This window comes from Ipomoea triloba, chromosome 11 (genome assembly GCF_003576645.1).
Source record: "Ipomoea triloba cultivar NCNSP0323 chromosome 11, ASM357664v1".
Lineage (NCBI taxonomy): Eukaryota > Viridiplantae > Streptophyta > Magnoliopsida > Solanales > Convolvulaceae > Ipomoea > Ipomoea triloba.
The window spans coordinates 12,793,455-12,865,304 of NC_044926.1; the positions used below are offsets into that span (position 1 = coordinate 12,793,455).

The window sequence follows — 71,850 nt, forward strand, 5'->3', positions numbered from 1 at the left end:
TACTTAGGAAAATTTTCACCCCCCAGTCCTTCACTTTCCTGAATTTCGCGAAGCATGACCCAGAAAAGCATTGATAACTCATTCCATATCACCGACCCTTCCTCCTCATCACTTCCACTTCGCTTCTACTTAAGAAAGTTCCCCCCCCCCCTCCCCCAAGTCTCTCACTTTCCCGAGTTACGCAAAGCACGTCTAGAAAAGTACCTGCAACTGGGGGTTGATCCTTTTCCTCGCTGGCTTTCACTCGTGCCCTTCTGAGCTTCCTCCTTCTGGCCCTATCTTCTCCCGATCCCATCACTAGTCAAGTCTAATGCGTTTAATTCTTCCGATCCTTATCTTTTGTCGATCAGCAAGCTTATGACACTGTCACTTCAGTTTAATTACTCCCACTTGAGTACAACTGTCGATTGTCATTCCCAAGGCAAATTTTCCCTATAAATAGAACATATGCTTCATTTTTGTATACTCACCCACATTCCACAACTTTCCTGTTGAAACCATGGCACCCAAGCGCAAAGTCTCAGCTCCGGCCCATTGGCGATCTCCTCCACGACTGGCTGAGCGTGCTAGTCGCGCAGCCAAGGCCTGAATGACTGATCGGAAGGAACGTCTGAGGTTCGGTGATCTTCTACCCGGCGATGATCCCTCCTGACCTATCGACGTTCCGCCGGAAGTGGAAGAGGGTGACTGGGTTGTCATAGCCCTTGAGCCACCGCTTGCCGAGGCGAAGCCGGTACTTCACGACCATACCCCCCGAGCCCCCGATGAGCTGATTCCGGACCCCAATTATATGCAATTCCTCGATGAGATTCATGCTATGATAGACTGCGGTACCCCGGACGACGCTCCGCCAAGCATTGCTGCCTTCTGGTAAAAGTATCGTGACTATGCTTTTGCTCCTGCTCCGGCGACGCCGGACCGCCTCTAAGTTGTTCCTCCTCCTCCTAGAATAGTCCCGCCTTTTGCTGGTTTTTGCTGAAAGGGTGCTCCACTAGTCCTTTCTTTTTGTTTTGAATGTAGTTATCTAGCCTTCGGGCTTTGATGAATGGAAAAATATCATCTTTTGCTCGCGCTTCGCCTTTTATCTTTCTGCATGCACTTTGGCTAAGTAGGTCGATCCATTACCAAAATCGTTCCTTTGACCTTAAAGAGAACTTCCCAAAATCTTTTTTATTACAAATTAAGGGACGGACCCGTCCCTCAGACCCTAGTTGATGGGAACGAGGCCGACCTTCTCCAAGATCCTGTCATGATATTCTAACAGTCCGCCTTCTGACGCTTTCTGTGCGTTAAGGTCTAACTTTTCCCACAAAACATCCTTCCAGTCCCTCAAACCTTTAGTTTGACGACCCAGCCGAGCCTTGATCGACCTTCCCCTTTTTAAGGAATATCTAGTCCGACCTCTGAGGTGCATCGAGGTCCGACTTTCTTGTGAAGCGTCTTCCTAGTCCCTCAGACCCTTTTAGTCTAAAGACTTGGCCAAGCTTTGCTCGACCTTCCCTTTTTCGAGGAATACCGGGTCCGACCTGCCACCTTGCAAAGCTTGTCTCTATAGGTCGGCCCATGCCCACCTGTCCTGACTGCGTGAAACTCTCTACATCCGCCTTTTTCGTTCCTCAATCTTCCTCGTGATTCCCGCTTTCATCATTACTTTCTCTGAACCGTTGTACAGGCATTAAATGCCTTCACACCCTAACGTAAGCTAACTGCCTGTCAACCGTCACATCACTCACCCATCCGTCCAATCCGAGCCACGTGGCTTCATCTCCTTCCTCTTCCGCTCCTATAAATACCATTCTCCTTCGCCATTTTATCATTTCACCCTATTTCCTTCTCTTTCAATCAAGACACTTCCCGCCGTCTCTCACTTCTCCGCCGCTCATTGTCCATTGTAAACTCCTCCTTCCACATTGCACTGCTTTCCTCCACCGACGTCCTTTCTGTCTCTTCCAGCGTCAGTTCCACAAAACCCTCCGGTAAGCCCCATCTTTCTCTTCTTTTCTTCTTTTTCTTTCTTGTTTCTCCAATGGCCTCCTCTTCTTCTTACCCTCGCCCCAGACTAATTGACAACCCTTCTTCTCGATCGAAGGCGTCAAGCGACGCTCCGGTCGATCGTCTAGTGGATGCTCCGGCGGAAATACCCTTTTATCCAGCCATGGCCGCGGCTGGAGTGCACTTGTGGGCTAATCTGAATCGCGCCCCGCCGTAACGTAAACTTAAACTTTCCCGTCCAGCATACTTCTACCCTTAGTCCAGAAATGATGGACCATTTGAGGGTCCTACTAGGGCCCAAGGTCGTGGTTGTGGCGGCGGGTGATCGTGACATTCACGTTCCCCTATCGGGTTACATCGGCCTCCACTATCTATCAGTCGAGTACTGGTTCCGTATTCCCCTCCATCCCTTCCTAACCACATGATACGAATCTTCGTAAGGAGGATCCGTAACAAGGAATTATTGCCCAAGATGTTCTCAAATTCAATAGATAAGGAGTTACCTTTGGTGCACACAAGATCACCCTTGAGCCCCGATTCCACGAAGGACCAAGAAACAACCCTTAGCACGCCTCAAGTTCCTCAAGAACGCAATCTTCAAACAACTAGAGTGGGTTCTCTAGTAGTTCCCTTGATTCTATGAATTGATAGAACCACAATTCCTAAAATCTAAGGTTGGTAGAATGCGGGTTTGATTCGATAGGGTCACGAATCAAGAACACTATTCGATAGGACCACGAATAGAAGAAAGAATTCTTACACAAATGTAAAGAAGACTTAGGAAGTTTTGATTAATTCTGAAAAATGCTTGATCATCAAAGGAAATACACACCCTATTTATACACATGCTAGGGGACTCCAAATGTCATCAATAGTAAAAGTACATCAAGGAGATCAAAAGACATCAATAGTAAAAATACATCACTATCAAGGAGATTAAATGTCATAACTTGCCTAGGAAAGACCAATAGTCTTCCTAATATGCCAAAGCATGTCCATGTGCCTCAAAATATGATTTTGGTGAATTATTTCAACCTCTTTTGTACCCTCCCAAGCAAAGCCACGAATTTGGACATCTTAGATGGTATTTATGGGCTCTTCAAAATCAGCTCTTATGCATGAAAAATGTTCTAAGTATCCACCATCATCACTTGGACTCTTTATTGGGTATTCATGAATCTTCCACCAATGTTGCACAAACCCAATGTATAATTGTCTTAAGAGTTTAGTCTTGGACCTAGTAATAGGACCAATAGGGACTCTTAATGGATCATGTGTGGGCTGGTTTGCATCATCCTCCCCTTCTTGAAAGAGATTCGACCTCGAATCAGAATCTTCAAATAAGGCCAAATCAGAAACATTGAATGTAGAGGAGACGTTGTACTTTCCACGAAGATCAACTTTGTAGGCATTGTCTCCAATCTTCTCTAGTATTTCAAAGGGACCATCTCCTCTTGGTTGCAACTTGGACTTCCTTTGCTAAGGAAAACGCTCCTTCCTTAGGTGGATCCAAACCCAATCTCCAGGTTGGAACGTGATCTTCTTCCTTGTCTTGTTAACACGTTCAGCCACCTTTGTATTTCTTTGCTCAATTTGAACCTTAACTCGTTCATGCATCTCCTTGATTTTTTTGGCACGAGTTGCTCCATCCAAACTTTCCCTACAATCAATAGGTAAAGCAAGTAAATCTACAGGGGTGAGGGGATTAAAACCATAAGCTACTTCAAATGGAGACATGTTTGTAGTGGAATGCACTGCCCTATTATAAGCAAACTCAACATGAGGCAAACTTTCCTCCCAAGATTTCAAGTTTTTTGACAAGACACTACGAAGTAATTGTGACAAAGTTCTATTGACTACTTCAGTTTGTCCATCCGTTTGAGGATGACAAGTAGTTGAAAACAACAACTTTGTTCCAATTTTTGCCCATAGAATGCGCCAAAAGTGGCTAAGAAACTTAGCATCTCTATCGGAAACAATGCTCTTGGGTACACCATGCAACTTAACAACTTCAGAGAAGAAAAGATTAGCAATATGAGAAGCATCATTAGTTTTTGTACAAGGAATAAATCTAGCCATCTTGCTAAAACGATCAACAACAACAAGCACAGAATCCTTCTTCCTAGAACTCAATGGTAAGCCAAGTACAAAATCCATAGAAATATCAAGCCAAGGACCACTCGGAACTGGAAGCGGTGTGTAAAGACCTTGTGGTAAGGATTTAGATTTAGCATGGTGGCAAGTAACACAGGTGTTAACATAAGACTCAACATCCTTTTTCATCTTTGGCCAATAAAAATGCTCATGCAATGCATCATAAGTCTTAGCTATACCAAAATGCCCCATAAGTCCGCCCCCATGTGATTCAACAATAAGGCTATCACGCAATGAACAAAAGGGAATGCAAATCTTATTTTCCTTGAATAAATACCCATCAAATAAGTAAAACTTTGCAAAAGGAGTTTTCAAGCATGCTTCATAGAGTCCACGAAAATCAGAATCAGTAGCATATAAAGATTTAATGAAATCAAAACCAAGGAATCTAACATGCATAGTAGCAAGTAGAGTATGTCTACGAGATAAAGCATCAGCAACCTTGTTTTCCTTACCTTGCTTGTACTTAATCGTATAAGGAAACCCCTCAATGAACTCAAGCCACTTGGCGTGTCTCTTGTTCAACTTACCTTGCCCCTTGAGATGTTTAAGGGCCTCATGGTCAGTGTGAAGGACAAAGTCTTTAAACCACAAATAATGTTGCCACGTCTCCATGGCACGGATGATAGCATAAAGTTCCTTGTCATATGTGGGATAATTGAGGCTAGGACCACTCAATTTTTCACTGAAATAAGCTAAGGGGCGTCCCTCTTGCATGAGAACAGCACCTATGCCTATACTTGAGGCATCACACTCTAACTCAAAAGTCTTATCAAAACAAGGTAGTGCTAAAACTGGGGTAGTAGTGAGTTTCTCCTTTAAGGTTTGGAATGCATGCCCTTGTTTTGGACCCCAAGTGAATTTGACATCCTTTTTCACGAGCTCGTGGAGTGGTGCTGCAATGGAGCTAAAGTCACGCACAAACTTGCGGTAGAATCCTGCCAAACCAAGGAAACTTCTCAACTCACTAACACTAGTTGGATTTGGCCATTCAAGAATGGCTTGCACCTTTCGTGTGTCAACCTGTACGCCTTGAGAACTCACAACAAAACCAAGAAATTCAACATGTTCAGCACAAANTGGGGCTTCAATCACCTTTGTCTTTCCATTGTCTCTATTGTCCTCCTTAGGCTGTTCACGGGTTGGTCGAACATCCTCACGCCTCAATGGTGCACTTGGCCTTTGTGTTGTCCACCTTGAACTGCTAGCAGGAGATCTATAAGCCTTCATCTCCTTATTTGTCTTCTCAGCTTGCCGAGCAGCATACAAGGCATCATCCATGGTGTAGTAACGATGCATGTTTACTACACAATAGATGTCACGATTGAGCCCTTGCAAGAATCTAGCAATCACTCTATCTTCACTTTCACGCACCATAGCTCGAGTTTTCAAAGTCTGGATTTCCCTGTAATATTCATCAACAGTCTTATTACCTTGATGGATCCCATGTAGTTGCTTCTCAAGCTCAAAATAGTATGTGGCAGGTCGAAACGTATGCCTAAGCATTGTCCTTAGCCTGTCCCACGTAGCAACTGGTGCATCATGAGAGAACTCCCTTTCTTGCTCCTGTTGTTTCGACCAAATAACTGCAAAACCTTTAAAAGATGAGATAGCTAGTCTAACTTTTGTTAGTTCACTATATCTTTTACAATCAAAAACACTTTGTACAGCATCTTCCCATTCTATATAATCTCCGGGATCACCTTCACCATTGAATTTAGGTAATTCAAGCTTAAAATTGCCCAAATCCTCCTGTAGTTCCTCCTCTTGTGGCAAATCTAGCTCATCATGCTCAACAACTTCATTTAGGCTCCTTGGTCTAATATTAACTCTAGGTAATCGGCCTTGACGCACTTGGTTCACCCAACCTGCAGCTTCAGTATTTCTTGGTGCATTACTCACCTCAATAGGTTGATTCTATGGTCGTGCCATTAGACTGTCCACATCTTGACGCATTTGTTCCAACATCCTCATCATGGTGGTCATTTGTTGTTCTAAATTTGGTTGTTCACTCCCTATGGTGGTCATTTGTTGTTCTAAATTTGGTTGTTCACTCCCTTCAGCCATTGTTAGAAATTGACACTAAAGAGAACAGAAAACACAAGCCATTGTTAGAAATTGACACTAAAGAGAACAGAAAACACAAAAACAAGAAACAAACAATTAGGAAATCAAGTTAGTATAAACAAAGATCTCTCCCTTGCTTCGCTCTACTCACGGGTTTGGGGTTGTTTTAGGTTGTTTGCTTCGCTCTACTCACGGGTTTGGGGTTGTTTTAGGTTGTTAAGTTCGCTACACACAGCTCACAACTCACCACTCCTCTCGTGTATCCCTCTTAATGACAAATAGTCTCACCAGTCTTTTACAAAGGAATGTAGAGTCGTTGCTCAGGTTGTTGTAGATTCGCCCTCAAAGTACAAAAGACTTGCCTCCGGAGCCTCGTAGTCTTCGGGAATTGAAGAACAAGGGTAATCCAAATAATAAGGTAATGTTTGAGAACAACAACAAGAAATAGAGCAATAACAACAAAGAAGAATAAAGGAACAAGGAATTTCAATTCAAGAACACTGCTTTAGTCAGGAACAAAAACTACCAGATTCTGCCAAGAAGTTCACGGAATTTTCTGTGTTTATTGGAGCAACTTTTCTACCCAAACTTTTTTATGGATTTCAAGTATTATAAGTTGACGTCCTCAAGAAAAAAAATTCAAGTTAAAAAGAATATTTGAAGTATTTTTTTTGAATTTTCTTTCCTGACTGCGCTAGGCAGAAATTCTGGACAGTACTAAGCAGAAAATTGAGCAAACTTTAAGAATTTTCTGTGAAATATTGGTAAGGAATTTTTGGACCAAAATCTCCAGATATCAATTTCAACAAGAGTAGGACTTCCAGAAAAAAATTCAATGGAAAATAAGGTTTGGAAGTATTTTTCACGAATTTTTGAACTTGACTGCGCCGGGAAGAAACTTTCTGGATAGTCACTGCCAAAGAATTGAAATTTTTTTTTTTCACTTTTTTTGTGTGTTTTTTTTTATAACAATAAGAAAATGGACAAGGAATACAAGAAAACAATCAAAGACACAATAGAGATTTTTTTGAGGTTTTTGTTATGGATATGCAAAAAATAAGATAGCAAAGAATTGAGAACGAAACTTAAGCTCTGATACCAAATTGATACGAATCTTCGTAAGGAGGATCCGTAACAAGGAATTATTGCCCAAGATGTTCTCAAATTCAATAGATAAGGAGTTACCTTTGGTGCACACAAGATCACCCTTGAGCCCCGATTCCACGAAGGACCAAGAAACAACCCTTAGCACGCCTCAAGTTCCTCAAGAACGCAATCTTCAAACAACTAGAGTGGGTTCTCTAGTAGTTCCCTTGATTCTATGAATTGATAGAACCACAATTCCTAAAATCTAAGGTTGGTAGAATGCGGGTTTGATTCGATAGGGCCACGAATCAAGAACACTATTCGATAGGACCACGAATAGAAGAAAGAATTCTTACACAAATGTAAAGAAGACTTAGGAAGTTTTGATTAATTCTGAAAAATGCTTGATCATCAAAGGAAATACACACCCTATTTATACATATGCTAGGGGACTCCAAATGTCATCAATAGTAAAAGTACATCAAGGAGATCAAAAGACATCAATAGTAAAAATACATCACTATCAAGGAGATTAAATGTCATAACTTGTCTAGGAAAGACCAATAGTCTTCCTAATATGCCAAAGCATGTCTATGTGCCTCAAAATCTGATTTTGGTGAATTATTTCAACCTCTTTTGTACCCTCCCAAGCAAAGCCACGAATTTGGACATCTTAGATGGTATTTATGGGCTCTTCAAAATCAGCTCTTATGCATGAAAAATGTTCTAAGTATCCACCATCATCACTTGGACTCTTTATTGGGTATTCATGAATCTTCCACCAATGTTGCACAAACCCAATGTATAATTGTCTTAAGAGTTTAGTCTTGGACCTAGTAATAGGACCAATAGGGACTCTTAATGGATCATGTGTGGGCTGGTTTGCATCACCACATTTTTTCATTATTTCTGCATTTTTCCCGACAACTCGTCCCCAACTCCCACCAACTTCTCTCGTGTTTTCTAACCTCCACCGTAAACTACGCCTCACTCCTACCATGTCTCTTTTCAACCAACTCTTCCAAGTCAAGCAGGTCGGGAAAATCCCTTCAGGCTTGGTTCAGGCATCCCAAAGAAGGGGTTGTCGAGTGATAGCCGGTCTGATGGACTCTCATAAGAAGTGGAAGAAGAAATTCTTTTTTGTTAAGTCTGTCGACCCTCAAGATGCTTTCACCTTCCCCCTTCGCTGGCACCCTTCCTTCTATCGTTTGGACAGGAAGCCCGACCTAGTTGTCCCGGACTTAATACTCACCGTTGTGGCGATGAAGGAACAATTGATTCCAGTCGATAAATGGTCCGACCTTAAGGCTTTCGGTCGGGCCGGATTATTACTTGAAAGGCGGCCCGCGCAGGTTACTTTTCCGCTCTGCCTCTTTCTTGCACACTTGTTTCTTCTTTCAATGCTTTCCCTTTAACTCTTTGTCTTTTCTTTTAGTCGATAACGAGCTCTTTCAACCCCAGGCTGATTCTAAGGATGAGGCCGAGCCTGACGACGATGAGGAGCTGGAAAACGTTGTTGAGATCTCCTCCTTTTCTGACTCTGAAGCCTCCACCGGACACATGGACGAACGCAGCGTCGCACTCCGAGCTCGCCATAAGGGTAAAGCTTCCGCGACCCAGAAAGGAAAGGGTAAGGCTACTGACTCGGCCTCCGCTGACCCAGCCCTTGTTGCACACATTTCTTTGGTTGGTGTGACCATAGGGGTGAGCCCCACAGCCGTTGCACTCGCTCTGACCCACCAGCCGCGCTTGAGAACTCTTGGCTCTAAGTGGCCTTTTGAGTCATCTACTCCATCTGCCTCAAAGATGACGAGGCGTAATCCAGCTACTAACCTTGATGAGAGGGTTGCCGAGGCTAAAACCTCCATCTTCCGCCGCCTAGAGCAAATGATCCCTGCTGAGGATTTGCAGCCCATGGAGGGTGCCCATTCTCTTTATCTTCTTCAGTCGGCTACTTACCACTACTTCCAGGTATCCTTCTCACTTGCATATTTCTACTCTTTCAAGTCCGAGCTCTTACACTTGTAGTTCTTTCAGGCTCAACAATTTCATGCTGGGCTTCATGGCGCTATCAAGGCCTTGTCCAAAGACTCTAAGCTTTTGAAGAATGCCAAGGCGACTCACTCCAAGGAAGTGAAGACTCTGAAGGCCGAGATAGCTAAACTGAGCGCCTGCTTGGTTAAAGGATGGGAGAAGGCAAAGAAGCTAACGGAGGAGCTAAAGTTGGCTCGGGAGGATGCGTTGGCAGAGTTTAAGGAGTCGGAGGACTTTCATGAGGAAACCATGTCCCACGCCGATATGTAGGCTCGGACCGTGGTGGACAAGTGGTTGGAAGGTGAGGTCGAGAAGCAGTTCCTACTCGACCTCGGTGAGGGGGACTATGGCTTGGGGTACCAAGATGCCCAAAAGGAGATCTTCGACCAACTTAAAGCTTGGGACACCACTTTCTCTCCGACTCGTTAGGGCTTTCTAAGCCCAGCTACCCCCATTGATGACTTGGGGGCCGAGGATGCAGTCATAAATGCCTCGGCGGATACAACTGGCGATGAGATTCTGATGGATAATGCTTATCTGAACTCGTCAACCAACTTGAATTTCGTGGTTGGGATAGACCCTGACCCAGTTCCGACTCTTGTTGAGGACGGCCAAGGGGATACGGTCGCCACTGAAGAGGAAGACCCATCAGCCGCTCTTCAGCTAAACCGTCGACGCTCTAGGAGCTCTGAGCGCAATCCGCCTACTAGGTCAACGGAGGTGGATACGAACGGAGTCCCTTAGTCTGAGGCCTAAAATGATATAGATGTTTTTGCTTTCCGTTGTTTTTTGTTCGCCCTGTAATTGAGATGTGACTTTTTTTTTGGATGTTGAATAGACAACTCTTTTGCTTTCTTTGTTTTGTCCTCTTTACTTTGCATGTTCTGATTTCCTGCTAAGTACAACGATCACCTTGCCGAGCTAACTTTACTCGGAAATTTTTGACTTCAACTTCCTTTATGACCATTGGTTCGTACATCATTTTTCACGAAATTGACTAAGTCCTAGCTCGGACCTTCTCTTAAACCATAATTCGCACTTCACACCTCGCCCCTTCAGGCCTTTTAGAATCTCTTGCTTCAAATTTTATCTAAGTCTCCGAACTCGTACACAATCACTCGGCAAAGTGCCTTCGTCTTGATTTGGACTTTTTTGAGCCAAAACTTTTTTGAACTCCAAACTTTAAACATTTCCCTTTTCTCTTTATTTTTTCATGGCTCGTTCCCCTTCTCCTTTGTGTGTTTTTCCCTCACTCCAATTAGGTCGGTTTCCCGACCCTTCTCATAACTCGTGCCATTTAGAGGTTGACAGACCACCCGACTTTGCTTTAACTCGCGCCACTCGAAGGCTGGCGGACCACTCGACTTTTGTCTTAAAAAAACCTGTGCCATTTGGAAGCTGGCGGACCATCCAACTTTGTTTCAACTCGGGCCATTTGAAGGCTGGCGGACCATTGAGCTTTCGCCCTTTTACTCTTGAAGATAATTCAGAATAGATATTTTTATTTCTAAAAATAATCGAACTAATGGCTTTTCAGCCGTTACATGAGATAAGATTTTCATCTGCTAAGTATAATAGACCTTTCGGCCACTAACTATCTAAGGGTCTTTCGACCTAAAGAGGCGGACTTTTCAGCCTACCCTAATTTTTGGACTTCTCAGCGTTTACAACAGCTCGGACATTTCAACCCTTACTGATAGATTTCTTGAGGTGATACGAGTTCCAGATCCTTTATATTAGCCGACCATTCATTATTTCCAATCGGTATGTCCATGGCTGAACCACTGTATCTACGCGATAAGGTCCTTCCCATTTCTTTGCAAACTTTCCGCCTCCATTGGATTGACTAGCGGTCCGACTTCTGAGTACTAAGTCCCCTTCAAGGAAATATAGGGGCTTAGCACGTTTTTCCTGATATCTCTTTAACGACCTCTGATACTCAACCATCCTGCGCCGAGTTACCTCTCTTATTTCTTCAAGGAAGTTCTTTTCTATCATCAGACTTTCTTCATTCGCTTCATCGGTGTATAACATAACTCGGTTGCTAGGTTCGAGCAACCCAATTGGTACCTTAGCCTCAAACCCATATGTTAAGGAAAAGGGGGTTTCTCCAGTCGCCTTCATTGGACTTGTGCGGTAAGCCCATAGCATTCGTTCTAACTCGCTCACCCAACTCCCTTTAAGGTCACTAAGTTTCTTCCATATCCCATCCACAATGGTTCGATTCACATTCTCTACTTGTCCGTTTGTTGGGGATAGGCTACGGATACCTTAGTATGCCGGATCCCGAACTGCTCACAGAACTCGGCAAAGGGTCAACAATCAAACTGTCGACCGTTGTCACTTATCAAATGCTTGGGTATGCCAAACCGACAAATTATATTTTTCCAAAGGAATTTCCAGCACTGATACTCGGTGATCGTGACTAGTGGCTCGGCTTCTACCCACTTGGTGAAATAATCCACAGCTATTATGCAGAACTTGTGTCGCCTTGGCGTGACTAGTAGTGGGCCTAACAAATCTATGCCACATCTTGCGAAGGGAATGGCAGTGGTGACCGGCGTATAAAATGAAGTCGACCTTGTTTCTTTCCAAGCAAAGGCTTGACAATCAGGACACCTTGCCACCTTTGGGATGTAGTCTCTAACCATGGTCGGCCAATAATACCCTTGCAATACCAACTTTCGTGCCAAAGTATGAGCTCCTTGATGAGCCGAGCAAATCCCTGAGTGTGTTTCTTCTATTACATTTTCAGCATCAGCCGGGAATAGGCACAACAATAGGGGTCCCCCATAGGACCTTTTGCACAACTTTCCGTCCTACATGACATAGGACGATGTCATTCTTTCGATTCTTGCTGCTTCCACTGGGTCATCGGGCAGCTCGATCTTGACCTTGTACATGATAAGGTCGGCCAACACCTGTGCTTCCGGAGTAACTTCCTCCTCATTACTACTTTCTCCTTGGTTTCGTCCTTGCTGGCTTATCACATTAACTCCTTCCACAACCTCCGCTTGAGTCTCTATGCTTGGTCGTTCCACTATCTCTTTACGAAATATGCCCACTAAGTACTCTGGTATACCCCCAACTTTATCTTAGATAGAAAATCTGCCTCTGAGTTTTTTGCTCTAGGAACGTGGTCTATCTCATAAGCCCGGAACTCCTTTAGGAGTCCCTTAGTCACTTCTTTGTACCGTCTCATTTTTTATCCTTTAGTCTCATAAAATGCTTTCACTTGCCCAACCACTAGACGTTAGTCGGTCAGGATGTGAAGCTTCTCGGCTCCTAAAGCTTTAGTCACTCTTAATCCACCGAGGACAGCCTCATATTCAGCTTTGTTGTTGGAAGTTTTGAACTGGTACTCCAAAGCATAGTATATCAAAATGTTAACTTACCCAGTAAGCTTTAGCCACTCTTAATCCCCCTCCATGGTGCTTCTGATTTGACGCACCATCAGCATGCATCTCCCACCATCCCTCGAACTCGGGAACGGTCACAGAGTCGTCCTTTAAGTTTTGAGCCGTGCACTCAACTATGAAATCTGCCAATATCTGGGCTTTGATGGCGGGTCGCGCCTGGTATTCGATTCCATACTGGGTAAGCTCGACTGCCCACTTGATCAATCGACCAGAAGAAGTCGGATTCCTCAAAACTTCCGCCAACGGCTAATCTGTCAACACGTGGATAGGATGAGCCTAGAAGTAGGGGACTAGCTTCCGGGTGGTGACGACCAACGCATAGACCACTTTTTCAAGTGGCAAGTAGCGAACTTCAACAGCTTTCAAGGCTCTACTTACATAATATATTGGATGCTGAACTTTCTCCTCCTCTCGGACTAGCACTGAGCTAATAGCCTGCTGAGAGGCAGCCAAATAAAGGAACAATGTTTCGCCCTCCACTGGTTTAGACAATAGTGGAGGGGAAAGCAGGTATGTCTTGAGACCTTCGAAGGCAGTTTAACACTCCTCCAACCAAACGAACCCTTCCCTAGTCTTCAAAGCGTCGAAGAAGGGTAAAAACATTTGAAAACATATAAGTAAAACAAAATATTTATAGTTCATACAAAAATTAATGTTCAAACACACAAATGTCAAATTGAAATTACAACCAAACATATTGAAGAGAAAATGCCAAAAAGATTTTAATTGGGATGGATAAAACATGTCATTTATTTAAAATAATAAGGATAAAGATGAAAAAAAAGTTAGGAAGCTACTAGCTTATTTTTGAAAAGTTACCTAAAATAGCTTATTAGAATAAACTCTTATTTTAAACTACTAGTTTATTTTGAGGACATTACCAAACAGAGCTTATAGCTTATTAACAGCTTAAAAGTTAAAATAAGATATAAGTTACGAAATACTAAATAAGCTATGCCAAACAGGGTATCACAATACAATAATTTGCCATAGTAGTCAACACCCCGCATGCAGCAAAAGTTCAGAACCGTTAACGCCGGTTCGTCGAATTGTGATCCTGGTTTAGGGTTTTTTTTTAGTACTACTGACTCTGTTACAATGTAAGTATCTGTTCATAGTTACTTTCTCAACCTACTAAAGTACAAAGAGTCAACAATTGCATCCACTGAGGCTCGAACCACTCCCATCATCCATGTGGGAGTGTTAATCGGGACAATCCCGATTTAGGGTTTAAGACAGAGCAAATGAGCAATGAACAGGAGAGAGAGAGAGAGAGAGCCTGCGGAGTGATACGTATATATCGAGTAGCGGTGATAGACATCAGGAGCACAAAAATGGCAGAAGAAGGTGAGAAGGAGAAACCAGAAAGCGGTACCACAGAGATAGAACCGTCGGTAGAAAAAGACAAGGGAGAAATTGGAATGAAGCCATGGGAGCAGCATTCTGCTGTGATAAGCATCCCTCGCTTCGACTACAACGCTCCATCTTCTATCCTCCGTCACTCTCACTGTGGCTTCCTCGTCACCTGCCCCATCAGTTAGTGCCCTTTCCCTCTCTATCTCTGTGTGTAATTCAGATTACTAAGCTATTTTTTTGTTACGGTGGATGCTAACGGGTCCGTGTCAGTTCTCTGTATTCGTGCCAGTCACTAGTGGTCTGTGTTATTTGATGTATGTGTATGTGTGCGTGTTTATATATGTATTTATGACTTTATGTATATATGTATATTGAATTTGAATTGCTATTTTTCAGATTGCTTAGCTGCTCTTGTTGCAGTTGATGTTAGTTCATAATTGGTATTCTCTGATTTATCTTCATTCCTTTGCCAATAGTTTGCTTGTTATTTGGATTTATGCACAATATATTATTCATTTGTCTTGGTATTACCCCAAAGGATGACTGCATTGTGGTAGTAGGCTGGATGGCTATGGTTGATGATATCATGGTAGACCTAATTGTAACCCTCAGCAGTCAGCAGGTTAACCTGGAACCATAAATTGCTGGTTTGCCCACTTCTTCTTAAAGTTGAGCAACCTACTCTTCTGGGCTTTCTCATCCACAGCTGGTTAGCTCCACTGCCCTGTGCCCTGGTGGTTAGTGTGGTTACTGGTCAACCCCAATTGCTCCACATCTAGCTATTGGTTTTCCCTTCTACATCTTACTCCACCACCTAGTTGTTAATCTGCCCTGCCTGCTTGTTCCATGCTCATCATTTCCTTGGCAAGCCATGCTACCATCAACCTGCAATACCTGCACCAATCAACTTGACCGAGTTTTACTCTGCGTATCAGATGCCAATGTGCCCTGTTGCACTATTGAACTGACTTGCTCCATAGTTAGTCTAGCCAATCAACCATGCAAGATAGACATTTTGATCTGTCCAGTTGTACTACCTAGTTATACTGACCAAATTGTGTTGCCCTGGATTGCTCCATATTTCGATGATGGCTCTGATAAGGCACTAAGTCAAGATACAAATGAAAATGGAAAGTAACCAATCAATCAAGTATCAGATTTGCAGGTCACAAATGGAGCATAATTCATGGTATGAGAAGATCAGGGGGAGACAAATCACATAATTTATGCTATTTACTTAATTTCTTCATTGTATTAGATTATAAATAAGGAGCCTCCCCTAGTGTTGAAGGCATCGAATATTGATTAGAAAATAATAATTGTTGTAGCTGGGCAAGAATCCATTTTTGTTGGAGGATACTTTACAGTATCCTTGTTTGTACTTTTTCATTTTAATCCCATCAATTCTGCGTTGCTTCTTCCTCATTTGTCTTTACTCTAACTGGCTCCTATGCGTGTTGCATCATATTAGATGCTCTACTGCTACTCCATTGACTCACACTGCCACCTAGTTGCTAGATAAGCCATTATGAGACCACCACATGTCAAGCACCCCCTCTAAATATTGGTGCCCACCACTTCTTGGGCTCAATCCTTTCTTCTTCCTCTTTTTTTTTTTTTTTTTTTTTTTTTTTTTNAGTCGCCTTCATTGGACTTGTGCGGTAAGCCCATAGCATTCGTTCTAACTCGCTCACCCAACTCCCTTTAAGGTCACTAAGTTTCTTCCATATCCCATCCACAATGGTTCGATTCACATTCTCTACTTGTCCGTTTGTTGGGGATAGGCTACGGATACCTTAGTATGCCGGATCCCGAACTGCTCACAGAACTCGGCAAAGGGTCAACAATCAAACTGTCGACCGTTGTCACTTATCAAATGCTTGGGTATGCCAAACCGACAAATTATATTTTTCCAAAGGAATTTCCAGCACTGATACTCGGTGATCGTGACTAGTGGCTCGGCTTCTACCCACTTGGTGAAATAATCCACAGCTATTATGCAGAACTTGTGTCGCCTTGGCGTGACTAGTAGTGGGCCTAACAAATCTATGCCACATCTTGCGAAGGGAATGGCAGTGGTGACCGGCGTATAAAATGAAGTCGACCTTGTTTCTTTCCAAGCAAAGGCTTGACAATCAGGACACCTTGCCACCTTTGGGATGTAGTCTCTAACCATGGTCGGCCAATAATACCCTTGCAATACCAACTTTCGTGCCAAAGTATGAGCTCCTTGATGAGCCGAGCAAATCCCTGAGTGTGTTTCTTCTATTACATTTTCAGCATCAGCCGGGAATAGGCACAACAATAGGGGTCCCCCATAGGACCTTTTGCACAACTTTCCGTCCTACATGACATAGGACGATGTCATTCTTTCGATTCTTGCTGCTTCCACTGGGTCATCGGGCAGCTCGATCTTGACCTTGTACATGATAAGGTCGGCCAACACCTGTGCTTCCGGAGTAACTTCCTCCTCATTACTACTTTCTCCTTGGTTTCGTCCTTGCTGGCTTATCACATTAACTCCTTCCACAACCTCCGCTTGAGTCTCTATGCTTGGTCGTTCCACTATCTCTTTACGAAATATGCCCACTAAGTACTCTGGTATACCCCCAACTTTATCTTAGATAGAAAATCTGCCTCTGAGTTTTTTGCTCTAGGAACGTGGTCTATCTCATAAGCCCGGAACTCCTTTAGGAGTCCCTTAGTCACTTCTTTGTACCGTCTCATTTTTTATCCTTTAGTCTCATAAAATGCTTTCACTTGCCCAACCACTAGACGTTAGTCGGTCAGGATGTGAAGCTTCTCGGCTCCTAAAGCTTTAGTCACTCTTAATCCACCGAGGACAGCCTCATATTCAGCTTTGTTGTTGGAAGTTTTGAACTGGTACTCCAAAGCATAGTATATCAAAATGTTAACTTACCCAGTAAGCTTTAGCCACTCTTAATCCCCCTCCATGGTGCTTCTGATTTGACGCACCATCAGCATGCATCTCCCACCATCCCTCGAACTCGGGAACGGTCACAGAGTCGTCCTTTAAGTTTTGAGCCGTGCACTCAACTATGAAATCTGCCAATATCTGGGCTTTGATGGCGGGTCGCGCCTGGTATTCGATTCCATACTGGGTAAGCTCGACTGCCCACTTGATCAATCGACCAGAAGAAGTCGGATTCCTCAAAACTTCCGCCAACGGCTAATCTGTCAACACGTGGATAGGATGAGCCTAGAAGTAGGGGACTAGCTTCCGGGTGGTGACGACCAACGCATAGACCACTTTTTCAAGTGGCAAGTAGCGAACTTCAACAGCTTTCAAGGCTCTACTTACATAATATATTGGATGCTGAACTTTCTCCTCCTCTCGGACTAGCACTGAGCTAATAGCCTGCTGAGAGGCAGCCAAATAAAGGAACAATGTTTCGCCCTCCACTGGTTTAGACAATAGTGGAGGGGAAAGCAGGTATGTCTTGAGACCTTCGAAGGCAGTTTAACACTCCTCCAACCAAACGAACCCTTCCCTAGTCTTCAAAGCGTCGAAGAAGGGTAAAAACATTTGAAAACATATAAGTAAAACAAAATATTTATAGTTCATACAAAAATTAATGTTCAAACACACAAATGTCAAATTGAAATTACAACCAAACATATTGAAGAGAAAATGCCAAAAAGATTTTAATTGGGATGGATAAAACATGTCATTTATTTAAAATAATAAGGATAAAGATGAAAAAAAAGTTAGGAAGCTACTAGCTTATTTTTGAAAAGTTACCTAAAATAGCTTATTAGAATAAACTCTTATTTTAAACTACTAGTTTATTTTGAGGACATTACCAAACAGAGCTTATAGCTTATTAACAGCTTAAAAGTTAAAATAAGATATAAGTTACGAAATACTAAATAAGCTATGCCAAACAGGGTATCACAATACAATAATTTGCCATAGTAGTCAACACCCCGCATGCAGCAAAAGTTCAGAACCGTTAACGCCGGTTCGTCGAATTGTGATCCTGGTTTAGGGTTTTTTTTTAGTACTACTGACTCTGTTACAATGTAAGTATCTGTTCATAGTTACTTTCTCAACCTACTAAAGTACAAAGAGTCAACAATTGCATCCACTGAGGCTCGAACCACTCCCATCATCCATGTGGGAGTGTTAATCGGGACAATCCCGATTTAGGGTTTAAGACAGAGCAAATGAGCAATGAACAGGAGAGAGAGAGAGAGAGAGCCTGCGGAGTGATACGTATATATCGAGTAGCGGTGATAGACATCAGGAGCACAAAAATGGCAGAAGAAGGTGAGAAGGAGAAACCAGAAAGCGGTACCACAGAGATAGAACCGTCGGTAGAAAAAGACAAGGGAGAAATTGGAATGAAGCCATGGGAGCAGCATTCTGCTGTGATAAGCATCCCTCGCTTCGACTACAACGCTCCATCTTCTATCCTCCGTCACTCTCACTGTGGCTTCCTCGTCACCTGCCCCATCAGTTAGTGCCCTTTCCCTCTCTATCTCTGTGTGTAATTCAGATTACTAAGCTATTTTTTTGTTACGGTGGATGCTAACGGGTCCGTGTCAGTTCTCTGTATTCGTGCCAGTCACTAGTGGTCTGTGTTATTTGATGTATGTGTATGTGTGCGTGTTTATATATGTATTTATGACTTTATGTATATATGTATATTGAATTTGAATTGCTATTTTTCAGATTGCTTAGCTGCTCTTGTTGCAGTTGATGTTAGTTCATAATTGGTATTCTCTGATTTATCTTCATTCCTTTGCCAATAGTTTGCTTGTTATTTGGATTTATGCACAATATATTATTCATTTGTCTTGGTATTACCCCAAAGGATGACTGCATTGTGGTAGTAGGCTGGATGGCTATGGTTGATGATATCATGGTAGACCTAATTGTAACCCTCAGCAGTCAGCAGGTTAACCTGGAACCATAAATTGCTGGTTTGCCCACTTCTTCTTAAAGTTGAGCAACCTACTCTTCTGGGCTTTCTCATCCACAGCTGGTTAGCTCCACTGCCCTGTGCCCTGGTGGTTAGTGTGGTTACTGGTCAACCCCAATTGCTCCACATCTAGCTATTGGTTTTCCCTTCTACATCTTACTCCACCACCTAGTTGTTAATCTGCCCTGCCTGCTTGTTCCATGCTCATCATTTCCTTGGCAAGCCATGCTACCATCAACCTGCAATACCTGCACCAATCAACTTGACCGAGTTTTACTCTGCGTATCAGATGCCAATGTGCCCTGTTGCACTATTGAACTGACTTGCTCCATAGTTAGTCTAGCCAATCAACCATGCAAGATAGACATTTTGATCTGTCCAGTTGTACTACCTAGTTATACTGACCAAATTGTGTTGCCCTGGATTGCTCCATATTTCGATGATGGCTCTGATAAGGCACTAAGTCAAGATACAAATGAAAATGGAAAGTAACCAATCAATCAAGTATCAGATTTGCAGGTCACAAATGGAGCATAATTCATGGTATGAGAAGATCAGGGGGAGACAAATCACATAATTTATGCTATTTACTTAATTTCTTCATTGTATTAGATTATAAATAAGGAGCCTCCCCTAGTGTTGAAGGCATCGAATATTGATTAGAAAATAATAATTGTTGTAGCTGGGCAAGAATCCATTTTTGTTGGAGGATACTTTACAGTATCCTTGTTTGTACTTTTTCATTTTAATCCCATCAATTCTGCGTTGCTTCTTCCTCATTTGTCTTTACTCTAACTGGCTCCTATGCGTGTTGCATCATATTAGATGCTCTACTGCTACTCCATTGACTCACACTGCCACCTAGTTGCTAGATAAGCCATTATGAGACCACCACATGTCAAGCACCCCCTCTAAATATTGGTGCCCACCACTTCTTGGGCTCAATCCTTTCTTCTTCCTCTTTTTTTTTTTTTTTTTTTTTTTTTTTTGCCTGTCATTCATTTTGAAAATATTTTATGTTCTCATACTGTTGAATGTTTATGGATTGAAACAATGTAATCTATATGAATACAAACTAAAACTTTCTGTTGATTTAATTGCAATGATTTGTACTACATTAAGCTGTAATTGATGTTTGAATGCTTTATTTATTTATTTTTATTTTTATTTTTATTCAGAGAGGGAAAAAAGCGCAACAAAAGAAGCAATTTGTATTTTGGAAAAGGTTATTCTCAGGAATCCTTGTATATTCTTACATACTTAGGTTGCTGGTCTTCCATTGTCTTGTTCCTTCACTCCATGGCCACCCACCCCCTCCACATTTTTGGAACAGGAGCATTCTAGGGGGCAAATAAATAAGGGTCATATAAGATCAAGTCGCACAATGAGTCAAGAAGCCAACTAGGCAGAAAGCTGTATTCAATGCTTTAATCAACATTGGTGTTGTTTCTCATTTTGACCCTGCTTTTACTGTTCTTAGGTTCCTTGTCAACAATTTGTTGTCTTTGAAGTTAAAATTTAAATAGAGAAAAGGTGATGACAATAATGTTTTGTAAAACGCAAGCACTTTGCACTAAAATAACATGCATATTCATGACTAAAAAGAGTCTAGAGTACATATTGGTCTCCCTTAGCTCTTTGTTTTTTTTTTTTGGTTACTACATACTCTGAAACCTCAATGTCCTTCAACTCCTTCAAGTTTCCTTTGCCCTGAATATCTTGATTATGTCTTTCAATGTATTCAAAACGTTTCTGGAATGGCTGTTAGTCTAAACATATTTGTTCAACTGAGTTATAATAGCAGCTGTCACCAATATCTTTTTACAGTACATTCCAAATGCTGCAGCTAAAAAAAGGAAAGTATGCCCAGGAGCTGCAAATGGAGAATACCCTGACAACTCTGAAAACAAGGATTCTGGGTGTAAAAATGAAATTTCTGGTAAAATTCTTGAAACAATTAGTTGATTCTTTGGGCTAATCCTGGCTTTTAGTTCCAAAACCTCATTTCTTATCTTTTCTGGACACTGGCTCAGGCTCTTAAATTTATTGTGTCAGGTAGATTAATTGTTTTTTTGACTGTTCCTTGCAGAGTCTGATACTTGTGTAGAAAAAAATCATGAGCTTTCACTAGTGAAGTTGACCAGAAGTGGGTTGCTTCTCTTCACCTTTCCTTGTGGGAAGTCTCCTCCAATTGTCAATATTCTGTTTGACATTGTTCATTCACTGGAATCTAAAAGTTTAAATATGCCGCGGTAACTTTTGTTTTTTTGCATATCCTCTAATTTAGTAATTTTATAGTTAATGTTCATTTTTATGGCGGCGTGAGGGAGGTCTGTTTATATGCTTTGAACTTTAACACCACTCACACAGGAAACATTTCACTGCTAACACTAGGGATATTGTGATGTTAAATTGGGTGGAAAGATAGAGGATGACACAAGAATGTAAAGATAGATGATGATGTAAGGATTGAACGGTACTTTGGTGTTATTCTGTATAATTGCAATTATATTATGTAACCATAATATTGCTGTAAAGATGAAAGGCAAATGTTATAGAACAATCATTAGACTGCTTCATCTTGTGGCAGTGAATTTTAGCAGTGAGGAAATCAAATGCCCATAAATTGGCATTGTGGAAATGAGAATGTTTAGATGGATGTCAAAAGTTACTCATTAGCAACACTAACCCAGAGTCCCAGAGTTACTTTTAATTTGAGTGCAACATCAATTGAAATATATTGCTATTGCTAATGTTTAGATGGGTGTCAAAAGAGAATAACTCATTAACAGCACTAACTCGGAGTTACTTTTAATTTGAGTGTGACATCCTTTGACATATATTGCTATTGCACTGTACTAACCTGCCAGATCATGAATTTATTTCAAAGTAACCCCTATGGAAATAGTTAAGAATCTGGAATTGTGACATTTGTTCATGGCAAGCTGTAATTGAAGTTGAACAATCACTTATGCCTATAATAAATCTTTTAATCTATATCTGCAATCTGATAACGTAGATGTCCTGTTATTCATCAATTATCTTAACCTGTTCCATATGTAGACCTACTCTTTGTTTATTATAAAAATGTTTTGTTCATCACTTGATGCAGCTGGTGTCATAGAATATTCCCAATTCAAGGCACGTGTGTGTTAGATGAGAAGGAACTTCGAACGCTTGTATCAAAGCTTGTTAGTGAATTTATGATTGACAACCAAAACAAACTTGGCCAACCTGTTAAGGTAATATAGTTCCTTTGCTATTTCATAATGATAGTTTATTCATTATTTATGCTCAATAGGGGTGTTCAAAATAATGGCCAAACCATCCAAACCGCCCCTCAATGTACTGAATTGCCCAAAAGCCACTTGTTTGTTTTAATCCTAAAAACCTAATGATTTTATTTATCCTAAAAAAATCGAACAACTCACTATATCAAGCTTACACACACTATACAATACATATTTGCATATATGTATATCAATATATACAAATAATGTGATGTACTTTGTTACTTTGATGTTAGATTATGTAATTTTTTCCTAGTTAAGTTTAATTAAATGTTCAGGTTAATTTTGCTTTTTAGATAATATTTTGTCATTTGTATTGATTTTTTTTTTTGTGCTTGTAAATTATTATAAACAAATTAAATAAAATTAAAGAAAGAATTATTTCCACTTTTGGTCCCATGTCTATTAGGTCACTTCCATATTTGGCCATCAAGTATTATTTTTTGCCACATTTAGTGTACGGCGTCTATATTTTTCATTTTTTTGCTACATTTAGTCCTAACCAAATCTCTGGTAGAAAACAGCCGAAGTTCATCACATTTCCAGCTCTGAGCTATACCAGTTTTAAAACCTTGGAATTTTTGGAGCAATGTGACTTATTTTAATTGTTTTCCACCAAAGATTTGCCGATTTGGTCGGAAGGACCAAGTGTGGGAAAAAATGAAAGCCGTTCATTGAATGTGGTAAAAATAATATTTGGGGACAAAATGTGAAAGGGACCTATAGTCATGGGATTAAAAGTGGAAATAAATCATTTAACAAACCATTTGATGGTTATGAATGAAAGTTAATTTGCAGTGGTCATGGTGCCAAATAAAAAAAATGTTTTAAATTTAGTAGAGTGTACTTCATTATTTAACCTGTGAAAACCAAATTGCAGGATTGTTTTTTAAAATTGTTAGCTTAATGGATGGTTATGGTTTACTTTCCACAAATTGCTAAACAGAAGTCGGTTACAAAAATACAGACAGCCCATGAACACCCCTTGTTATTGTGTATTTGTGTCAGAGATAGTATATACGGAGTATTTGTTATTGTGTCAGAGATGGTATATGTATTTGTTGATGATAAGCGGTTTACTCCCAAAATGGCCAAATGTGACTATTGATCCTATTTTCTGTAGGCTATTTCTTTGTAACAACTAATAAGCACTAAAAAGTAATGGTCATTTGAAAACTAACAAATAATATATTAGTTCAAATAACTCTAGTTCCTGAAATGCTTTATGGTGCCCATCCCCTCTACTAAGGAAGGTAAAGTGCCTTCATATGATAAATGCTTTGTAGTTTGCAGTTGGATATAACAGAAGGGGTATTGAAGAGACTGAGATGAAAAAAGTGCGAAAAAATGAAAACGATCCTCTATCTACTTTGCTAGACCGTGACAAATGCTTTAGTGTTGTGGCAGCAGCAATAAAAGATATTGTCCCCAATTCAGTAGTGGATCTGAAGCATCCAGAGGTGATATTCCATCCAGTTGCTATTAATTTTGCTTGGTCTTTGTTGTTTGAAGTACTGAACACATCAATACTTTTCCAGGTTTCTGTACTTATAGAGTTACTACCGCTTTCTGGGATTCCTGATGGGTCAGCAGTGGTAGGTGTATCAGTTCTTCCAAAGGCACTGGTTAGCACGAAACCACGGCTCTCTGTCAAGGCTCTAGTTGCGGATATAAAGGCGAAGGGTGGGAAAAGAAGCCAATGATGAAATGCGTTTCAAATGCATCAAGCAAATAGATGCCTATTTGTCTTGTACTGAAGATTTTGTAGCTTTTGTCACATTTTATGTGTTATGTTTATTATTTATTGATCAAACCAACTCTATCTTCTTTGATTATTTTCTTTAGTATTTTTAATTATTTTTGAATTTGATTTTTTTTTGTGTTCAATTGTACTTTTAATGTAGTATGTATATATGTATGTATATATATATATATATATATATGTATGGGATTTGGATCCAGTGAGACCGTCCTAGTTAGACGAGATCGTGAGATTAGATCTTGATCATTCTTTTTTGTTGTTTTACGGTCTAGATTAATTTGTTATTATTTTTTTTTTAATTTTAGTTTAGGCATTGAAATCTAATTCTAGAGGGGTAGTAGAGTAATTTTGCCTTATTTGTATCATTACAAATTTAGAATGGCGTGATTTTCTCCTTTTTTTCCTTCTGTGTGTAGTGTTTCAATTGGATCAGTAGTCTCTCTTTTAGTCTAGCAGTTCACGCATCGCACTACAGCTCTCTCTCTCTTGTCATCTCTCTCTATCGCGTGCAACGTGCGAAGCTCCATGGCCGCCTCTTCTCTTAAGCGGTCAAAGCGGCTAAAGAGGAATTCTTTCGATGATGTTTAAGGTATTTTGTTGTTCCCTTTTCTCTTTTTTTTTTTTTTTTTTTTTCTTTTTTTATATGTGTTTCTGGGTTGTTTGTTAGGGTTTGATTTTTATTTTTTTGGGGTGGGTTGATTTTTCGATTGGGGTTTTTTTTTTTGTGGGGTTGTGGTGTGTTAGTTACAGTGTGCATTTCTCGGAGACGGATGGTCGCGGTCTGGGGATGCTGTGAGTGGCAACGACGACTGGCGGTTGTTCGAGATTTTTTAATTTTTATAATTTTTTTTTTTTTTTTTTTTTCGGTATAGGGTCCGTCCAAGTAGGTACTGGGGTTGACGTGTGTGCGTCAAAGAAATAGAGTCTGTGCACAAACATGTTTGTGACCAGTATTTGATGGTACATTTGTTGTTTGGTTTTTGCATATTAAGGGGTGTGCATGACAGTACTTAAGTATGTGCGCATCCTGACTTTGTTTCTCGTGTTGCAGTTGTTGTTTCTTCGTTGTTTGTGTGTGTGATACCTTTTTTGGACTGTTGTGGTTTGTGGACGACCGGGGCGTTTTCATTGTGTTTATGTGGGATTGTTTGCCTTTTTATTTTTAATTTTTTTTGAAAACGTCTTTTTTAATTTTTTTGTTGTTTTAAAAGTAGTTATTGAGGTGAGTGTGTCACAAGAATGGAGTCTGTGCACTATGATGTTTGTGACTTGTGTCAACTGCTGCATTTGTTATTTGTCTTTTTTTTTTGTTTTTTTTTTTTGTTTTTGCATTATAGATGGGGTGCGTGATACTAATGAAGTATGTGCGCATCTCGTATTGATATGTGCATTTGAGATGCTGCAAATATGTTATGGGTGATTTCATATTTAGAGCGTGTCAGTGGAATGGAGTGTGTGCACACATGGTTTTGTCCTGGTGTTAGGATTTCATATTTAGGGCGCTACTTTTGTTATTTTGTTCATCATTTTTAGGTGTGTGCGTGTCAGACATGTGGTGTGTGTGCACGTCATATAGGTATGTGTGTTTGATATGCTCCGAATCTGTTTGGGGTCCTTGTTTGTGTTGGATGTGTGCATGAGGGGGAATGGAGTGTGAGTATAAGTAATTTAAATCTAAATATTGCATGTTGGAAGACAGTATGTGCACTGCGTTTTGTGTTTTTAATCTCGGATTATCTATGCATCTAACTTTGATGCGTATGTATTTGCAGGAAATGAAGATGGAGAGAGTCGAAACGTGGTCCAAGATAGTCTGTTTAATGTTGGAAAAATAAAATAGATTGTGGCGTGTTTGTATGCGTCACATATCCGTATAAATAATTGTTTTTAGTGCTTGTACTTTATTAGATTATGGTCATATTAATTTTTTTTGAGAATATTATGGTCATATTAATTATGAAGGCATTTTGCTAGTTTATTCATTCATTAATATTTTGAATTCAAGATTTATGCACACGTCCAATTTCACAAACGCACACACCTACGCATCTCATAAAAATAAAAACTGTGCTAAACTAAACATGCCAAAACCTTCATTGCCTGTAGCAAGAATTATGCACACGCCCAACCTCACCCGCGCACACATCTCTCAGACATTTGCACACGCCCGAATTCATAAACGCACACATGTACGCAAAGACCTGCGCTAAAGAAAACATGACAAACCATTCATTGCCTTATCAGTATATTGCAAATACTACCTAGGTCAAACCCTTCATGAACCCGCGTCCACAGTGCAATTACCTAAAAACACAATCCCCTTATGTAACTAGTACACTCACTCACGGTTGCACAAACCACAAACACTGACCGCACACTCGACAAAAAAGGTCCACAATCAAGGCACATACACTCAAACTTCTACACACGCCTAATGTTATACACGCACCCACCTACGCATCACATAAAAAATAAAAATAAAAATTGCGCTAAACTAAACATGCCAAAACCATCATTACCTACTCAGAATTTTGCACACACTACCCAAACCAAATGTACATTGTTCGTTATGCATTTAGTACACCCACTCACAGTTGCACAAACCATTAAGACCGAGTGAACACGCACAAAAAAAAGGTCCACATTCAAGACATANACCCAAACCAAATGTACATTGTTCGTTATGCATTTAGTACACCCACTCACAGTTGCACAAACCATTAAGACCGAGTGAACACGCACAAAAAAAAGGTCCACATTCAAGACATATATGTAGTCGGACTTTTGCACACACCCAACGTTGTTCGCACACACAACTCTCATACTTCTGCACACGCCCCAATTCACAAGCGCACACACCTACACATGACATAATAATTAAAAGAAACATTATCAAGAAAACATGCTAAGCATGCTACCTAGACCAAATTCATAGTTGCACAAATCACAACCACCCCCACACACTTGCTAAAAAATGTTCACATTCAAGAAATATATACTCACAGAATTTTGCACACGCCTACCATCATACACGCACACACCTATGTAGCATAAATTAATTCAAAGTTCCGTTCGAACTTACTAGCAAGGTTTGGACTGCTAAATTTCTTTGTTTCTTCAATGCACAATTTTTTAAAATAATAATTATAAAATAACAACAAAGTAAAAATATAGAATGTTTTACTACCATGATTAGTATCCCTTAAATTTTGGAAAATATTATATTTCATTTATTTCCATAATCAAATTACAATTCCACCCTTTTGTATTAATTTCATCCTAATATAATTGATATTTTAGAATCAATCATAACCATAAATTTTAAATTTTTAGATGGTTGAGATGTGATCTCATGATCTCATTTAATAGGGTGGTCTCATAGGATCCAGCCCCTGTATGTATGTATGTGTATATATATATATATATATATATATATATATATATATATATATATATATATATATATATATATATATATATATATATATATATATGTATATGTATATGTATATGTATATATATATAAATTCAGTTCCCATGCGGTTAAATTTGAGCCATGGATCTTGTTTAAATCAACGTCTAGGATTACCAAAATTAAAAAAAAAAATGCGGTGACAATTTGGTAATTTTTTGCATCTAGACGAAATTTAAGGCGCGTGGTTTTCCTTCTCAAGGTGTGTGATTTTTGTGCTTAAGGTGTGAGTGTTTTGTACTTAAGGTGCATGAATTTTGTGCTTAAGGTGCGTGGGTTGTGATTAAAATGAGTAGTTCTTGAAACTTAAGGTGAGTAGTTTTTGTACTTAAGATGCGTGATTTCTGTGTTTAAGATGCATGATTGTTTTGTTTAAGGTGCGTGGTTTTTTTTTAAACTTAAGGTGCGTGATTTGTCACCGTAAGTTGCCTGAGTGTTGAAACTTATGGTGAGTAAACCTAAAACTTAAGGTGTGTGATTTTTCTCCTTAAGGTGTGTTATTTCCCTTCTTAATGTGCATAGATTAGAAGTTTAAGGTGCATCAGTTTAGAAATTTTTTTAAAGAGCATTGATCATCGAACAATTGCACGAAAAACTTTAACCGCACTTGAACCATTCCATATATATATATAGGAGACAGATCAGGTGAGAACCACATGTCCAGTAGAGAACTGAAAACAAATTGCAGCTGTCCACATGCTTAGGTTTAACATATTAGAAACAATTTTTTAAATACGGTAACAATTTCGTAAATAGTTGAACTTTGAAGTGCTAGTAAATTATATTAAAAGTGCAAGTAACAATTTTATGTAGTACACCTAAGTGCAAGTAAAATGTATTAAAGATGCAACAAATAATATACATTGAGCATGCATCAATATTAAGTGCATCTAATGCTATCATTAATTGTACTAATATAAAATACGTGATTATTAGGTGCACTAATGTTAAAAAAAATAAATAAATAAATTACTTGCATTATTATTTATTAAGTGAAAATAATTGCACTTTTAAGTGATTTTAGTTGCACTTTTTTAATTGCACTTTCAACACATGTTATTTGCACCAAAGTTTGAGTTATTTACGAAAATGTTACCGTGTTTTTTTTTTTTTTTTGCTTTTAAATTACGTCTGATCCGTTAAACCTGGACACGTGGATGACTAAGATTGGTTCTCAGTTCTTTCCTGAGCATCCACACACACACATATATATAGGAAGAGGTTCGGGTGGGAAGAAAGTCGCAGGTGAGAAATGAGAATGAATCTCAGCTCTAGATAAAAAAAATCACCACTTATGAACTTCAACAATGTGCTTTGGAAGGCACAACAATGTGCTCTAGAAGGTAAAACAATGTGCTCAGGAAGGCTCAACAATATGCACTATAAGGCAAACGATATTCACTACGAAGGCACAACATTGTGCTTTGGAAGGCATAACAATGCGCTCTGGAAGAAGGAACAATGTGCATTGGAAGACAAAAAAAAAATTAATTTATTTACACAAAATTACAATAATGTCACCGCATGTTTTTTTAATCTCTAATTTGAACTTTTAATCTGGTCTTAATCTACGGGTATAATTACATCCTATTTCTCACATAAGACAATTGTTTCACACACACACACACACACACACACACATACGCGCGCACACACACACACACACACGCACACGCGCACACATACACACACACACACATGTGAGATCACCTTCCCATATGAAATCGTGAGAACAAATAATGGTCATGATTTACTGATAAGTGTTTATTTGTCTATATTTTCCTCCATTTTTATTAAATCATTTTGTTTGGTAATCATTCTAATTTTCACGAGAATTAGTGCTTGTTTGTGTTGTTTTGCAAGGAATATGAGTTTGAAATCATTGGAAGCAAAGATGAGCATTTTCATTCATTTTAGTGGGCATTGGAGTCAAATGGAGGCCAAATATGAAGCTATGGAGATGGATGCAACACTCCTACGGAAGACTAAGAGTGGTATTTTCAATGGTATTGGTCATTTTGGCAAACCAAAACAAAGAGAAGCAAAATATCAAGATGTTGCAATTCCCGCACTGCACGTCGACGTCATAGTATTTTGACCATATCTCGGCCTAGAAAAGTCCAAATAAAGTGATTCTTGAACCATTGGAAAGAAGACTTGAAGTGCTACAACTTTCACGAAGATATCAAAGAGAAAAGAGTCAAAATCAGCCTGCAAACTGGACCTTCGTAGCAGGAGGATTCTCGACGCGTCGAGGAGAAGCAGAATGCCTCGGTTTTCACTCCAGATTTGTAGATCTTCATCCCGCCTTTGCTCTTATTTAACTGGATTTTCACTCATTTCTCCATGGTTTCGACCCATGGTCGTTCCCTACTCATTTTTTACTCATTACTTTCATATTTTGGTGTTAGATTAGACTTAGATTTAGGTTCCTAAACATATTTGAAGCGTTGTGTAATCTTGGATTTCAAAATTCTACCACACATTTCAATAGAGAAGCTTTCTTTCCCTTATCTCCTTTCTTTTGCAAGGTTTATGTTTATTACTTGTGCTTTTGTGTTTCTTGTGCTATTTAATCATGAGTAGTTAGTTTTTGGACTTGAGTTAGGATTGTATTATCCATTCTCGATGCCATATTTTTTATTATTGCAAAAATGAGAAGAACTCTAACCTAGGATTCATGTGTTTGTGAAGGTTTTGTGTTTGAATCTTGCCAGTGTTTGATGTACACATTCATTGGCATGTATTTGAAGGATTTCTTGCCTCAACGAGAGTTGGGTGATGAATTTGAGACACCCCTACCATAAAACCGATTTTTCCTATGAAAATGAGGGAAATTGAGGGGTTTAAGATGCTTTGCGTGCTTGATGGACTTGGAATTGATACACCATGAGGGTAGGGCAATTCCTAGTTCTAATCCTTGTTAATTTGCTCACGTGAGTAACTTAGAGACTAGGATACCTACGTGCATTCCCGATTGACTCTTTGGTTATTTGTTCTCCCTAATCTCGTAGGTTGTTGAAGCATCTAGATGAGTTATATTTCTTTATTTTGTTTTTATCTCTTGTCCATATGTGTTTGTTCTACCTTGTTGTCGTTTGTTTAGCTTCTTGTTGATCTCCTTATACTAGTTCCTAGTTTTGTGATTGCATATTGCATATCATAATCCGCAATCCCCTGAGGACTACATTTCACACTCGTACACTCACCATCACTCATTTTTGCTACAACCATTTACCATTTTTCTCCTTTTTTAAGATAGAATTAATGGTCCGGAGTGATATAGTAATTAGGCTATGATTTTTAATTGTATTAAAGTTGATGATAAATCTTTTCCATGATTGTAGGAGTTCTAATCATGGTAGAAATGCAACTAAGAATAATGTATTCGGAATTTCAAAATGTATGGTTACAACACGAAGAAGAAAACAATGGAGATGAATAATTTGATGCATTTCTACTTGCATCAACAAAAATAGATCGTTAGTTTTTTGTCCCATTTGTGCATCATGTCCACCCCATATGTGCACAAACCATGAATCTACGTTGCACACTCCTTCATTAGCACACATCTGTCACAACAGTAATGCATAGTGCCATCTATCTAACATCGTTACACTTACTGTATAATGAGGTCGCACACACCCTAAGTGATCACCATGTTCACGAACTAATGACATTACCGCATCCTGTTTTCCCCTTCCCCATCCACTAAACAAATATATATATATATATATATGCACACATAAGTTACAATAGACGCACACGTTGCATGTGCATTAATTTATAGGCGATGATGCACACACTGATGCAACACCCTTCTATAGTCTATGTGTGCAGACGTAGTTGTGTGAATACGTACACACCTAATCCAACCCCTTCTTCCCAGTATTCACCTCAAACGTTGGGTAAAGTATACAACTGGTCCGCTGCAATTGTTCATGGTTCACCTCCAAATGGGACTGGGACATTTAATATGTTACCAATCTACATACACTAAACTGAAGCGATGCACACCGTCCCGTCCTCTTCCTCATGCCAATGCAACCAGGCTTTTCAATGCCGAAAATAAATTTTTTATTTTTTATTTTTTAAACTTCATTATTCATCTCCATTGTTTTCTCCTTCGTGTTGTAACCGTATGTTTTGGAATTCTGAGTACATTATTCTTGATTGTATTCCTACCATGATTAGAACTCCTATAATCATGGAAAAGATTTGCTATTAATTTTAATACAATTAAAAATTCTAGCCTAATTACTATATCACCACGGGTCATTAATTCTATCTTAAATGAAAAGGAAAAAAAAATTGGTAGATCATTACCATTAATATTTTCTAGATGGATGCTCTAGATTTGTTCTCATGATCTCATATAGGAAGGTGATCTCATAGGAACACCCCCCCCCCCACACACACACACATATATAAAACTTAACATTATGAAGAATTAAATTAAAAATAACTTCAGTCAAACTTTATTAACTAAATCAGATAGATAAAATAGGATGAAGAGAATATTTTGTTGCATGTTAATTTTGAAAAGGAGTTGTGGTGGATGGTAGAAGCTTACTTGACAAAGATACACACTTTATCTTGTTTTATCTTTACTTGACGGGGATTGGTCTATCGATAATTTTCAGGACTGAATGAGTTTATCAATTTGAGAACAAAAAAAAAGTGAATTGGTAGATGAAAGACTTGGAGATGTTTGGCAAATAGCTGTTATATGATTTGATAAGCTAATAATATTAGATAGTAGTAAAAAAGTGTTTGGTAAATTAGTTGTTAGTTGAGAGCTAATTACAAGTAAAATGACCTTTAAGGGTATGAGTGTATTTGTTTAGGATATTAATAATAAGAGTTAATTCTAGCAGAGGTCCCTTGTCTTTAGATGCAATTCCAAATTTAGTCTAGACCATGGTTGAAAAAATCGCTAGGCGCTCCTCTGGCGCTCGGGGAGCGCCTAGCGCCTAGGAGCCTAGGCAGGGATTAATCGGCGCCTAGGTGCCCACGTATTTTTTATTTAATTTATTTTTTATTTTTTAAAAATTTGTTTAAGTATTTTTAATTTTTTAAAGACTAATAATTATAAATTATATAATACTTTAATATTTAACACTAAAATATTAAATATTAATCTAAAAATATCTAGAGTTTGTACAATTTAGGGTTATTTCGCTCAAAATGATGTTTTTTTAATGAAATAACCCATTAATAAAAATAATAGTTAATCGGATCGACCGACTAGGCGGCATAGTCGGTGCCTAGGAGGTCTAGTCGGCGCCTAGGCACATAAATCATTATTTAAATTTTTAGTAAACTCCAGTATGGGTGATGCAAGTGGAACTTACGTCTCACATTTCCACTTGTGTCTCTCATCGCCGGTGACCGGATGCGCATGTGGGAGATGTGTTTCTCATATAAAACGAGAAACGCATCTCCCACATTCGTATGACCCAATATAAAAAAAAATACACCACACACAATTCGGACTTGCATATATATTACATCAAAGGCAATTCCTACTTGCGTTTGAGATCGTATTTCAGAAAAAAATTGTCAAGCGCAAAAGAGACATACATTTCTGACTTCAAACGCATGTCCTAAAGTATCTTTTCCTATTTTTATATGCGTTTCCAAAGTGTCCAATTTTTGTTCATTGGAAATTATCCTATTTCAATCTTTGACCCCTTCTCGCCTCCTCGGGGTCCCCCTCCCTTTGTTCAAAAATTATGACACGTCTTCATTTTTGACATAAGAGACCAAAATTCAAGTCAATAGTGAGTGATTATCACCTAGAGCAGTTCAATTAAAACACCTGTGTTAGTATTTTAATTATGCAAGTGGATTGGCATGTATTATCAAACAAAAACCTAGGATATAAAATATAAAGAAAATACAATGGTAAATGCATGCATGCAATATTGTACGTGTAGTGGGATATAAACTATAAAGAAAATACATATATGCATGCAATATTGTACGTGTGGTGTGTATGGAAAATGCATGCTCTTTTGTCTACGTGTGAAGAGTGAAAATAGCAAGAGAAATATGGAAATTATTGTTTGGATTACAAGTGGCGTAACAAGAAGGAAAAAGGAGGAGAAAATGGCATCATGGTGTCATGCGTCCGTTTTTCAAGTTCATAACACTATGGTTTAAGCATTATAAATAGGACGTCACACAATGGACAATTCGAAGTTTCAGTAACAATTGAATACATATATATAGCCTGAAAGGTGCTGCGAAGAAACTTCAGTAACGGGAAAAGATTGGTGTACAATCCGAAGAAGTCAGCTCCAAGTAATATCAGTACAAGCTGTGTTAAAATCCAGGTTGGTTACAGTTTGATTAATTGGTAGAATTAGTTCAAACTGTACGTGTAACTTTTTCATAGAGTTGTTTTATAAGGTTAATGTTTAAATAGGTGGTAGACCTAGTTTTGTAATTCATTAACCTTGTAATTGTAAAAACCATCGGGTTGAGCTTTAGTGAAAAAGTTTTGGGCGTGGCCCCGCAGATTAGGAGGAGTTCTCCAACTGCGTTAACAAATCCAGCTGTGTACTTATCTTGGCACTTTAAATTGTTTCAAATTATTTTGAATATCTGCATTACATAATTTCAATTGGTATCAGAGCAGTGTCGCTTAATTTGTTAGCGAGATCCTAGGGATACTCGAGTGTGTTTTGCAGAATGGAAGAAGGTGCCTCAATTTCACGACCACCATTGTTGAAAGGAGTAAGCAATTATGCTTACTAGAAGGCTAGGATGAAAGCCTTCATTAAATCCTTGGATGAAGAGTGTTGGGATGCCATTGAAAATGCCTGGACTCCACCTATGATGACGGTCGAAAACGAAGAAAGAAAAAAACCCCTTAGCCAGTGGACAGCTGACGAAAAGAAATGATCATCAGCCAACAATAGGGCAATGAATGCTATTCACAATGCTCTTGGACCAGATCAATTTGTATTGATCTCAACCACAGATATTGCAAAAACCGCTTGGGACGCACTTATGAATCATTACGAAGGTACAGGACCAATCAGAGTTTCAAAATTACAATTGCTCATGACCAAGTATGAAAGTCTAAGAATGGAGGAAACTGAGACAGTTTCTGAGTTTAGTGCAAGGGTTAAAAACCTGGTTAACAACGCACAAAACTTGGGTGAACCTTTTGAGGAAGAAAAAGTGGTTCGCAAAGTTTTGAGGTCCTTACCCCCAAGGTTCAAAATGCAAGCTGTCGCTATAAAACAATCAACAGACCTAAAAACTTTGATGCTAGATGCCCTAATGGGAAATTTGCAGACTTTTGAGTTGGAAACGGAGGAAGAGGATAGGTACCTAAACAAAGACAACAAAGGAATTGCTTTTGCGGCTGCAGCATCTGCAAGGGCTGACTCCGATTCAGAAATGAACGAGGTTATGACCATGCTGTCAAAGAAATTCTAGAAGATGCTAAAGAAAGCTAAGGGACAAGGACGACTGAAAACAACCAGCAAAGGAAGTGGAACGGGAAATCATCTTAAACAAAAAGGTCAGAATCAAGATTTCAAGCTCAAAGGAATCCAATGCTATGAATGTGGAGGATATGGTCACATTGCAGCAGACTGTGGAAACAACAAAGACAGGAAGTCGTACACTCTCACCTGGAGCGATTCTGAAAATTCTGATAATGATGAACAATCAGAACAACATACAGGAAACTTTATTGCATTCCATGGAAACATGTTTCACCCGGATGATGTAGAAGAACGTACAAATTACGAGAAATTCTTCAAACTTTCAGACGATGTTATGAATGATAGTGAAGAAATGAGGGACATAATACACTTGCAACCCGCCAAGACAAGTACACGTAAGATAGTCGAAGAGATACAAACTGATGATGAAGACGATGTTGACCTTGCAGAAGCATATGAAGAATTGTACGAAAACTGGTGTAAGGTAAGCAAGCTAAACCTCGTTTTAACTAAGCATGTTAAGTCTCTAGAGCTAGAAAACTCAACCCTGGAAACGTCGGTAGAAGAACTAAAAACCTCTGTGAAAAAGCTTAAGACCGATCTAGAAGCAAAGGTTTCAAATGAACAATACCTGCAGAAAGAACTGGATAACTTCAAAAAACGCGTGAGAATGTTGAACACAGGTACAAAAGACCTAAATGAAATTCTTCAGTCAAGAGGAAAGAATCACAACAAAGCTGGTTTAGGATTCACAGGCGGACAAGGATATCAAAAAACCTCATGGGTGCCAGAAAAGAGATCAAGAAGAAACCTCAGAAACAAAAGGTATGTGAATTATTATTATAACAAAACTTGCTTTAGGTGCAATATAAAAGGACATGGATGGAGACGTTGTCAACAATACAAACCGCGAAAGGTCTGGCGACCAAAACAAACATGTCTGACAACTAAGATAGCAATGACAGCGAATGTGGCGTCATCGTGGTATTTCGATAGCGGGTGTTCACGGCACATGACATGTAACAAAGGTTTCTTGAAAGACGTGATTAAAGAACACGTAGGGCATGTCACCTTTGGGGATGGTGAACGAGGTGAAATAGTTGGACGAGGAACACTAAACTCTAAAGGTATGCCTAAACTCGAAAATGTCTATTTAGTAAAAGGATTAAAAGCCAACTTAATTAGTATCAGTCAGTTATGTGATCAAGATCTGCTAGTTCGATTCACTAAAGAAAAGTGTAAAGTATATAGTTCCAAAAACCTGTGTCATGGAAGGTGTCAGAACCTCAGATAATTGTTACATGATCAAATCTGCATATGTTTGCAATAGTTCTGTAACAAATGAAAGTGAGAGTTGGCACTACAAACTTGGGCATTTGAACTATCAAGACATGCACAAACTCCTGAATTCTGAAGCTGTGAGAGGAATACCTAAGTTAACCATCAAAAGTGATTTACACGTCTGCGGACCCTGTCAACGTGGTAAGCAAACAAGGATTCCTTATAAAAGGTTAGTATACTGATGAGCACAAATGATGAGTGTAAAAAGGGTGTAATGTCGTTCCGCTGAGGATTGGTGTTATGGCACGAAACTGTGTGAATTACCAGGCACTAGAGTATATGAATTTATAGAATCCAAGCAACAAATACTGAATGGTGTAAAGGAAAGCAATTGATTAAGGTGTAAACTGTATGATAAAAGTATGGGCCAGATTAGGGGGATTATAACCTTGATGTTCTAACAAACTCAGGATTAGGGAAGGAATAATTAACCAAGGGATATATGGGCAATGCACAAAAGAATTCTACTCAGCTACTTTCGTAATCAATAAGAGAATTAGACTAAGATTGCCCCACTGTCGTGATGCATCAATCATAATCTTAAGCACCTAAGCATTGTAAGCCCCCAAAATTACCTCTACTTTCATAGCAGGAAAATTAGGTTGAAATTGGTAAGGCTCGAGGTCTCAATTCAACTGTCGTTGTAATGAATCCCTCTCCTAGACTAGCAATTAATTCTAACCACAAACCAATAACTAGTGCAAAGAAATCCCCAAATCAACATAAACCCTAGGTAAAAGATTCAATCCCTTTATGCAATAATTACCAATTGAACATCAAGATTAACAATGGATCCCTAATCCAAACCCATAAACGAATTACTCCCACATGATGGGAGTAAACAGAGCAAAGTAATAATAATTAATAACCATAAACATTGCAAGAAAGTAATAAAGGAATAAGAGAACTTAACTGATAAAGAACAAATCCAATCTTCAATCTTTGATTCCAATCTTGAAAGTAAATAATCTAATGTGAAACTAATCTAAACTATGCTAGGGAAATATAAACTAAAAGCTAGGGTTCAGAACTCTGTAAGGGGAACTTCTTAAATTGTAGAGAATAGGTAGAATATATAGGAAGTAGATGGGCCTTGGCCCATTAGGCAGCTTCCAATTCTTTTACAACTTGTATTCTTCCTTGTAATTCCCTTTTCTTCCAGAACTTGTCCAAAATGTTCCAATATTCTTCCTTTGTTGTTCATTGTAGATAATTCAGCACTTGGACAATATAACACACAAACAATTCCCAATTTCACTAGGATACAGAAAATAACCTCCAAAACAACTAGAATAAGGGGTGAATACTTGTACAAAATAGCAGATATCAACTCCCCCACTCTAGAACTTTTGCTTGTCCTCAAGCATTTGCCTAGGATAATCCACCCTCCATGCACTGCAACTGATCACACTACCTTCCTGCTCAACCGAACATACCATCAACCGACTTGTACAACCTAACCTGCTTCAAGAATCATCTCAGAATCACAAGTGAGTTCCCTTCTCAGGCCAATAATCGGGCACCCGAAATTAGGTAGATTAAACCCTGTATGCACATGTACTCAGTTAAGATTATGCAAGACTTGGTTTAAGATGAACTCCCATAAACATGCCCTTCATACTCACATAGATCACTCTAAAACTGCATGCTAAGATCAAATAGGACTTTATTTGGCTTATAATGGGGCTAAGGGTGAGTGGCTAACAAAGGAGGGGTATGGAAAAATGAACAACGGAGAGCATTTCACACCTATTCACAACTTAATCTAGAAAAGATACTACAAGTATGGACAATGGAGCAAACTACAATTGAGAACATAAGAACACTCTAAAACAGTGGGGTTTGACGCAACTTTTCTAGCAACATGAACCATTTGCACTTTTATTCATCTTTTTTCTTTTCTTTTCTTTCACAAACTTTTCATTACTTCCAAACTTTTTCTCAAACAGCAATTTTTCTTTTCTTTTCTTTCAATCTTTTTTTTTTTCTTTCTTTTCTTTTCTACCATCAAACAACTTTCTTTTCTTTAAAACAAAACAACCAACTGATTACTTTCACCAAACCCCACACTAGGACAAAGATAACAAGAGTAGTTCTAACAAGAATAAGCTCCAAAAAGAAATCTCTTCTAAATTAAAGAATAAATGCTACATTCTCTCTAAGGGTGGATGGAAATATATGGCTAAAGGCTAAGGGTTAAATAACATGGGTAAACAAGAAAAACAACATAAAGAACGGGGTTAGGTGCTTTTGCACCTATTAAACAAAAACAAGGCTCAAAGGGGACAACTAGGGAAAATAATAGTAACACAGGGTAGGTTTAACGGCTTGGGCTAACAACAATGGTCTAAATCACTTCAAAGCATGCAAATTCTAGACTTCACTATGAGAGCACTGAGACAAGCTATGACAGAACAAATATCACCGGAATCCCACATAAGTCTTCACTAGCCATGCATAACAAACAAGGGGAACATTTATGTTAGAGGTCAACCCAATTATTGGCAAGAGACTGAATTGCACACAAGCTCAACCTTGAATCATCCCTAACAAGCTAGGCTGCACAAGTACCACCAAAACAAACCACAAACCAGCAGGAAGTAAAGCGGTCACAGCCACAACACAAGGAAAGCACATTACCTTTAGCTGCAAATTGAGCCCTTCAAGCAAACTGCATCCAAAATTCATCAGAAATAGTACCCCCCCCCCACACTTAAACTGGACATCGTCCCTGATGGACAAACAAGGCCTCACGAACTAGAAAAAACGAACTAGAAAACATAACTTTTTTTTTTTTTGCAAAACTTACGGCCTCATATCACGGCCTGGGTCACGGCCGGGAGGTGGCCCGTGACCCAGAGCTCTATTTCGCATGTTCGATACTGGAAATTGCCGACGCCATCACGGTCTGGGTCACGGCCGGGATGCGGCCCGTGACCTAGAGCCCTCTTTCGCCCGGAACACACTGGAATTTCTAGGCCGCCATCACGGCCTGGGTCACGGCCGGGATGCGGCCCGTGACCCAGAGCCCTGTTTCGCTCTGTTTGTCGAAAAAAACGACGCCTCGGCATCACGGCCTGGGTCACGGCCGTGACAGTTGCCGTGATCCAGGGGGCCTTGCGCAGTTTTGTCCTTTTTCGCACCCAAGCTCGGTTTCACCTGCAAGTTAGTCCTAGAGAAATTTTGACATGTTGCAACACCTAACCTCTTCAAATCTAACCATTCCCCACTCTCTCAAAGGTAAAAGAAAGCAAATCTCACACCAAAACAACCCCAGAGAACACCCTGTAAACAACGAAAAATCCTAATCTACTCCGAACTAAAATTATAAAGAAAAGTGCAGTAAAATAAAGTGCAAAAAGTAAAGGATAACATGGGGTGCCTCCCATGAAGCGCTAAGTTTACTGTCGTCAGCTCGACTCAACCTCATGGATATCAGGTGGGATTGTGGACCACGCGATCCGGTGGCCTTTTGAACTTAGACAGCTCCCTCATCCATCTTTTGTAGAAACCACCAGAACCAGAGAACTTTTTCTTTTGTTTCAGCACACTTGACAGTTCAGGGAGTCCAGGATCAATAGGGGAATCATGCAAATCCCCTAACTCAATCTTTCTACTCTCAACAGTGCCCTCACCCAGCCATTCTATCAAGTAACATTCATCAACATACGAGGGCTGGTGTTTCGCCATTTTGAATATGTCAAACTCAATCTTGTTCTCAGCCACCTCCATCACTAGTTTTCCTCTCCTCACATTAATAAGTGCACCAGCAGTACCTAGAAAAGGTCTACCAAGTATAATAGGAACCTTGGAATCCTCCTCTATATCCATAACAACAAAATCCCCCGATATAAAGTACTGATCAATCATGACCGGGACATCCTCTAGAACTCCCACCGGACGCTTTATGGAGCGATCCGCCATCTGTAGGGTCATGGAGGTGGGTTTTGGTGTTCCCAGGTTGAGCCTCTTACATAAAGAATATGGCATAAGACTAACACTGGCACCTAGATCACACAAAGCACCCCCAACTACAAATCCACCAATGATGCAAGGGATGGAAAAACTACCTGGATCTTTCAGCTTAGGAGGTAGTTTATGTTGAAGAACTGCACAGGTCAAGGCTCCTTCGCTTAGATCCACCACTGCACTCTTCTCTGACTTTTTCTTATTGCCCAAAATATTCTTCAGAAACTTCTTGTACGATGGAATCTGAGTGATAGCTTCAACAAAAGGCATGGAGATCTCCAGCTTATCTAACATCTTATGGAACTTGCTCTCTCTATCAGACTCCTTTGATTTCCACAACCTCTGTGGATATGGTAACAGATTGTAAGGTATAACCGAGTCATCTACCTCCTTGTTCTTCCTTTCATGCTTTTTACTTGGAGCACTCTCATTCTGCTCAGGAGCTTTCTCCTTAACACTATCTCCCTGCACCACAGGCTCCTCCTCACTATCATCAAGAATATCCTCAACCTAAACACCCTCATCCTTCTTATCATCTTTCTCGGGCACTGGATCATTCGAAGGAAAAGGGGGGTCCTTCAAAGCTAATCCACTTCTAGTGGTGATTGCATTCACTTGGTGCCTTGGATTTTCTGTGCTTGCTGGCAGTCTACCATTCGAAGATAAAGGTTGATTAGAAAACTGATTACCTCTTCCTTGTTGTTGAGCCTTGAGACCATCTATTTCTGCTTGTAGTTTGCCAAACAGCCGAAGATTCTCTGCTTGTAGCTTGCCAAACTGAGCCATCATAGTGTTCATGAGAAGCTGTATATCAACATCTTGAGATGGTCTAGAGGAACCTTGACCTTGAGTGGTCCCAAAATTCTGATTCCCTTGTTGGAACTGCCCTTGATTGGGATTCTGATTATTCTGATTATTTCTCCACTGAGTTCCTTGGTTGCCACATCTGTTCCCTTGATTACCTTGAAAACCTGGTGGATTGTTCCTCACTTGATTGCCTTGATTGTTCCAAGAGGGAACAAACTGATCTCTTCCTTGCTGCTGATAGGTCCCATAACCTTGCCCCTGGCCCTGTGGTCTAGAATACCCAATGAGATCAACTTGCTCCACATTAGGTTGAGGGACTTGGTTACCGAAGTCTAACAAATGACATGTCTGAGCTACATGATTTCCCCCACAAGTTGCACAACAGGCTACAAGAGGTACCTGTGGCACAGAATAGGGGTTAGGAACATAAGGACTCTGTGGAATTAGTGGAGGCTGAGCAACTGCCTGGACACTCTGAGTAGGACCCTGTACTAACTGCTTTAGCATGTGTTGTATGGTATCCAGCTGAGCCTGCATTGCCATCTTTTCTCCAACTTCGAACATCCCAGCTGTTTTCTCTCTCTTTGGTATATCATCCCCCTCAGTGTACCAGTAAGTATTGTTAGAGGTGATCCTCTCAATCAACTGCTCTCCAGCTGCTGGTCCCATATCAATGAAAACACCCCCAAAAGATGAGGTATCTAGAATAATCTTTGACCGGTTAGACAATCCCTCATAGAATGAGGACATAAAATCACCTGGGGTCATCAAATTCTTCGGGCACTGCCTCCTCAATTCTTTAAATCTCGTCCAAGCATCAGGAAGATCTTCATTGCCAAACTGCTGAAAATTCTGAATTTGCTTCTTTAACTTGGCAGCCTTGGAAGGAGGACAGTGCTCCTGCATGAAAGCCTTGTGGAGCTGTTCCCATGTAATGAAGTGGTTGGCTGGAAAGGAATTCAACCAACGCTGTGCTTGATCTCTCAGGGAAAAAGGAAACAGTCTCAACTTGATTGCCTCACTAAGAACACCATTCATCTTGATGGTCTGGCAGATACGGTCAAAATGAACTATGTGGGTTTTCGGGTCCTCAACCCGAGATCCTCCAAACTGATTATTCTGGACCATCTGTATGAGCTGAGTCTTCAACTCAAAGTTGTTTGCCTCAATCCCTGGATACACAATGCAATCCTCTTCAGTAAACTCAGTGGCTAAATGTGCAGCCATTGGCTCTGCCTGTGGAAATTCTTGGGCAAATTGCTGAAACAGGTTGGGATTCATCTGATGGAGAAGATTTTGCATCCCAACCCCATAGCCTGGTTGCTGGTACACAGGCTGTTGCTGCATGAATTGAGCACCCAATCCTCCCCCAACATTGATATTTGGGTTTGGATCAGCCCTGAAGTTCTGTGCCTGATTCTGAACATTTGGAATTTGGGGATCAGCACGGGCTCCAGAGTTGTCCCCAACTGTCTCTCTCTACCCCGGGTGCTGTGTGTTGACACCAGTATGGGCTTGTTGCCCGGTATTGCTACTAGCTCCGGTCTCCATGTCAACTTCGAAGTCCTGAAACTCTCGAAGCCAATCAAGTAACACCTTCTTCTCCCTCCTTAACTTCCTCTCAAGATTTAGATCGTAGGGACGAAGATTCGTGCTCCCTTTCGATCTAGTGTGCATAAAAGGAGGGTAACCTGCTGTCTAACACAACCACAAACACTCTTGGAAGGAACTAGTTATGGGTTAGTGCAAATATAATTTTTTTTTTTCGAATAAAGAATAAAATAAAACTTGATCTCCTAAAATTCACTAACTCTAATGCTAGTAAGAAATTAATCACACAATCAAAACCAAATAAACCAATCCCCGGCAACGGTGCCAAAATGTGATGAGCACAAATGATGAGTGTAAAAAGGGTGTAATGTCGTTCCGCTGAGGATTGGTGTTATGGCACGAAACTGTGTGAATTACCAGGCACTAGAGTATATGAATTTATAGAATCCAAGCAACAAATACTGAATGGTGTAAAGGAAAACAATTGATTAAGGTGTAAACTGTATGATAAAAGTATGGGCCAGATTAGGGGGATTGTAACCTTGATGTTCTAACAAACTCAGGATTAGGGAAGGAATAATTAACCAGGGGATATATGGGCAATGCACAAAAGAATTCTACTCAGCTACTTTCGTAATCAATAAGAGAATTAGACTAAGATTGTCCCACTGTCGTGATGCATCAATCATAATCTTAAGCACCTAAGCATTGTAAGCCCCCAAAATTACCTCTACTTTCATAGCAGGAAAATTAGGTTGAAATTGGTAAGGCTCGAGGTCTCCATCCAACTGTCGTTGTAATGAATCCCTCTCCTAGACTAGCAATTAATTCTGGCCACAAACCAATAACTAGTACAAAGAAATCCCCAAATCAACATAAACCCTAGGTAAAAGATTCAATCCCTTTATGCAATAATTACCAATTGAACATCAAGATTAACAATGGATTCCTAATCCAAACCCATAAACGAATTACTCCCGCATGATGGGAGTAAACAGAGCAAAGTAATAATTAATAACCATAAACATTGCAAGAAAGTAATAAAGGAATAAGAGAACTTAACTGATAAAGAACAAATCCAATCTTCAATCTTTGATTCCAATCTTGAAAGTAAATAATCTAATGTGAAACTAATCTAAACTATGCTAGGGAAATATAAACTAAAAGCTAGGGTTCAGAACTCTGTAAGGGGAACTTCTTAAATTGTAGAGAATAGGTAGAATATATAGGAAGTAGATGGGTCTTGGCCCATTAGGCAGCTTCCAATTCTTTTCCAACTTGTATTCTTCCTTGTAATTCCCTTTTCTTCCAGAACTTGTCCAAAATGTTCCAATATTCTTCCTTTGTTGTTCCTTGTAGATAATTCAGAACTTGGACAATATAACACACAAACAATTCCCAATTTCACTAGGATACAGATAATAACCTTCAAAACAACTAGAATAAGGGGTGAATACTTGTACAAAATAGCAGATATCATATACACCCCCACTACAAAAGTTCTTGAACTTCTTCACATGGATCTAATAGGACCCACTCAAGTTGAGAGTTTTGTAAAGAAAAAGTATGTGTTTGTTTGTGTAGATGATTTCTCTAGATTTACTTGGATTGATTTTTTAAGAGAAAAATTTGACCCTTTTAGTGCCTTTGTTAAACTGTGTCTAAGACTTCAAACAGAAAAAGATAGTTCCATATGGCACATTGTTCGGATTAAAAGTGATCATGGACGTGAATTTGAAAATATTGACTTTAGTAAGTTCTGTAATTCTCAAGGCATTATGCATGAGTTCTCTGCTCCTAAAACGCCTCAACAAAATGGGGTAGGGGAAAGGAAGAACAGAACTCTACAAGAAATGGCTAGAGTCATGTTAGTTGCAAAACAGTTATCTCAACGGTTTTGGGCAGAAGCCATGAACACTGCATGTCATATTACTAACAGAGTTTTTCTGAGAAAAGGAACTAAAAAGACATCTTACGAGATATGGAAAGGCAAAACACCAAATCTAAAATATCTTCACATATTTGGGAGTGTCTGTTATATCTTGAATGACAGGGACTCGAAAGGAAAGTTCGAAGCCAAAAGCGATGAAGGTATATTTCTTGGATACTCCATAAACAGCAAGGCATACCGTGTATTCAACAAAAGGACAAACACTATCCTGGAATCAGCAAATGTGACAGTTGACGACAAAATCTCAACACCACAGAAGAAAGATGATGATGAGCTATTGCATACCACTCCTACCGCTGAAATCCCAGCAGAAACTGCACAAGAACAAGCTGAATGCTCTAAAGGACCATCAACTAAGGTCCAGAAAAATCATCAAACAGAAGATATACAAGAACAAGATGAACACTCTAAAGTACCTTCGACTAGAGTCCAGAAGAATCATCCAACAGAAAATGTGATTGGCGAAGTGAGCGCTGGAATACGCACCAGAGACAAAGAAAAGAAGAGCTATCGTGAAATGTTAGGATACTCGTGCTACATATCACTTACTGAACCGAAAAACATAAATGATGCTTTAAAAGATGAATGTTGGATCAATGCCATGCAGGATGAACTACTTCAATTTGAAAGAAATCAAGTCTAGGATCTAGTGCCCAAACCCGAAAATGTCAACATCATCGGCACGAAATGGATTTTCAGAAACAAGTCTGACGAAAATGGAACGGTCATAAGAAACAAAGCAAGGTTGGTAGCTCAAGGATATACTCAAATGGAAGGCATTGACTTTGAGGAAACCTTTGCTCCTTTTGCCCGACTAGAATCAATACGACTATTAATCTCAATTGCATGCACGATGAGGATCAAGCTACAACAAATGGATGTCAAGACCGCGTTCTTAAATGGATATCTTAAAGAAGAAGTCTATGTCACACAACCGAAGGGATTTGAAGATCCAAAACATCCGGATCATGTGTACAAACTGAAAAAAGCACTATATGGACTGAAACAAGCTCCCCGAGCGTGGTATGAAAGGTTGACAGAATACCTAATTAAGAAAGGATATTCAAGGGGAAGTGTTGACAAAACCCTATTCATTAAAAGGTATGGATTTGACCTCCTCATTGCCCAAATCTATGTCGATGATATAGTATTTGGCTCCACCTCCGAATTCTATGCTAACAATTTTGTTACCTTGATCAAAGAAGAATTTGAGATGAGCATGGTCGGTGAACTAACATACTTTCTGGGTCTACAAGTTAGACAATCTAGAGAAGGTATGTTTGTCTCTCAAACCAAATATGCTGACAACCTAGTCAAACGCTTTGGTCTAGACACTAGCAAGAGTGTTCGCACCCCTTTTCCAACACACACCAAACTCAGTCGTGATGATGAAGGTAAATCAGTTGACCCGAGCCTATATGGCAGTCTACTATACTTAACAGCAAGTAGACCCGACATAAGCTTTAGTCTTGGTGCTTGCGCAAGATACCAGTCAAATCCAAAAGAATCGCACCTCACTACCGTTAAGAGAATCATTAAATACATCAAAGGCACCATGGAGTTCGGGATCTGGTACTCAAACGAATCTAACACCCAACTTGTCGGATTCACAGACGCCGATTGGGCTGGAAATGTCGATGACAAGAAAAGCACTTCTAGAGGATGCTTTTATCTAGGGTCAAATCTCGTCTCCTGGTTAAGCAAAAAACAGAATTCGATTTCTTTGTCAACAGCAGAAGCAGAGTATATTGTTGCAAGCAGTAGTTGTGCTCAATTGTTATGGATGAAACAAATGCTAGAAGGCTATGGCATTGAGCAACAGGTAATTACTCTCTACTGTGACAACTCTAGTGCTATTAGTATTACAAAGAATCATGTGCTACATTCTAGAACCAAACACATTGATATTCGCCACCATTTTATTAGAGAATTGGTAGAAGATAATGTTGTCTGTTTAGAACATGTGTCTACAGGGAATCATATTGCAAACATCCTTACTAAGGCACTTGATGGGAACAAGTTTGAAGAATTACGACACAAACTTGGTTTGTGTACATCATCGTAATTTTCATTTACCTTTTCAATATAAAACAAAAAGAAAAATTATAATACAAATAAAATCTTTGGTATGTTTTGATATGGTTTTAGTTTTTCTCGCATTTTTGTGTGTCTGTCGTTTTCCTTTCATTTTTTTTGTTGTTCTACCATACTGTTAATTTTCTCCTACCATATTTTCTTTCTAACTGTTTTTTTATATTTTTTTAGTATCATAAAAAAAAATTTCGTTGTTTTTGTCTAGTTCTACTCTTTCCTTATACACATACATTTTTGCTTATTTATTAATTCTTGATCTGACTATTTCTTTTCTTGATTTTGAAAACTGCTCCATCGCCTCATCTAACACCATTGTTGTAGTATTGTTTCCTTCTTCTTCTCCTTTATTTTAGGTTCTAAACGCTGCTTCTCCACCTATAAAATGGGGAATGTATAATGGCAGCAACACACTGCTCACAGCTGCGCACAACATCCGCCACCTCCGCTCCGCAACCACCGCACCCCTCCTGCCTCACCCACGAACAACCCGCCACCATCTTCCATCTGACTGCACCTCGCCACCCCGCCTCAACCAGTCGCTGACCAGCCACCTCCGCTTCGCAGCCACCGCCGACCACCTCAAGCATCAGCCACCTCCCACAGATTGCACGCCACCACCACTGCGCATACCACCGTCGCAACCTCCACCCTGCCACCCTACATTACAGCATCTCCACGCTGCACCACCATCTTCACTCTGCCACACTCACCGCGAAACTCCACCTGCCGCCTCCCTTCCTCACCGAACACGCCCAATATCCCTGAACAACAACTCACACCGCACCGCTCCGTCACCCTTCCACCGTCGGCTTCGACCTCACCCTCCTCCGTCAAATTCATTCTGCTCCCACGTCCTACAATGCCACCTCGCTGGAACCAACGAGCTGCCACGCCGCCGCCGGCTGGCTACCACTCACCGGTTGGTCTCCACACTCCGCAACCGCACACGGCTCCCCGTCGCTCCGACTCCGATGACCCAGTGGAATAATTTGATGAAAGTGTCGGTGATTCCATAGACGTCCATAATACATCGCACAAAGTTTTTCGTGCCTTCTCCTACATTTTCTATTGTTCCTCGTTGAATTTCCTGTTGGAGACGTTCTCTGCCAGAAATTTCATCCACCAACGGCGATTGGATGTTGATAACTTCAGCTCTCGCACTAATTTGGTCGAGACCCTTAAAACCGCAAAGTTATTTAAAACGGTTACCAAGGTGGAACGCTTTGTTTGGGATGTTGTCTTTGAGTTTTATACAAACTTGGTACCTGAATTGACAAATGCTCGATTGGCTTATGTACAGGGTCGCTTCTATGAATTCAGTCCATGGGTAATTAATACTTACTATGGACTACCTGGCTATGCTGATTACTTTGACAAAGACTTGCATGAAATTACTAGACGGTTGACAGGCGGTCATGCCACGTATTGGGATCAAAAGACTCCATCAAGGCGTCAGATTTGACCTCCTTCTTTGCAATTCTGCACAAGATTGCCTTTTCGAATTGGATACCCTCCACAAATCACAGATATGTCACTAAAAAGATGGTTGCTCTTCTTTTTAAAATTGACACCGGGGTCAACTTCGATCTCGGTCAGCTGCTGTTTGACCAAATTGTTGACGCTCGGAATGGGAAAGCTGGTAAAAAGGACCTGGTTCTACCCAATTTAATCTATGATCTACTTGCTATGCAAGGATTTCAGAAGCATTCCTCTGAATATTTTGAAGCTCATCCTGTGCCTATAAAGTTTGATCAACGGCTCCTTTTTGGTTCACACTTTGATGACCTGGGTCTGTCCAGGGATGCTGTTACTGCAGGACCATCGTCTTCGGCAAATTGTGAGGAGCTCGCTATTGCGTTTTTGGAAAAAGAACTTTGCTTGATCTCTGCTTAGCGCAAGGATTTAGATCATAGGGAACTTCAAGTCCGGAATCTACTATTGCAGTTAAAAGGTTTTGGTCCCATAGGACGTGTTGACAAATCTCCGAATGACAACGTTGTTGCTTCCGAGTCTGCCAGTTCTTCATCGGACCAGTCCCAACACTCCTAATCAATCGGCCTCACGGTAATATCGTTCTTTAGTAGTAGCATTGATGTTTGCAAATAATTCATCTAGTGCATGTGATTATTAGTGTGTAGATTCGTTCGGTTGCACTCTGCTCACATTCCTTGGAGCTTGGTTCTACTTAATTTCTCCATATTCTCAATAAATAAAAATTGCCTGCTATCAGTCAAATTGGCTATTTTGCAACTATCGCCACTCCGTTTACCTCCAACGAAGTTCTAGTTGTTACATTATTATATATCTTTGCTTATGTCTTCCCAGAACCTGCATACCTAGAAGATGGCTACCCGGTGACTACTTTGGTTCGAAAAGATCCTTAGAACAGCCCGGCGTGAAAGCTTTCTAGTGTATTTTTACTATGCCTCACTGGAAGAAGGCTACCCAGTACTTCTTAGGCTCCAAAGGACCTTTGAGTTTTCTGGTGTGAAAGCTTTCCAGTGCGATTCGATGCTATGGTCTCATCCCTATTACGTCTCTCTCATATACCCGGACCAATCTACACTCTAGTTATTGCATGTTATTGGTTGGTTATATGCGCTCATCTATGCTTTCTACTGATTACGTTGTTGCCTTTGGCTATGATTTCTCAAAAGGGGGAGAACCATATTTTGAGGGGGAGTACTACAACGTATGTGTTTGATCATCCTATGCCAAAGGGGAGATTGTTAGTATTTAATGATGCAAGTGGATTGGCATGTATTATCAAACAAAAACCTAGGATATAAAATATAAAGAAAATACAATGGGAAATGCTTGCATGCAATATTGTACGTGTAGTGGGATATAAACTATAAAGAAAATACATATATGCATGCAATATTGTACGTGTGGTGTGTATGGAAAATGCATGCTCTTTTGTGTACGTGTGAAGAGTGAAAATAGCAAGAGAAATATGGGAATTATTGTTTGGATTACAAGTGGCGTAACAAGGGAAAAAGGAGGAGAAAATGGCATCATGGTGTCATGCATCCGTTTTTCAAGTTCATAACACTATGGTTTAAGCATTATAAATAGGACGTCACACAATGGACAATTCGAAGTTTCAGTAACAATTGAATACATATATATAACCTGAAAGGTGCTGCGAAGAAACTTCAGTAACGGGAAAAGATTGGTGTACAATCCGGAGAAGTCAGCTCCAAGTAATATCAGTTCAAGCTGTGTTAAAATCCAGGTTGGTTACAGTTTGATTAATTGGTAGAATTAGTTCAAACCGTACGTGTAACTTTTTCATAGAATTGTTTTATAAAGTTAATGTTTAAATAGGTGATAGACCTAGTTTTGTAATTCATTGAACCTTGTAATTGTAAAAACCATCGGGTTGAGCTTTAGTGAAAAAGTTTTGGGCGTGTCCCCGTAAATTAGGAGGAGTTCTCCAACTGTGTTAACAAATCCAGCTGTGTACTTATCTTGCCACTTTAAATTGTTTCAAATTATTTTGAATATCTGCATTACATAATTTCAACCTGCTCTTCTATGCATTTCTCCAATGCATTATTTGATGGTTATGTTATCTTTGAAACTACTGAAAACAGTATCCAATAGCTCTGCTTGTACAATTAATCATCAATGTGGAAATCAAGCAATACACACAAGGCTCTGTATGAAGGCTGGCCCTCACAAGAAAGATTTATCTCACCAGGCAAGGCACTTCCTCACTACACTTTATTTCAAAGTTCATAGAATGAGATTTGTCCTCGAGTACATGGAATAATCTAGATATCTGTACATTCACAAGAGTGTCATGTTCTTAATTTAACCTCTTCCAAGAAATCACAAAGAGGCGAAAAGGAAACCTAGTGTACAATTAAGTTAATACATGGAATATAGCATAGCATGGTGCTCCAGCATTGCTAACTTTGTAAAAGTCAACCTGAAGATGATCAACATATTTTACAAAGGCATACGAATGTGTACAATATACTTTAAGGCAGTTGTAATATCAAATCCCCTTCCAAGTGATTGGAGCCAGTCCACCCATTCTCTAAATCATAGGCAGTACTAGAAGCATATTCGGGGGTACATTCCTTTGTCACCAATATCATACTATCAGAGCACCAAGGATTGCATTTAAGAGCCTAAGTTAAAACATGTGTCTCTCCTTCATGAGTGTGAAAACAATAGATGATATCCTCACCCCAGGGAAAAAGCTCCATTGCAATACCTGTGTGATTTAAACATAAGGTGTGCCATAATGATAAAGAATATTGAAAAACAAGAAAAGTTGGAAAGAAAACATAGATAGAGCATGTGTGCCCTAAAGGCTTTTTATACCTGCAGTACGAGGCATGCCTAGTATGTGTATGCATACATAGATGTTCAATTAAATCCAAACAGTCTGATGTGTGTGTGTGTGTGTGTGTGTGTTTTACTTGAACTGAACAACTTTACCAACAGAAGAGTTTAGTGGCTTGAATTTATCGAGAGGAATTGTTACCTGTCACTGAATTTCTCAACAGTATCATTGGCATAAAGAAGTGTCTCATTGGCCTTCTCAAGAACCATGTAAAGCTCCTTCCCTCTTGTTAGCCTAGCAATCACCCAAGCATTGTTTTTGGCTCTGATACATATTTCTTGATCTTTTTCATTGCCTGAACCATCACACTTTGCTCTGTTTCTTTCCAAATCAACCTCTTCTCGAAGCTTAGTCAGTGCAATTAAAGAATCCTAAACAGTGTAACAAAACAAAGGATTTTACAGTCATACGAAATTAACTCGAACTTAAGTACCTGTAACATGAATATGTGGACTGTGGGAATACAAGATACACCCATATCAGAAATGGCATGAATTAAAGCAATGTAAAAGTGGAGCCTAATAGAATACATTACAGATAGTTATCAAATGTTCAAAGTAGACCAGCCAACATATGCACTAATGGGAATTAATATCAAGTCCCAGAAAGAAAAAGGAAAATTTAATGCCAAAAGCTTAGGATGTTAGGTTCACATTATTAATGCATGTTGGACCAATATTGTTGGGAGTTTCAAATTGAGATACCATGCCAAGTGTTTGAGAGCAGACCCATTGTGTGAGGTCACCCTTTTGAAACATCCTTGTAAATATTTGAAGATGATAGGGCTTAAACAATGCACCACTACTTTCAATAGAAATAAATAACCCTTTCCATAATTATGAGGACTACTCTCTAACAGAGTACACAACCCCAACATACTGAAAATTAAACTGAATGAATTTCTGAAAATTGGAAAGTTGAGTTCACAAATAGCACTTTAGAATACGAAGAGAACTCAACTTCAAATGGTTGGAAATTATACAACTTAATATTAAATATGCAAAAGTAGGTTTATATCAAACAGGTAGAACAATTCAGCTCAAAATGGTTGTCAATTATACAACTCATATACGACATTTAATAAGCAAAAGTATCTCACAGGTATCATACTGACAATAATGCTCACCTTTGTCAGAGTCGTTACTTTTCCCGGCGGAGAAGCTCTAGAGATATATCTATCATTGTCTACCAGCAAATAGCGGTACCCACTCACATGATATGCATTCTCACCACCCCATCCTCGTGATAATTTCTCCTCAACTTTAATTATCTTATGCGATGCCTGAAAGTGACAAGATATTTTATAATTATTCATTCTAACATCCAACTTATTTAGTCAAGCAAGCAAAAGGGCAAGAAAATAAAAAGAGAATTGCAACATATATTTATTTATACAAAATAGAAATTAAAAAACTAAACATGCTTGAAAAGGATTTTTTTCCCAGGGAAGAAGGGAGAGAGAGATAAGCAGGGAAGGGAAATAACCGAAATATTATAAAAAACACAAATATACTTCCCAACCTAAGATATTGCATTAGAAAAAATGAGCTTGGTATAAAAACAATAGTACAATCAGAATACTGATGCTATGTAGCAAGGACTTATACTGAAACATGACCATAAATTTTTTTCCCAAATTGGACTGAAGTGGTTTCCTTTCACATGAAATGATATGCTCTGGAATGTGACACCATAACATTTTTTTTTTTTTTTGTGATAGTGGGTGGTGGGTCTTTAAAAAATTAACCTGCTTCTGGTCGGCTCGGATTCGGGTTTTATGTACAAAACCCGCCTGACCCACCATGTATATATATATATATATAGTAAAATAAGTATTAGTATGTAGTTAACTATAAAAGTTTCTAGAACTGTACTTTTTCTAACTTTTTATTATTTTTAGTTGGGATAAGGGTCAAATAGACCCTCAAACTATACTGATTTGTGCAATTAGGCCCTTCAACTTCAAAAACTCCAATTAGGCCCTCAAACTTGTTATTTTGGAGCAATCAAACCCTCTTAACCTATTTGTGACCTGTAATTACAGGCCAACTAGAGTTCCGTCAAACCTCCGGCGAACATCCGGCAAGTGAAGAACACCGGCGACATCATGTTCTGCCGGAGAAGGTTCGTCGCCATCTCCGTTAGAACGGAGATGGAGACCAAACTAGTCGCCATCTCTGTTCAACTGGAGATGGCATCTCCGTTCGAACGGAGATGGCGACCAATTGGTTGCCAATTCCACTGCCAGAGAAAGCAACCAACTCCACCGCCGGAGAAGGCGACCGGCAGAACGTGACGTCGCCAGAACTCTAGTTGACCTGTAATTACAAGTGTCAAATAGGTTAGAGGGTTTGATTGCTCCAAAATAATAAGTTTGAGGGCCTAATTGGAGCTTTTTGAAGTTGAAGGGCCTAATTGCACAAATCAGTATAGTTTGAGATTCTATTTGACCCTTATCCCTTTTTAGTTCTAAACTAACAAGTTAATTTAAAAAATTAACAATTTAGTTATTATATTTGAATATTGTTATTATTTTTTGTTTTAATATAACTAGTGAATTTTATTATTTTATTATATGTAAGTAATTTAAATATTATTTCAAATTTTATTAATAAGATAATAAGTGGTGGGTACCCGCACCTAGTGGAGCGGGGGTGAGTTTGGAAAAAGTCCACCCAATGCAGGTTGGAGGTAGGGGTGGGTGGAGAAAATATAAAAGGGGGGGTTGGGTGATGGATGTAGCCCTCCCCGACCCAGCTCCAACCCATTGCCATCCCTACTGCTAGTCACAATTACTAAGCCATGATACAAGAATTTCCTTTTCTGTAATTTTGTTTGTGGAAAAAAGAAAGAAATGACAAGTTAGATAATGTAATGTTTACAGGTTTGCCATTGCTTCCTGAAGAGAAACTACCATCCTAGCAAACGAGTTAAAGATTAGGATTTGTCCAGTGTTTTGCAAATGAGCAAACATACTATTCCTAAATATATATTGAGCTTTCAATTACATATTCAGAAGACCAATCAAAGAAACTATCAACTAAACTGATGCAACATAATATACCAAGAAATATATATTTTAGTGATAGATAAAGTTTGATTAACAGTTTTGATAAATGGTGGTTAAGATTGGAGGATCGTTGGAAAAGAAAAACATATGAAGTATATGCCTACTTTTCCCTCAAAGCAAACAGGTTGTAAGAAATCCTTCAATTAAAACCATGAGAGGCTTCTCTGATTTACAATTACATAAATATTAAGATATAAATAACTATAATTTAAAACAAAATTAACTTCCTTCATAAATGTTCATACAAACATTAAAAAAATATATATTAAATCTAAATTCTTAAATGCATATAGAAATATTAAATAAATCCAAAGTCTAAGTGTTGAACAGGCATTACTTCCAAAACCCACACACCACACCACACCACCAACAGACCAACACACTCATCTTAAAAACCCAATTGACATGGGTCAGGTAACGAGGGTGATGGTGGTACACGCAAGTCAAATGGAAATAGTGATTCTACCTGAACAGAAAAACTTACTCCAACTTATGATCTGATTTCTTCTGTGTTGGTGTGTACTTAAAAATAATGAACTTGTGCATGAAAAAGAAAAGGCAAATACACAGTAGGCAATTTAGTTGTAAATATGAACTAATAAGAAATCACTATAGTAACTTACTTGCTCCAAAACCTGCCGCTTCACTATGGAAATCCCCATCTCCCCATTGAGCACAGATGCAAAGGGAATCAGAAGCACGACAGTTAGGCTCCTATGCTGATAAGCACAAAGATACATTCTTTCCTCTGTCTGCTTAAGCCAAACAGTTGGGCTGGCAGGATTTAAGCTACCAACCTCTGCACCCCAAAGATCAGTAACAAGAAAACCATCTTTCCCTTTTGACCACTTGTCTAGCTGTAACGGCCTCACAACATGATAACTTCGTATGCCAACAGGAGAACTGTCATGCAAGGCATTATATTGATCAAGTATTGAGGAAGAGCCTCCCAACAAAGAACCTCCAGAAGTATTAGATGAAGTATTTCCTTTACGTAAATAAGACAAGGAGCTCTGTCCAGAGGACAAAGCACGTGGAGTCAACCTCATGACAGCATAGGTAAATATATTTATTAAGTCATCCTGCAGAAGAGAAATCGATAAAAGAGCTCTCAGCAAGAGGCACTTAACTCTTCAATAGTCATAATTTATAACAGGAAACAAAATAGAATGTGTATGCATATATGATTATATGTAGATACATGTATCTATTAAGATATGCCTATCACTTGTATTTTTTAATTTTGAATAGCCATCTGGCCTATCTGCTGATACTAAAAGCACTGAACCTGGGGCAGAAAAATGTGCAGGTATACGTAGAGAGAGAAGAAACCATACATTAGAAAGTGTTGTTGACACCAGCAGGTCCTGAAACATGATTAATGAATAGCACTGCGTGTTCTCAACACAAGATTCCAACACTCTGACCAGTGACTGCCAAAGCCATATGTAACATAAATTCATTAAAAGAAGAAAGAGTAACGTTATCTAACTTTATGGTCTCCTAAACAATTTTGTTTACATTAGAAAACAAAAGTAATGAGCAGCATTTAACAGTTCTTTCTTTCAATTTGCACTAACATATCCTAAATTACAATATTTCTCCATGGAAGAAGGATCCTTAAAGTTGCATGTCTCAACTAAGTGTTAACCTTTGTCTAACACGGGGCATGTTAGAACAATAAAGGACAATCCCTGTTTCCACAGAGTCAATTTGCATACAAACATCAGATACTTCAAACCATACACGCTTTGAAGATATCAAGGCCATCAACACATGCCCCTGCCGCATCTAGAAATCGTGTGAATAAGGCACCAAGAAGACAGTGCACAACACTCAACAGTTCATTATGGCATTCAATGGTGAATTAAAGATCATGCAATTTTGATATAAATTTTTGTTAAAGGAAGACCGACGATGGCTACATGAGAAACAGGAAATAGATTCCGCTTATTCTTTTTAGCTAATGGTCAGAGGAATTTAACCAGAAATTGTTTTTACGTTTCTAAAGAATTCTAACCAAAAAGGAGCCCCAAAATAACAATGAACTCTGACCCAATATATTGAATGGAAATATACACAGAAGAAGAAACCTCTCTGATAATTGATAGAATTGAATTCACCTGCAAAATTATATCACCCATTTATCCTATTACCCATTAAAGCCCAATTATGTTAATGCACTTGAAAAAGAAACAAGGGAAAACCTGAACTTCAAGAGCTGCCTCCCTCCCAATAGTCAACATCTGCACTGTTCCACGTTCCTTCAATGAATCACGAAAATTTGGCAACTGAAGCCTCTTCCCAACAAGAAAATCTGCCTCGAGGAAAAAAAACAGGTAAAATGTGCTACAGCTTAAGATTGTGCAATAGCAAAAATTGAAAGGATATCATTTGATCCAGATACTGCAGCATTACCCCAGCAGCAAAAATCCAATGTAGCACGTTTTTGAAAAGCTGACAATTAGTGACTTAACAATGAAATATTTCAAACTAGAAAATCCTTAATAAGAAAACAGAATTCACAAAATTTTAAAATGAAAAGAATGATGCTAACCATTTAAATAATCCATGAGGAAGTAATACAAGTGGGTCCTGATAAGTCCTCCGCTTGGTTCTTTATCCAGCAATGCTCTTACAGACCCATGAAACATCACAAAAAGGGAGTGAACTTCACAAAGAACTCTCCGTAGTCCATCAATTCGCCAAATAGTTTCTGAATCTTTACCTTTCTCAACCACCTAAACAGGAAATGGTATATTACAAAAACATAAACAAACCACAGTGCAAAAAATTAAACAATATTGCCTTCCACTATGAAACTGTAGAAAATGAATTGCAAAATTTACAGATTTACTCCCTGTGCATTTTACACCAACTAAACTTGACAGGTTACACTAACAAAACAAAAGCTAGTCAGAGAACAAAAATGCATATAATAATTCATTATGAAAATATGATAATGAATTGAATTTTGAACCACCAAAATTTGATGTGGGTGCATAAGAAATAAAATGACACGGTATATTTGAAATAACATATTTTGCACTTTGGTTCAATTTTTCCTTATAGAGAAAGATGTTCTCCCAACATGGAGCATCAATCCGGCTTAACTATAATTGCATATATATTCTAAAGAAACACATTGGATAAAGTATTTGAATTTCAAAGAATTTGCCATGCAGACACAAGACATGATATTTGCATATGCTATAGTATTTTAATGAATATATTCAAGATTCCTTATACACACACACATAGCTTCAAGGGGTGGAGGGAGCATACCCTTTATAGACAAGGTGTAAAGCAAAACCCATGGTATGTAAGGCCCATCAGTTCTAAAATTATTTTCACTATGTTAATAACAGATGATATGTAGAATTAAGTGATGTTAGTGAAAATATCCCTTAATTCTACAGGCTGCAAACCACAAATGTGGTTATCTGATTTATCATTATTTTAATAAAACATGCATTTTTGTAGGATAAAGCTGTCGCACCATCACCATCCAGATATCTGGCTCAGCCTCGTAAAAAACATGAGAGTGCATCTCTGCTTCTATAGTCTCACAAGGCATCTCTGGGGAGAAAATTCTGCAGAAGACTAATATTATGATTTGATAGTCATTTAGCATACAGCTATAACTAGTCACAAAGGCTTAAGAGTATTCAAAATAAGTTGAAAGCAGAATAAAAAATCAAAATTATTATACAGACCAAATCATCAGAGGAAGCAGAATAATCATCAATTATAGTATTATAGTAGCATCATGTAGATATAAAAACAAATTAGTAAAATCTTCAAAGACATTGAAGAGTTTAACAGTAGCAGTTAAAAGATTATTGCAGCTGAAAACCTATAGACTAAAGGGCCACATACAGTCTCTTCCATCTTGTGTAAATTTGGTTTTGATATTTTGATTCAGGACAACTAAGAAGGAGAAAATCAGTAACATGTAGATGCGCACATAGTTGTGCTACAGAGGTAAAGAATTCAATGGCCAATCTTTTGTGCAAGTACTAGTTGATCATCAGTTCCTTGTGACGATCCGAATGCACTGACTGAGGCCAAAATGCACAAAGGACTGTTCGTCAGCAGTCAGCCAGGAAATAGTGTGGTGAGAAAAACAAATAAAACTTGACTAAATTGACTTACTGATTTATGCATACAAATATTGAAGTGTCTCAAATTGCCACATAGTTGGCCACAGTGCCACCCTAACCCAAAGTCTTTTAAAATTGATGGTATGGCAAAAGTAGTTCTGTTTACAAGACCCAGAACACTTTCTTTTCTTCATGATATCCTTTTAGAACAAGTGCATCCACTTTCCCTAACCATTCACTCTATGCCCTAAACCAAGCTCAAATAACACAGGTGCTTGATCAAACCGTTGGTCCCATAACATATTGACCCGATAGATAACTAAACCTAGTGACTGTTGATAATAGGTAATGGCATTAAATAATGCATAAAATATGCAGCAACATCAGTACAGCAGATGAAACTGAACTAAATCACAAATACACCAATGTTCATTCCTATACAAGGAAGAGTGGAAGACCACCTAAAAATTTCATTTATATACACATACATGTATACAAGGATACAAATCCCAGTCAGTACGAACCTTGTAAATGTGATGAGACCTTCACTTAAGCCAATAACTGAGAGCTGGGTGGAGAAGGGTAGATCGGCAGGAAAGAAGAACAAAATCTTGTCCAGTTCCTGCCCTTCGTGCTGTCCCCTTCTCAAATCAAACATGCACAATTTCATCGCTTCACTAGCAGTACTAACAGTTGACATTCCCATGCTTACCAATTTCCGGTTTCCAATTATTTGACCTAAAAATAAGTACATATAAATGAAGGAAATGTTGAAGAAGCAAAACCATCAATCTTATATTATAAATATCATATATCATGTCAAACATCATATTTATCAATATATAAAGAACTTAAAGCAGAGAGAAAATGATATCTATTTTCATAACATTTGGTATACTATGTAAGACAATCTTGGGGGCCAAAGCCATCACACTTTATCTGGTAATAATTAGTGTTCACATGGCAACAATTTTGCTTATCTTAGCATTATAAGTTTAAGGCATCATATAGGGATGGAAATAGGCCAGGTTGGGCCAAGCCTTAACAAATTAGGCCTGGGCGTGTTATGGGAACCTAAGGCCTAAGCCTGTAAGTATACTATTTTTAGGCAAAAGCCTAAGACTACAATAGGCCTGGCCTACTCTAAAGCCTTTTTAAAGGCCTACTTACTGTGCGGGCAATTAAAAAGGTTTCAAAGATTACATGTTGTAGGCTTTAAAGTAGGCACAAGATGTAGTAGCAGCTAACATACAAAGTATTCCAATTATTTCCAACATTCACAGTAAGTCAGTAACATTTCCAGTATTCAGAGCTGCATTTAAACATGAAGAATTCACAGCAGAAATTCCAGAAATTACAATATTCAGATTATTCAAACCAACACTAGAAGTATTAATAACTCTTAAAGAATAATACTTTCAGCTTTGAATAATGTCTTTCATCTTTTTTCAGTACTCATAAATCCTAAATAATAATTACTAACCGAGTATTACCCCAAAGAGCTTTAAGCTACTGGTGTTAAAGTGTTTTCTTTTATACAGTATTATATTTCATCTCCTTGGTCACTAGCAATTCCGGAACTAGGAAGAATGATGAAGCCATCTTTAGCAATTCCGGAACTAGGAGCTAAAGATTTCAAACATCAGTGTGCATAAATGATCTTTAAGACAAATATTTTAGTTCTAATTATGGTATATCAAGGGTGAAAATTAACAGCAAAGCAATGCATATCAAGTATTGAAGTTTCCCAAATTTCAGTTATTTGAAACCACGCCAATAGAAGTGAGTACTGAGAAAATTCACAAAATTGTATAATAAACGAATGAAAAATGACATTAAGCAAATAGCACACAATCAAAATGTTCATATCTCTAGTTTGGCTTCGTATTAAGATTGAGCTATTAGTGTCATTTCTTTAGATGGCAACAGTCACAGCCGACCACAGGTCCACAGAGTATTTTCAGAAATTCAGAGTAACGCAACCTACTTGGAGACTTGGAGTTCGTCCGCCGCCGATTGCTTCCGGTCGTCACTCCACCGCCGGTGCGCCGCTACTACGCACAAATTTGGTAAGGGAGTCGCCGTCACTTACTCTCTTCACATAATGACGATGAAAATTGAATTTTGGGAATTGAAATTGGGGATCAGCTTTAGGCTTAAATTTGATATATATATTTTATAAATATAAAACATATTACGTAAAAATAAAACAGAGATAATTCTATTTTTTTGTCTATATTAATATAGGTCATTGTCCATTTTTATTCTTTCTTTGTCAAAATAACTCATTTAAGCATGAACATTTTTAGTTCTCTGTCAACAAAATCGTTCAAATATTTTTAAATACATTAACATTTTGATCTTTTTCATATAAACTGGGTTGACCCACTTTACAAAAGGGATACGTACTTGGTTTTAAGTTTGTAACCTCTTATCCCTTTTACATTTCATGCCCCGTTTTCAATTTCAAAGGTGGAAGTGCCAATTATGTATGAAGCAAATTTGCTCAAATTGCATTAAAAAGCATTTTGAGATAGAAACTCTAAATTCAGAACAAATTGTTACAAGGTTGATCTCGAAAATACAACAGAAAATTATCCACGAAGGATAATATTACAGGAAACAATACAACCTACAAAAGGTTGAAACCTGAACTACGGTTGAGGATTAAATCCGGACGAACTCGGGTGGTTGGAAGCACGAGTCGTGTTGCCACTCTCCTTAAAACCTTATTTACCGCCTCCCGGGGTGCTGGAGCGTTGCGGTCTAGGTTTCCCAGGATAAAACGTACTACGATCCAATCGTTCGAGCACACGAACTTGGATCCGGCGAACTAAGAACGTGGGTTCAACGCAGGTGGATAGAAGGAAATGTGAGCAGAGTTTTGAGGAAGAAAACAGTGTATGCCGTGTGTTCTTGGTGTGTTCCAAACTTGCTGCTCACAACAAATATATAGTAGAGGAGAGTGGATCATAGCATTAATCATGGCATTGATAATCCATTTCGTAACCTCCTCCCACTTAGCAGAAATTTAATTTTGCCACTAACCAACATTTACACCCACTACCAAGTCCCATTATTCATGAAATAACTCTGAAAATAATGATTGGAATTAATCAAATTAATTCCGTAATATCAAGAGTCATTTCTGAACGGACACAGTAGGTGAAACGTCGCGTTCGAGAGGTTACTGGAGTCGCAGTGCGAGACATGGTCCAAACTGTGAACCATCGAGACATCTCCGTGCCGCGAGACGTCAAGAAATGCAAGCTTCGAGACATCATGCCGGCAACGANAACTAGGAGCTAAAGATTTCAAACATCAGTGTGCATAAATGATCTTTAAGACAAATATTTTAGTTCTAATTATGGTATATCAAGGGTGAAAATTAACAGCAAAGCAATGCATATCAAGTATTGAAGTTTCCCAAATTTCAGTTATTTGAAACCACGCCAATAGAAGTGAGTACTGAGAAAATTCACAAAATTGTATAATAAACGAATGAAAAATGACATTAAGCAAATAGCACACAATCAAAATGTTCATATCTCTAGTTTGGCTTCGTATTAAGATTGAGCTATTAGTGTCATTTCTTTAGATGGCAACAGTCACAGCCGACCACAGGTCCACAGAGTATTTTCAGAAATTCAGAGTAACGCAACCTACTTGGAGACTTGGAGTTCGTCCGCCGCCGATTGCTTCCGGTCGTCACTCCACCGCCGGTGCGCCGCTACTACGCACAAATTTGGTAAGGGAGTCGCCGTCACTTACTCTCTTCACATAATGACGATGAAAATTGAATTTTGGGAATTGAAATTGGGGATCAGCTTTAGGCTTAAATTTGATATATATATTTTATAAATATAAAACATATTACGTAAAAATAAAACAGAGATAATTCTATTTTTTTGTCTATATTAATATAGGTCATTGTCCATTTTTATTCTTTCTTTGTCAAAATAACTCATTTAAGCATGAACATTTTTAGTTCTCTGTCAACAAAATCGTTCAAATATTTTTAAATACATTAACATTTTGATCTTTTTCATATAAACTGGGTTGACCCACTTTACAAAAGGGATACGTACTTGGTTTTAAGTTTGTAACCTCTTATCCCTTTTACATTTCATGCCCCGTTTTCAATTTCAAAGGTGGAAGTGCCAATTATGTATGAAGCAAATTTGCTCAAATTGCATTAAAAAGCATTTTGAGATAGAAACTCTAAATTCAGAACAAATTGTTACAAGGTTGATCTCGAAAATACAACAGAAAATTATCCACGAAGGATAATATTACAGGAAACAATACAACCTACAAAAGGTTGAAACCTGAACTACGGTTGAGGATTAAATCCGGACGAACTCGGGTGGTTGGAAGCACGAGTCGTGTTGCCACTCTCCTTAAAACCTTATTTACCGCCTCCCGGGGTGCTGGAGCGTTGCGGTCTAGGTTTCCCAGGATAAAACGTACTACGATCCAATCGTTCGAGCACACGAACTTGGATCCGGCGAACTAAGAACGTGGGTTCAACGCAGGTGGATAGAAGGAAATGTGAGCAGAGTTTTGAGGAAGAAAACAGTGTATGCCGTGTGTTCTTGGTGTGTTCCAAACTTGCTGCTCACAACAAATATATAGTAGAGGAGAGTGGATCATAGCATTAATCATGGCATTGATAATCCATTTCGTAACCTCCTCCCACTTAGCAGAAATTTAATTTTGCCACTAACCAACATTTACACCCACTACCAAGTCCCATTATTCATGAAATAACTCTGAAAATAATGATTGGAATTAATCAAATTAATTCCGTAATATCAAGAGTCATTTCTGAACGGACACAGTAGGTGAAACGTCGCGTTCGAGAGGTTACTGGAGTCGCAGTGCGAGACATGGTCCAAACTGTGAACCATCGAGACATCGCCGTGCCGCGAGACGTCGAGAAGTGCAAGCTTCGAGACATCATGCCGGCAGCGAGACATCGCACTGGTCCGCGAGACATTGGACGCGCGCGCCAGCCCGGGCCGCGCGACATCGCACTCGCACGCGAACGACCTTCGAGAGGTCGACTCCGCTGAGCTTCGAGACATCGAACTACCTCTCGAGGTCAGCTCATTTGATGTCTCGAACGAGAGATCAGTTCGATCTCATGTGGTCTGAGATGGAAAACTCGTTCGAAATTTTGGCATAACTTAGCCCACAAGGCCAGCCACTTTTCCGAACGACATTCGTGCCCGCAGGTGCCGGCGCACACAAGTTCAAGCCTTTTCGAACTCATTTTGGGATTTGATTTGCACCCCCCCCCTGCGCGTGAGAGAGAGTCTCTATGCCATACAAGTCAATTAGCCTTAAAAAGGCTCTTGTATTTATAGTGGGGCAAATCTTCATTCCCAACCAATGTGGGACAAAGCTAATAAGCTTTTCCTCACTTAAAATTCCATCTCAAATGGGTCTACTTTGAGAACCAATTTCTCATTCACCCATTATCCATTTTGAGCGTATAATATATCGATCTCTTCGTCTTACTACAAAGAATCCGAATCCACTTTGACCCGATCCAAATCGGATGTGGACCCTACATATATTTATACCACAAAATGGCCACTTAAAATGCCATTTTAGTGCTATTTTTTCCAACAATCCCCCACATGAATGAAAATTGATTTTCAAGAGAATTTTGAAATCGGAAACAAATGCGTTCAACAGTTGATTCCTGCATAGCAAAGGTAGGTGTAACCCTTTGAACCTTGCCTCGTGAGATCTATATACTCTACTGGCTGTACGGTAGAACGCAATGTCTTTGAACCGACTGCCGTTTGTGTAGACATTGACAAATCTCACACAGGAACCATCCAACCACGTCCTGTTCTCATGAGTGTGCCCATTTTGGTCGTGGGACACCTTCCTGGTTCTACAAGAGTTTCTAAAGAATTAAGCCCAATTCAATTCTCTTTTAAAGCGACCCACACTTCTCTCTCACATAGGTGATTCTTTCTCGAGTTTCCCGCAACTCAACACATGTTAATTGACTTTGCGCACTTAGCACAAATTAATTCAACAATCGAATCATTAAAGCACTAATGTGCTAGCCTCGATCGAGACTCACTGTTTTAACGAGGAGTGGTAGGGAGTCCGAGACCCCCACAGTGACATGCTATTCCATAATTTAGTTGTCCCATTGAACCTAGGTGCCAGCTAGGTTGGGTATCCACTATGGAAGTATTAGCTCAAGGGCTTTAGACCCATTCCTCGTGCCAACCTCTCGACAACTTCTTTGCTTAACCCTTTGGTTAGCGGATCCGCTATATTGTCTATTGACCTCACGAAGTCAATCGAGACAACACCAGTTGCGAGGAGTTGTTTAATGGTGTTATGTCTACGACGCATATGTCTAGACTTACCATTATACATATTACTCTTTACTCTCCCAATTGTTGCTTGACTATCACAATGCACACAAATTGGAGGTACAGGTCTTTCCCAACTAGGAATGTCTTCCAAAAAATGGCGTAGCCATTCAGCCTCTTCACAGCATTTGTCCAAGACAATCATTTCAGATTCCATTGTGGATCTAGCTATTACTGTTTGCTTGGAAGATTTCCACGCAATGGCTGCACCGGCTAGTGTAAACACATAACCACTCGTGGATTTAGAATCCTTAATGTCAGATATCCAACTCGCATCGCTATACCCTTCGAGTACAGTAGGATATCTTACATAGTGCAGTCCGAGATCACGAGTATACCTCAAGTATCTCATGACTCTCACTATTGCCTTCCAGTGCATTTCACCGGGATTGCTAGTATACCTACTAAGTTTACTAACCGCGAAGGCAATATCCGGCCTTGTACAACTCATAAGATACATCAAACTACCAATAACCCGAGCATATTCTACTTGAGAAATACACTGTCCGTGGTTTTTGGTCAGTTGAAAGTTTGTATCAAATGGTGTTTTAGCCAATTGATTATCATCCTTGTTAAACTTTTCAAGGATTTTATCAACATAATGAGATTGGCTCAACACAAGACCGTCAGGTCTTTTAATGATCTTAATCCCGAGGATTAAATCAGCCAAACCCATATCTTTCATGTCAAATCTTGCATTTAACATGTTTTTGGTAGACTTGATCATTCGATCATTACTACCAACGATGAGTATATCATCCACATATAAACAAAGAATGACGTAGCCATCTACCGTTTCCTTAACGTAGATACATTTGTCACTTTCGTTTATTTTAAACCCATTAGTTAACATCGAGTGGTCAAACTTCTCGTGCCATTGCTTAGGCGCTTGTTTCAAACCATAGAGCGATTTAACTAATTTACATACTTTCTTTTCTTGGCCTGGAACCACAAACCCTTCGGGTTGGTCCATGTAGATTTCCTCATCTAACTCACCATTTAAGAAAGCCGTTTTCACATCCATTTGATGAACTTCCAAATTCCACAATGCGGCTATGGCAAGGATCATCCTAATGGAGTTTATTCTCGTCACAGGAGAATACGTATCGAAGTAATCAAGGCCTTCTCGTTGCCTGTAACCCTTGATTACAAGTCTAGCCTTATACTTCTCGATGGAACCATCTGGTTTCATTTTCCTTTTAAAGACCCACTTGGATCCCAAAGGTTTATAACTCGGAGGAAGATCAACAAGTTCCCAAGTGTGATTCTGTAGGATAGAATCCACTTCACTTTTGATCGCTTCCTTCCACATAGGACCTTCCGTAGAAGTCACAGCTTCTCGATACGTCCTAGGTTCGTTCTCTATCAAACAAGATAGAAAATCCGGTTCGTTTTCTATCAAACAAGTTAGAGTATTCGAATCATACTCTAACAAGTAAGTTAGAAAATCTGGACCAAATGATTTTTCAACTCTCGCCCGTTTACTACGTCTTGGCTCGAGCTCGGGTATTTCCTCATAATGCCCGCTATCATTGTCCATAGTAACATCCACCTCTCGAAGTGATGTACAAGGTTTGTCAACCTCTCGAAGTGTGTCGATCTCTCGAGGAGTATCGATCTCTCGAAATGTATCGATCTCTCGAAGTGTATCGACCTCTCGAAGTGACGCACTAGGTCTCTCACTAGACCTACAAGGAAATACATTTTCAAAGAAACATGCATTCCTTGATTCAATTATAGTGTTCTTATGCACGTTCGAATTTTGGGACTCATGTACTAAGAACCGATAAGCACTACTATTGTGTGCATATCTAATAAAGATACAATCCACCGTCTTAGGACCTATCTTTATTTTCTTTGGTGTTGGAACCAAAACTTTGGCAAGACACCCCCACACTTTGAGGTATTGGTAAGAAGGTTTCCTACCTTTCCACAGCTCATAAGGAGTCTTATCGAGCTTCTTGTGAGGTACCTTATTCAAAAGGTAATTACTTGTCAAAATCGCCTCACCCCACATGCTTTGAGGTAGGCCCGAACTTATAAGCATCGCATTCATCATCTCTTTCAATGTACGATTCTTACGTTCGGCAACACCATTCGATTGAGGTGCATAAGGTGCAGTACGCTCGTGTACTATTCCAACACTCGCACAGAAGTCACCGATAGGTACTTCGTACTCACCACCTCTATCGCTTCTAACCTTTTTAATCTTTCGATTAAGTTGGTTTTCCACTTCATTCTTATAAAGAACGAATTTTTCCTTGGCTTCGTCTTTGCTCTTTAGCAAATACACATAGCAAAAACGTGTGCAATCGTCGATAAACGTGATAAAATACTTATTACCACCTCTCGATTGAATCGATCTAAAATCGCACAAATCGCTATGTACCAATTCTAGTGGCTCAGTCTCCCTTTCAACCGATTTGAAGGGAGCTTTCGTTAGTTTTGCCTCAACACAAATTTCGCACTTATTTGTATTAACTTGAAAATTAGGGATATGGTTCATGCTAATTAATCTACGCATAGAATTAAAATTAGCATGACCTAGTCTACCATGCCACAAATTGGAAGACTCAAGCAAGTAAACGGAATTAACTTTGCTTTTATTGATAATCGGCATTACACTAAGCTTAAAAAGTCCGTCAGTTACATAACCCTTACCAACAAACATCCCTAACTTTGACAAAACTACTTTGTCAGATTCGAAGACCATCTTGAATCCATGCTTGTTCAACAACGAGCCAGAAACAAGATTCTTCCTAAGGTCCGGAACATACAGCACATTGTTCAATGTTAGTTCCTTCCCGGAAGTCATCTTCAAAATCACCTTGCCCACGCCCTCCACAGCGGACTGAGCAAAATTTCCCATCCAAACCTTCTCGCCCTCAACGGCCTCAAAGGTATTGAACATCTCCCGGTTGCAGCATAAATGCCTCGTTGCACCGGTGTCGATGAACCACTCGCGCGGGTTAGAGCCCACCAGGTTCACCTCCGTGACCATAGCCGAAAGGCTAATCTCGGCCACCTTTTGGCTCACATCACCAATCGCGTTGGCTTCAGAACCCTTTTTCTTCTTTGGAGCCTTGCACTCCGTAGCCTTGTGGCCAATCTTGCCACAGTTGTAGCACTTCCCTTGGAACTTGCCTTTGGAAACGCCACCTCTCGGACCCAGCTTCTGCTTACCCTTCTTGGCCTTCTTGGAGCTCTGACCGTGCTCCACCACGTTGGCCTTGGCACCTCCCACGAGAGGTCCCTTTCCATCACTGTTCCTGTTCCCCTCCTCGACTTGGAGTCGCTGGATCAGGTCCTCCAGGCTCATCTCCTTTCGCTTATGCTTCAGGTAGTTCTTGAAATCCTTCCATCCTGGAGGCAGTAAGTGGATCATCGATGCCACTTGGAAGGATTCACTAATCACCATGCCCTCGTCACGGATCTCATCGAAGAGCAACTGCAAGTCTTCGGCCTGACTGAGCACAGTCTTTGAATCCACCATTTTAAAGTCGAGGAACCGGCCAACCACAAATTTCTTTTGCCCGGCATCCTCACTTTGGTACTTGTGGTCCAAAGCTGCCCACAGCGCCTTGGCTGTGTCAATTTTACGATAAACATCGTAAAGGGAATCAACCAACCCGTTCAGAATGTAGTTGCGGCAAAGGAAGTCAGAATCCTTCCAAAGCCCAACAGCCATTACCGAGTGAGGGTCTTGTTCCTTAACCACTGGAACCGTCTCGGTCAAGAACCTTGACAAGCCGAGAGTAGCAAGGTAGAACAGCATCTTTTGCTGCCACCTCTTAAAGTATGATCCCGAAAACTTGTCCGGTTTTTCAACCGAACCACTTGGTACCGTAGGTACCCTCATTGTGGGGATATACCCCTCAGAGCTGACACCCCCTTGTGAACCTACGTTCACTGGTGCCTAGGAAGGTGCAACAGTGTTGCCGTTCCCACCATTATTGTCACCAACAACATTCGGATTAACACCCTCAGTGTTTTCCATTGTTTCTAGAAATTCGAGAATTAGAAAGGGGAAGAAGCAGATAAGGTTTTAAGACTGTTACAATGTTGATCTCGAAAATACAAGGAAATAATGGAAATACAACAGAAAATTATCCACGAAGGATAATATTACAGGAAACAATACAACCTACAAAAGGTTGAAACCTGAACTACGGTTGAGGATTAAATCCGGACGAACTCGGGTGGTTGGAAGCACGAGTCGTGTTGCCACTCTCCTTAAAACCTTATTTACCGCCTCCCGGGGTGCTGGAGCGTTGCGGTCTAGGTTTCCCAGGATAAAACGTACTACGATCCAATCGTTCGAGCACACGAACTTGGATCCGGCGAACTAAGAACGTGGGTTCAACGCAGGTGGCTAGAAGGAAATGTGAGCAGAGTTTTGAGGAAGAAAACAGTGTATGCCGTGTGTTCTTGGTGTGTTCCAAACTTGCTGCTCACAACAAATATATAGTAGAGGAGAGTGGATCATAGCATTAATCATGGCATTGATAATCCATTTCGTAACCACCTCCCACTTAGCAGAAATTTAATTTTGCCACTAACCAACATTTACACCCACTACCAAGTCTCATTATTCATGAAATAACTCTGAAAATAATGATTGGAATTAATCAAATTAATTCCGTAATATCAAGAGTCATTTCTGAACGGACACAGTAGGTGAAACGTCGCGTTCGAGAGGTTACTGGAGTCGCAGTGCGAGACATGGTCCAAACTGTGAACCATCGAGACATCGCCGTGCCGCGAGACGTCAAGAAATGCAAGCTTCGAGACATCATGCCGGCAGCGAGACATCGCACTCGCACGCGAACGACCTTCGAGTTCGAGAGGTCGACTCCGCTGAGCTTCGAGACATCGAACTACCTCTCGAGGTCAGCTCATTTGATGTCTCGAACGAGAGATCAGTTCGATCTCATGTGGTCTGAGATGGAAAACTCGTTCGGAATTTTGGCATAACTTAGCCCACAAGGCCAGCCACTTTTCCGAACGACATTCGTGCCCGCGCACACAAGTTCAAGCCTTTTCGAACTCATTTTGGGATTTGATTTGCACCCCCCCCTGCGCGCGAGAGAGAGTCTCTATGCCATACAAGTCAATTAGCCTTAAAAAGGCTCTTGTATTTATAGTGGGGCAAATCTTCATTCCCAACCAATGTGGGACAAAGCTAATAAGCTTTTCCTCACTTAAAATTCCATCTCAAATGGGTCTACTTTGAGAACCAATTTCTCATTCAACCATTATCCATTTTGAGCGTATAATATATCGATCTCTTCGTCTTACTACGAAGAATCCGAATCCACTTTGACTCGACCCAAATCGGATGTGGACCCTACATATATTTATACCACAAAATGGCCACTTAAAATGCCATTTTAGTGCTATTTTTCCAACACAAATTAACATAGTAAATTCTGAAAACAAAATTGATGATTTAGAAATTAGAGTAATCGGTCTAGAAAAAAGAATGGATATGCTAGAAGAAAAACTAGATAAATTAATAAAATTGGTAGAAAAAGGAAAACAAATTCAAGAAGAAAGTAATTTTAAATTTACCCAATTATTCCAAGAAGAATTAAATATTATCAACACAAAGGAAGTAGAAACTTGCTCTTACTCCCATACCTTTAATTTGTAACACTGAAAAATTAATACAAATTATAATTCCGCAAAATTGATAATACATGGATTAACATGTATTCTACCAATCTTAATAGATACAGGACCAACCTCATCTACTATAGATTTGAGAATTTTACCATAAGAAATTAAACAAAACATAGTTAAAGTACCACCTGTTTTTTCAACACAATTTGATCGTACTAAAATTGCAATTGACTCACAATTAAAGAATCTACAAGTAAAATTCCAAACCAATTGTAATAATTGGTCTGAAACTTTTCACTGGCCCAAAATTTGGGTTAAAAGTTTAAACAATCATAAAATCTCTATAATCATGGGATTAGATTTTATTCCCCACAACAATGGACAAATAATCATAAATAAAGATTATCCGAGCTTAAAATGCATGAGATTGTTATAAGCGGGTGGCAAAACTTCGCATTATATCCTACTTTTGACCCTTAATTTACACTATTCTTGGTGCTTATCAGAAAGAAACAAAACAATTTGTAAATTAAAAATTATAAATCCAGACATCACAATAAAATCATCAAATTTTAAATATGGAAATTGGGAACAAGAAGAATTTAAAATGCACATTGAAAAATTATTAAAATTAAGAATAATTAAGAAATCTAGTTCAAGACATAGAACTCCTGCTTTTATTGTTCAAAAAGAAGCAGAAAAGAAAAGAGGTCAGTCTAGAATGGTCTTTGATTATAGAAGACTCAATGACAATACTTATGAAGATGGGTATTGTATTCCAGATAAAGACACTCTAATTAATAAAATTCAAGGAAAAAATTGGTTTTCAAAATTTGATTTAAAATCAAGTTTTTGGCAGGTCAAAATGCATCCAGATAGTATAGAATAGACAATATTTTCATGCCTATTAGGACACTTTGAATGGCTAGTAATGCCATTTGGTTTTAAAAATGCACCACAAATTTTTCAAAGAATGATGGATGAAATTTTTAAAGATTGGTACAATTTTACGTGTATCTATATTGATGACATTCTGGTATTTTCAAAAACAGAAAATGAACACAAAGCACATTTATACACAATTTTCACAATATTTGAAAAACATGGATTAATAGTATCCAAAAAGAAAATGGAAATTGGAAAAAATTATATTTCCTTTTTAGGAGAAGAAATTGGAGAAGGAAGTATTAAGGGTGTGTTTGGTTGGTGGGTTTAGGCATAAGGTATGGGTATCAAAGTGATTGTTATTGTTTGGTTGATAGGTTTTTAGAATACTATTATGGGTTTGAATTGAAATACCTCATTAATTGGAAAACCCATACCCTAATGAAATAAGGGTTTCATTCCCCTTCCTTCTTTCTTCCCCAACTATTAATAATAATTCTCATTCCACCCTACTACCAAACATGCAAAATACTTTCACCAAAACCCATTACCCTTACCAAGTATTTGATACCCATACCGATTCCGATTCCCATGTGTGAACCAAACACACCCTAAATTACAACCCCACATCTCTAGGAAAACTTTAGAATTC

General features: G+C 39.3%; 4 protein-coding genes and 1 long non-coding RNA gene across 10 annotated transcripts; 3 read left to right on the forward strand and 2 right to left on the reverse strand.

Annotated features, from left to right (window-relative positions):
- The first annotated feature begins 13,954 nt into the window (after positions 1-13,954).
- Positions 13,955-15,699, forward strand: LOC115997381. Of its 2 annotated transcripts, none has more exons than XM_031236926.1 (2): positions 13,955-14,288; positions 14,724-15,699. In XM_031236926.1, exons 1-2 carry the CDS (start codon positions 13,997-13,999, stop codon positions 14,885-14,887), a joined length of 456 nt encoding a protein of 151 aa, XP_031092786.1. In that variant the 5' UTR covers positions 13,955-13,996; the 3' UTR covers positions 14,888-15,699. The 2 variants fall into 2 exon arrangements, with proteins under 2 accessions (XP_031092786.1, XP_031092787.1); XM_031236927.1 differs by lacking the exon at positions 14,724-15,699 and adding an exon at positions 14,505-14,715 and having other exon boundaries at positions 13,976-14,288.
- Positions 15,700-18,294: 2,595 nt separating this feature from the next.
- Positions 18,295-24,179, forward strand: LOC116033950. Of its 4 annotated transcripts, none has more exons than XM_031276508.1 (7): positions 18,295-18,588; positions 20,233-20,279; positions 20,901-20,993; positions 21,144-21,306; positions 22,167-22,296; positions 23,631-23,804; positions 23,883-24,179. In XM_031276508.1, the coding sequence occupies exons 1-7, from the start codon at positions 18,482-18,484 to the stop codon at positions 24,045-24,047; spliced, it is 879 nt and encodes a 292-aa protein (XP_031132368.1). In that variant the 5' UTR covers positions 18,295-18,481; the 3' UTR covers positions 24,048-24,179. The 4 variants fall into 4 exon arrangements, with proteins under 4 accessions (XP_031132368.1, XP_031132367.1, XP_031132365.1 ...); XM_031276505.1 differs by having other exon boundaries at positions 18,296-18,588; positions 20,882-20,993; XM_031276506.1 differs by having other exon boundaries at positions 18,296-18,588; positions 20,882-20,993; positions 21,162-21,306.
- A 158-nt stretch (positions 24,180-24,337) lies between these two features.
- Positions 24,338-26,084, forward strand: LOC116033951. Its single transcript, XR_004100943.1, has 2 exons — positions 24,338-24,695; positions 25,879-26,084. It is a non-coding gene; the product is annotated as an uncharacterized LOC116033951 (long non-coding RNA).
- Positions 26,085-39,817: 13,733 nt separating this feature from the next.
- Positions 39,818-42,835, reverse strand: LOC115995933. The gene is made up of 6 exons (XM_031235082.1): positions 42,662-42,835; positions 42,467-42,577; positions 42,176-42,418; positions 41,840-42,079; positions 40,967-41,740; positions 39,818-40,861 (listed from the first exon to the last, which is right to left on the reverse strand). Exons 1-6 carry the CDS (start codon positions 42,833-42,835, stop codon positions 39,818-39,820), a joined length of 2,586 nt encoding a protein of 861 aa, XP_031090942.1.
- A 7,612-nt stretch (positions 42,836-50,447) lies between these two features.
- On the reverse strand, positions 50,448-62,102 carry LOC115996842 (vacuolar fusion protein CCZ1 homolog B-like). Of its 2 annotated transcripts, none has more exons than XM_031236273.1 (10): positions 61,954-62,102; positions 58,812-59,025; positions 57,684-57,777; positions 56,742-56,925; positions 56,392-56,501; positions 55,522-55,617; positions 54,808-55,266; positions 52,241-52,396; positions 51,256-51,485; positions 50,448-50,982 (listed from the first exon to the last, which is right to left on the reverse strand). In XM_031236273.1, exons 2-10 carry the CDS (start codon positions 58,991-58,993, stop codon positions 50,952-50,954), a joined length of 1,542 nt encoding a protein of 513 aa, XP_031092133.1. In that variant the 5' UTR covers positions 58,994-59,025; positions 61,954-62,102; the 3' UTR covers positions 50,448-50,951. The 2 variants fall into 2 exon arrangements, with proteins under 2 accessions (XP_031092133.1, XP_031092132.1); XM_031236272.1 differs by lacking the exon at positions 61,954-62,102 and adding an exon at positions 60,275-60,423.
- Between the last annotated feature and the right edge of the window lie 9,748 nt (positions 62,103-71,850).

Excerpts from the sequence above, each read along its gene's own strand:
- LOC115995933 (XM_031235082.1), bottom strand. The coding sequence starts at position 42,835 with ATGCACACTAGATCGAAAGGGAGCACGAATCTTCGTCCCTACGATCTA. Across the intron at positions 42,080-42,175 it reads TGAATGGTGTTCTTAGTGAG|CTCCACAAGGCTTTCATGCA; the intron begins GCAATCAAGTTG and ends ACATGGGAACAG. Across the intron at positions 41,741-41,839 it reads ATACCTCATCTTTTGGGGGT|AGAGAGAAAACAGCTGGGAT; the intron begins GTTTTCATTGAT and ends GATATACCAAAG.
- LOC115997381 (XM_031236926.1), top strand. The coding sequence starts at position 13,997 with ATGAGCAATGAACAGGAGAGAGAGAGAGAGAGAGCCTGCGGAGTGATA. Across the intron at positions 14,289-14,723 it reads CCTCGTCACCTGCCCCATCA|TCAGCAGGTTAACCTGGAAC; the intron begins GTTAGTGCCCTT and ends AACCCTCAGCAG.
- LOC115996842 (XM_031236273.1), bottom strand. The coding sequence starts at position 58,993 with ATGGGAATGTCAACTGTTAGTACTGCTAGTGAAGCGATGAAATTGTGC. Across the intron at positions 56,502-56,741 it reads CCTCATGGATTATTTAAATG|ATTTTCTTGTTGGGAAGAGG; the intron begins GTTAGCATCATT and ends TCCTCGAGGCAG. Across the intron at positions 52,397-54,807 it reads AGCGGCAGGTTTTGGAGCAA|GCATCGCATAAGATAATTAA; the intron begins GTAAGTTACTAT and ends TGTCACTTTCAG.
- LOC116033950 (XM_031276505.1), top strand. The coding sequence starts at position 18,297 with ATGAGCAATGAACAGGAGAGAGAGAGAGAGAGAGCCTGCGGAGTGATA. Across the intron at positions 18,589-20,232 it reads CCTCGTCACCTGCCCCATCA|AGAGGGAAAAAAGCGCAACA; the intron begins GTTAGTGCCCTT and ends ATTTTTATTCAG. Across the intron at positions 21,307-22,166 it reads AAAAGTTTAAATATGCCGCG|CTGGTGTCATAGAATATTCC; the intron begins GTAACTTTTGTT and ends CACTTGATGCAG.